This window comes from Haemaphysalis longicornis, unplaced genomic scaffold, assembly GCF_048455015.1.
Source record: "Haemaphysalis longicornis isolate Haplotype H1 unplaced genomic scaffold, Haemaphysalis longicornis Haplotype H1 scaffold_8, whole genome shotgun sequence".
NCBI lineage: Eukaryota > Metazoa > Arthropoda > Arachnida > Ixodida > Ixodidae > Haemaphysalis > Haemaphysalis longicornis.
In genome coordinates, this window is record NW_027526445.1 from 128636137 (window position 1) to 128708044 (window position 71908).

At 49.0% G+C, this 71908-nt stretch overlaps 1 protein-coding gene across 1 annotated transcript; it reads right to left on the reverse strand.

The window, feature by feature from the left end:
• Nucleotides 1–2399: 2399 nt before the first annotated feature.
• LOC144149057 (solute carrier organic anion transporter family member 4A1-like) lies at nucleotides 2400–53644 on the reverse strand. Its single transcript, XM_077680601.1, has 12 exons — nucleotides 53474–53644; nucleotides 47165–48235; nucleotides 45324–45448; nucleotides 42800–42899; nucleotides 42051–42172; nucleotides 40999–41169; nucleotides 38008–38097; nucleotides 35343–35538; nucleotides 30974–31121; nucleotides 8729–8934; nucleotides 5427–5491; nucleotides 2400–3065 (listed from the first exon to the last, which is right to left on the reverse strand). The coding sequence occupies exons 1-12, from the start codon at nucleotides 53638–53640 to the stop codon at nucleotides 2782–2784; spliced, it is 2745 nt and encodes a 914-aa protein (XP_077536727.1). The 5' UTR covers nucleotides 53641–53644; the 3' UTR covers nucleotides 2400–2781.
• Nucleotides 53645–71908: the final 18264 nt, after the last annotated feature.

Here is a 71908-nt window from a genome sequence, read left to right on the forward strand (position 1 = left end):
CTATAAACTTGTAGTCCCTGTTTCGCAAACAATGCTGCGTGCATTTGCAGAATTCCAACCTTCAAAGGTCGTCATCAGTGGTACAACTGACAGCTGAGCATTTGGGCACATGTGGACATTAAATTTGGGTTTTGTTGAATTTATTTTGAGTGTTCTATTATCCTTCTCTGTCACTGAAGTTTTCTGAAATATGCCCAATTAGCAATTAGCTCGTGATATTTTGCAGCACTAACTTCACTTCAAGTAAATCCTATGGCTAGTTTAGAAAATGTTGAACTCCGATCGATCCGGAGGAGGAGGAAATAACTTTATGCAGTCGAAAGGGGAGGCCTATTTAGGCCTGTGGCATTCTAGACGACAGCCAAGATGCCTTAACACCTGGCGATGTCTTCCTTTGGATGGCCCACTGTTGGATTTCAGGCTTTTCGCTGTGCGGCACTGTTTCCCATTGCTCCTTACTAGTGATAATAAATGTTCCTTTTGAATTTTCGAACCCATGTCTCTGTATACTGGGGCGTTCCCATAGCATGCGAGCCAAGGTCGCAAGCTTTGGGCAGTGTTTACATCCAGCGTTGTCTTATTTCCAAATGGAAGGGCCAGTACAGCCTTGGGTTTGGATAAGTGATCATCTTGAGACGTCTACACGCCACTTCTTGTTTCTTGGTGAGCGAGGGGCCAGCAGCCGGGTGGCTTCGTCTTTCCCCTTTGTAGTGAACAAGCACGTCTCGGCAAGAACAGACGTGATCTTTGGAGTTGTCTGTGGAATGTGTGCTGGGGCTCTTGGTGGGCGAGATCTCGGGCAGCCTCGTTGGCCCGTTCGTTGCCTTGTAGTGCCACATGTGCGGGGGTCTGGTGTTTTGGTTCGTCTCAAGGCGGGTAAAGATCCTGCGCCTTCCACTGGAAATTCTTCCTTTTGCAGATCGCTTGATGGGAATCGCTAATCGTTTTCCGCACTTGGGTAGCTGCTATATAGGGCTAGGGCAAAGGCCAGTTCTTCGTCCTCCTTTAGTTGTTTGGGTGGAGCAGGGTTCAAGAACTTTTCTCGAGCAGTCGGTAGCGGCTGAAACCATAGCTTCAAGTGGCTGTGTCAATACAAACAACGTGCGGATTTCCTCAAGTTCCTGGACTCACAGCTCTCTTCGCAGGGGTGGAGATGTTGTCGCCGACGGTATTCTCGTATAAAATGCGCAGGCTGTCTAATAGGTGTCTGCTCGTGGCTGTCTTGGTGAGGTGCTCTAGGTGCGCATTGTGTTGCACGGCTTGCGCCTTGATTTGTTCTTCGAAAGTGTTGCGCACACCCAACGCGTCATATTTTTCGTTTGGAGCGTACATGGGTATTCCTAGGGCTTAGTCATGCTCATTTCTTGATGAGGCTGCTTGATTTGCAGTCATTTTAAAATATTTACGGAATTGTGGAGTTGTTAGGGGTTTGTGTGAGGGAGAGGCTGGAAGATGGGTACTTGTTGTTAAGGGGGGGATATGGCGATCCACCCGGCCCAGTTGACTGAATATTGCTTCACTACAGTTCGCAAACTGGGGTCACTTCAAATCTAAGCTGAATAAACTTGCGCAAGCGCTGTTGGGTAACGAAATTGTAGGTTTAAAACTATATTATGACCCTTGATCTAAATTCCTGCGGAGGCTAAATAAATGATGGGAAGCGGCAGCGTCCCGCGGTGTCCTACGGCTACGGGTCGAATATGACAAGCGGAAGGTCGGCGGGGGAGCGCGGGCGATGCTACGATATGAACTAGACACTTCTAGCTTCACTGTACTATCAGATCCGTTCGCCCCTAACGAGATCCGCGGCTTGTTTGGTTTTAATAATCAGTATCCTGGAGTAGCTGCCTAGCGATGATAAATAAGGGTATCTAAACAAATGGCGTAAACATGCACAGCAAACCGCGATATGTACGTGCGTTGCTTAAAATCAGCTGCCGGCAGTTTTTACCTACGATTGCCTTTGTGCAGTCGCGCGGGCGCCGGCTGGCAGCTTGTTATGTAGCTTTGTGCTTTACACAAATATTGACGCCCAGGTGCAACACACGACGCGGGGCGCTGCGCGTTTCTCGCGCAAGCACGACCATTAATTGCCCAGGTCAGGTTAGTTTTTCCAGACTGCTCTCACACTACTGAAGTTCGCGTAAATCCATATCGCGGCCTCTCAACGCCGAAAGTACACAACAAACGTCTTCGAATCGAGCACGCATTAATAAAAAAAAAGTAAAAGCATTGCACGCACGTCATTGGACTCGCCGGCCAATAAGATGGCTCTAGCGGCGCTGGAGTGCGCGGTGTGACGGAGAGACCGTTTCAACCCCTTCCGCCATCCGCCGGGCGTTCCGGCCGCCGGAATGATTTTGGCCGGAACGGAACGACCTCGCCGGAGGTACCGTTTATAGGCCTTAAACGACAGCTACGACATCAGTGACAGGAGACTGACAAGAGGCCCTGAAACTCCAATCGTGCATGTGCTCGTGAATGTGAACACCCTGCAGCATACACAGCCGTTTTGTAGAAGTAAGTAGCTCAACATCAGCCATCCCCAGTGAGCCATCGTTTCCTCGTCTGCAAGGCCCTCCTTTTACACGGTCCACAGAGAAAGTTGCAACGCTGTACTGATGCTCCGCACTTTCTCCAGCAAATTTCCCGTTGTCACAGCTCGTGAATGAGACGATCTCAGCAATTTTTATCGACGCGGAAGTTTGAAGTGAAAAGCACGGTTTAATATGTCTACCAGCAACTGGTTTTCCCTCTGGTGCAGCAGCGACAACGCTGTTTTTAGCGTTTAGAATGCGGGGCGGCATGAGATCCCGCGTGCTTCTGGCCCATGCGGCCAGCCTTCCTCTCGGCCCGGAGGCGGGCGTTGCGTCGGTAGGCGAGCATGGACAGGTAGAAGAGCACCATGCTCGTGATTATCAGGGACAGCAGACCGTAGAACAGGCCCCGGGCCATGCCCTCGTTCGCGTAGGCTACGCAGTTGCCCACCGAACCACAGGACCGCTTCCAGGTGAGGCACGACTGGTCCACGATGCCGCCGAAGATCACCGGCGCGGGGATCGAACCTGCCGGGACAGTGCAAAAGTCCGCATTAGGGTGACGCCGACGCATTGGTGGGAGGTTGCTGTATTTTTTTCAGGTCAGCTTACGCGGGAGAGTACCTTATATGCTTCCGGTGTGCATGCGGAAAACACTGTTATGCACATAAAAAGGCGCTAAATGTGGCAACCACAAAAGTAACCAGGACTCCAGGTATGTATCCTCATTGTGTGGCGTTTTTTTTGTACAATTTATTCGAGAAAAACAATGGGCAACCCAACTGGAGCCTTATGAAACAGATGCTGCTATAAACCGAAAACTTGGTCATGTCGCATACCTAATGCCAAGCACAGTTGGCAGCTTTGCGAGTACTAATCTGTAAAAAAGTTAGGTGCAGGTCTTTATATACCATACAGATAAGCCTTTTCGAGTAGCATATGTTGCACAGCATAAAAAAAGCAAGAAATATGCTCGCCGCATTTCAGGTTTCAGTATTACGTATTTGGAATTTTAATCGTTATAAATATTGTCACGAGTACATGGAAATGAATGGATTTAATATGCAGATTCGTACCAGTAGGAACACAAAAAGCCACAGAGCACAGCTACTCAAAACCAGGACCGAACGAGAATCTCGTTCTTCGAGCTTCACTTGTTTTTCGACCGTAGGTACCGTGGAACATACCCAAGTGGTGAGATGGCAAGATGATGACCCCACAATAGGTTTAAACAATGCAACCACTGTGTCCATATGCAGTTTTTAATCATTGCAACACTATATGGCAGAGCCTTGGTGGAACCTATGCTGTATAAATTTATCGAGATGTAAAGTAGCGTTAGAGAGGTGGACAAAAGGTATAGGCTTCCACTGTCATCTGATCAAACCGGCAAATAAAATATATAGTAATTGTATTACAAACTAATCCGCACTAACAACACCTACAAATATATGATGCCCGAAGAAACTCTTCGCTGCCTTAGCTCTGCAATAATTGATATCAACAAATCCGTAGAATAATTGCATGTTCAGTAAGTGTGGACGAATTGCGGAGCACGCGTTGTCGGTTCTCAAACTTATTCGCCCCTCCTGGGCTCAGTTTACGACCAGTACCGACTGGTGGAGGGTTTGAGCCCGAAAAGTTCCCAGTATCTCTGCCATGACATCAATAACCAGTGCGGACAGTGGGTGTTTGTCGAGGTCTCCTTAAGAACAAAGGGCAGAGAAAACTACGCAGGAATTTCTTTCGGGGACCAGGTGGTCGAACAGGAGTTCACACCAAGACTTCGTAGCCGGGACAATAACAAACACGACGGTGAAAAGGCGTCATCGTCCACTCCTTTCAAGATGTGCTTGATTTTGTCGGGTTCCGGCACACTATAGGAGCGACGCGCTTGCACTGATCCATCACATCTATAAAGGTCTCACCGGCTTGTTGATTTCGTACGCTCAATCGCTCCGAGGCGCGAAGCTTTCGTACGGCAGGGCGATGTACCGAAGACTTCAACGAAGCTGGTGCGAAACGCAGACCAGGTTTGGATGCCTGATTGGTGATTACGGTATAAGAGGTTGCCGCGCCGGTACGGTAGGATATGACGTCGGGTAAATTGGTGCCGTCGTCTCATTTGTTGTGAGTCGTCACGCATTCGTACGAAGAAAGTCAACCCTCGACATCATTGTCATACACGTCACTAACGGGCATCAAACCGGAGCAAATGACAAGGGCTCGTGCAGACTCAGGAGGCTCGGCGGTTTGTGAGACATCTCTGGCAGCATCATGTTTTGTAGCTTCAGGTTTGAAAGGATTGTTGCACCTCCACCACTTGTGAAGGAGATAGCCTTCGCGTCAGTACGCGGTCGTGGTGGTTTATTTGTAGGCCATAGCGCAACGCCGCGGAGGCGAGCGCAGAACAGATACAGGGAAGCCAGCTCAGGCCCGTAAACGTTCAAGGCGGTGCTTCGTTTTCACCGGGAACACGTGCGAGGGCAATTGGTGCTGCGGTGGTCGTAATGGAATCTAGATCTGTACCCTTACTCTGATGAAGGCAAGTCCCGTGGCGATACGTAAGTAAACGTCCTTGTTATTTTTCGTCCCGTGTGTCCGACTTTTCACTAAAAATGATTCTACGTGCTCTTTGAGAGTTTTTCCTAACAGCCATAGAAATGAAGCTCCTTTAGACAAAGGCAGCGGTTTTACTGAAGGTAATAAGCGGTAAAGGCATAACAATACAGGGACAGCAACCACCTGAAAATCGACATAGAAGAAAGACTTTGCGAAGCTAACATGTTCACAAACACGTGTTCCCACGCACAAAGGTTAGGCTTTAAACAAAGCAGCAGTTTCACTGAGTTAAACAAGGCGTGTAAGCATGTGAATCCAAAAACTCACCGACGAGACGGATGATGATGGTTTTAACGCCCAGAGCGAGAGACCGTTCTGCGGGCTTGACGCACCTGAAAGCAGGCCATCGCTCCTATCAGATGTCTGCGACTTGCATCTCTATTTGCTACTACAGCAGCAGAAACATCACAGTCTGAATCCTTGTGATTCTCGCTTCCTCAGATCCGAGAATATTTGCGTAATTTTTGTTGCAGTCTCAAAGCACAAGGGAATACAGACGGCGTGGTGGGTAGCGATCACGTCGGCTTTGTAAATTTTGAAGCGACAGTCTGGGGCTCATTTTTGTTGGCTTCGAAAAAAATAACGCGAAGACTCAGGTTCGTGCCACAACATGGCTGACTGAAAACGTTGCTATAAAGAATGTTCACTTCCGGTGCTTCGCTGGGCAGAACAGTTATAATGCTCAGTAATTTGGAAACCAATATCGTGGTGGAGTTTTCCACGAGAAAAAGGCCCGAATGTCGCAATGGTTTACACGGGAATGTCTTGGGACGTTTTCGACATTTAATATCAACAGAAATATCCAAGAGAACATTTCTGGTTTCCTGGCTGCAACGTTTTGAAGTTTACTTAAAATTATATTCCGCTCAACTAGCTCACATAATTCGACCTCCTTTAAGACGTGCAGTTTCATTTTTGTTAACGTTTTTAGTTCCCTCTTGTTTTCATTGATCGGCGAATTCATATCTTCACCGCTTATAACGGGGCGTCTTACAAGTTCGTTTTCGTGACCGTTACCAACCGTTCCTGCATGGCAAGTAGTGCAAGCGAGCCGTGTGTGGCCGACAGTCACCACTGTAAAATCTGCCCGTTGGATTGCGCAGTTCTCAAGCTTCATGCTGCGTACATTCAAACGGCATCCTACATGAAAAAATTAGAGAGTGCGGTGAGGGTTCCCTAGCATATACAGTAATACCTCGTTAACCCGAAGTAGTAAAAACCGGGAAATATTTCTAGATTAGCGGATTTTCGATATAGCAGAGTTCGCGAATCGCGATGAAATATCGAGTTCTTTGCAAAAACTCTGGTTGACTCCTTTGTCACAGGAATTGGTAAAACACGAAAGTGAAATGTGCAGTGAAATCTGCAGCTGAGCATGATTTGCGGGTCGGCGGGTCGGCGGCTATCTTGTGGGTGTGCTTGGCGAGCGACGTCCTGCTGGCGGGTCGCTTCGGCAAAGGGGTACCGGCGTCATTTTCTTGGCGTATGCGACGTCAGCAAAATCCTGGTGTCCCCAAGAATAAAACCCTTTCGTGTTAAAAAAGGCGCTACTACTTACCAGCTCTTTCATAAAGGTTTGGAAGAGAAAAAAAAACATACAAGAGACGTTCACAGGCTGGGTTTTGTGGCACTGCAATTTTACTTAGCCGAAAAGAACTGCGTAACGCTGGTCTGCTTTGCGGTCACACTCGGGCCTAGTAAGGAGTCCTCTAGTTGCTTGACGCATTGCATGAGCTGATGTTCCCCGCCGCTGCCCTCAACCTCATTTCGCAGCAAGCGCAGCAAATTCCTCGTTTCGGCAGATATCGGCACCTCTCGAGGAGGTTCGTCGTCGTCGCCCCCGTCATCTCGGCCCTCTCCTTTTGTGGCCATTTCGACGATTTCGGCGTCCCTAAGTTCTCCTGTCACAGGCACATCCTGCGATACGTTTGCGCATGTCTCTACCGTCCCGTGACGTGCCACAGGGTTGGTTGAAGAAGTTTATATGCCTCTAGGCTCAGACTTCACGTTCAGGGAAAACAGCGGCTTTGTGGTAGGCATGGTTAAACGAGAAAAAAAATTACGCCCATCTTCCCCCTGATGTGATGCCACCCATCGGGGGGTTCAATTGGTCGTAACGTTGCCTTGAGCGTTTGCGCTGACGCTGGTATTGGATTGTGTCAGCCCACTCGCTGAAGGGAGCGTCGCTTCCATCACGTCTTCATCGAAAGAATCAAGTCAAGCACGGAGTCGTCAAGCAAAGGCACGCGGCGTCGAACGAGAGCGAGCGCTGACTGAACCGCCGCAGAGCGCTACCCGCTTTATATTCACAGCGCCTGAAGGAGAGGAGACAGCGGAGGAGAGTCGCGCATGCGCGCACTTGCGCACACCGCGCGCGCCGGAGCAGCTGTAAAAGCAGTGAAGCGCGCCCAAACAAGCGCGCCAGCTGTGGTATGCTAATGAGCCGGAGTGAGAGTGTTGCACACAGCTGTGGGAGAGAAGAACGGAGGAGGGCTGCGGACGGACGGCGCGACGACGCAGGAGGGACATGCCTCAGAGCAAGAGATGCGTCGCATCTAAAAAAAAATCGAGAGATTTTGGCGCGGCAGTATCACGCAAATCTTGTGAAACGGTCCGCGGCGGCGAAATTTTCGTTCCACTCTCAGTCAAGATTTCGAGATATCCGCAGTTTGGCCCAAAAATACTTCGAAATAAAGGGCAACAAATACATGGGACGTATAGGAAACGGTTCGGTGCCGCGGAAGATTTCGACGTAGCCCATTTTTCGAAATATGCGAGTTCGAGTTAACGAGGTATTACTGTATACTATTATATGCACGGCTTATATCTATCTACCGCACCCATAACAACACTACGCTGAGTGGCAGTCACGGCGTAGGTCTGCCAACGCACACAAGCAACGCACCCGCCGCGGTGGCTCAGTGGCTAAGGCGTTGCGCTGCTGAGCACGAGGTCGCGGGTTCGATTCCCGGCCGCGGCGGCCGCTTTTCTGATGGAGGCGAAAAGCAAAACGCCCGTGTGTACGAGATTTCGGTGCACGTTAAAGATCCCCAGGTGGTCTAAATTAATCCGGAGCCCTCCACTACGGCGCGCCTCATCGCCTGCGTTGTGTCGGCGCGTTAAACCCCTACAATCAATCAATCAACACAAGCAACGCCACCTGTGTTGACCGCACGACCAACACAAGACTGGAGTCGTATGGGAACACAGTGGCCATATACAAATTGCCACACCAAATTGACCTCACCCTCGTAAAACAGGCCATTATGCACGCTGAGGCGCTCACGATACCCGATTATGTATTACAGGGAATGATGATACCTAGTCGTACTCACTGAACTTAATTATTTTCTATTCACAGGAAGGAAGGTTGGCATCAACGTTACATTTAACCTATGACGCTCATTATTGACCCCACATTCATGACCTTCCTGGCGCCCACGTGCGCGTCATTCGCCAGAGTGCAGTGCACTGCACTACCTTCAGCCGGACTACATGTAGTCCGGCTGAAGGTATACGTTCGGCACGTGAAGGCCCAGAAACAAAAGGCCCCCCCGCCTGAAGCCCACCTGATCGAGGCGGCGGTGGAGGGCGCGGCGTTGAGGAAGGTGGAGCTTAGCGCGAGGAAGACGCCGAGCAGGTACGGGTAGAGGAGGGCGCAGTCGACGGGGCAGCGCGACCGCGTGGCCTGCACGGCCGCCAGCAGGACCTCCTCGTCGCTCACGCCTGGAACGCTGACCAGGGTCTCGTTCACGCACATGCACTCGCTGTACATCTGCGCCGCCACAGGGGAGGGGGGGGGGAGGGAAGAAACACCCCGTTACATCCACAATGCCCCAGGGGCCCAAGTTGTCCTTGGACACGGACAGCGCTCAAGGTGAGGCCAGATGGTACTGCAACGTTGAAAATGTCGTACCGCCGGGTGACGAGGAATAAACAGGACGCATTGGCGTTTCGTTTTCAAAACGAGATGGAAAATGCGGCAGACAACGTTGCGTTGAGACAGTCACCGAGTGCGAGAAATCGACCTGTAGTGACCAAGCAGAGACTGCTGCTCCAACAAGAACGTTTATTGAAGCGATAGCGCGGCTTAAATAGTTCAGCGCCGATGCTTATCGGCACTCACAAAAAGAGAAGGAAAGGCGCGTGCTCGCTTGCCCGTCCTGCACGTCACCGCACGACGTCACTTGGCACGATATCACATCGCCAGCTTGTCGCTTGTTCTGCACGTCCCCGCACGACGTCACTTGGCACGATATCACATCCCTCCCTCCTAATCATCTATGCCGTATCGGTGCACTGGACGACGCTGGCGAGAAGAACGCCTCAATACGGGAGTCGAGGCCGCAGGTGACCTCACCCCCAGACTTGACGGGCCCGGAAGAGATGCCCCGGCTTCCAGAGGGCCAGGCTCCGAACCGGGCGTTTCCGGGAAGGCAAACGAAGCTCTTGTCCCGCCTGTTGGAGTTGTTGGTTCCCAGGCCCTTCGCACGTGGTTCCGATGGCGTCGATGGATACTCCCGTAGGACGTCTGAACCTCGTACATGACGTGACCCCGACGCCGTAGCACACGAGCAGCTAACCACTTAGGACCTTGGCAAAAATTTCTTGCGTAGACAGAGTCACCACACTGAAAACTTCGTTCTGGAGGCTGCCGGCTGCATTCCACGTCCATGGTGTCGGGGTGAAGTTTTGACAGGCCCGAGCGCAGGTTCCTGCCCAGCATAAGCTCTGCTGGTGTCTTGCCTGACTCGGAGTGAGGCGTGGAATGTTGCTTGAACAAGAAACGAGACACTTTGCACGCTAGAGAGCCTTGACTCTGTTTTCTTAGTGCACATTTAAGCTCACGAACCTTGCGTTCTGCTCTCCCATTACTTGCTGGGTGGTAGGGAGCAGTGTACATGTACTCAACGCCGTTCAACTTCAGAAAGGACTGCATGTCCCGGCTGGTAAACGCCGTGCCATTATCTGCAACAATCAAATCCGGCAGTCCGTATGTTGCAAACATTTTACGCAGCCGCTCGATTACGGCAGATGAGTGCATTGACGTCATTATTTCCACCTCAGCCCAGTTCGAGAAAGCATCAACTACCACTAGGAAAACGGCACCATCGACAGGACCCGCAAAATCGATATGCACTCGGCTCCATGCGCGCTCCGGTTTCGTCCAGAAATGCGTAGGCGCTTTCGGCTCACTTTGCCGGTTCTCCTGGCACGCCTTGCAGTGCCGCACAAATTCTTCGATCTGCGCATCCATCTTAGGCCACCAAACGTAGGACCTCGCGATAGCTTTCATTGCAGTGACTCCCGGGTGATTAGAATGCATCAAGACGAGGATACGTTTTTTTAGCACCTCAGGAATTACCACGCGGTTTCCCCAGACCACACAATCCCGATGCACGGACAGTTCGTTCTGTCTTATCTCGTATGCGCCGTAGTCTTTCGATACCCCTTCTTTTGGCCAGCCGTCGACGATCCATTTCCGTACTTGCGATAGCCAACCGTCTTGCGACGTGCAGCAAGCAACTTCTGCGGCGGTGACTGGCGGGTACTCGGCGGCTTCGAAAAGCAATACGTCGCCTGGCGCTTCTGCCTCTAACCGAAATGCTGAAACCGGTAGCCTGCTCAAGCAATCCGCGTTCGCGTGATCCTGAGTTTTGCGGTATTCAAGCTGGTATTCGTACGCCGACAGCATTAGGCTCCATCGTAGCATGCGTGGTGACAAAACATCTGGTATTTGTTTCTCGCGCCGAAATATTCCTAGCAGCGGTTTGTGGTCTGTGAGAATCGCAAATTTTCTGCCGGCTAGGTACTGATGAAAGTGACGCACTCCAAACACCACAGCTAATGCTTCTCGGTCTATTTGAGCATAATTCCGCTCAGCCTTCGTTAAAGTCCTTGATGCATAGGCAATGGGTTGCTCATATCCCATCCTCGTCGCCAATGTAGTGACCAAGCAGAGACTGCTGCTCCAACAACAAGAACGTTTATTGAAGCGATAGCGCGGCTTAAATAGTTCAGCGCCGATGCTTATCGGCACTCACAAAAAGAGAAGGAAAGGCGCATGCTCGCTTGCCCGTCCTGCACGTCACCGCACGACGTCACTTGGCACGATATCACACGACCCTCTCACCCAGTGAGTCAGCCCGCGAACAAGCGAGCAAACAATTTAACCAGCCAGAAACCTAATAAACTGCTTGTTGATGGCCTGTCAACTAAGGCAAAACCACAAGCAAGGAATTAAAGCATCACAAAGCTGTAAATGAAGCAGCATCACAAAGCTGTAAATGAAGCGAAGTTGCTTTGGAAAACGAATCGACATATGGCCACAGAACCACGGTAAGTATAGCACAATAAAGGGACAACACAATAAAAAGGTGCGCGGGCTGCTAGACAACGGCTGAGATTTTGCACTGCCACGTCGATATGCGGAGAGGATGCCGACGGCAGCGGCTGCTGGTCCGCTGCGGCTCTCGTGACCCTGAGCTTCGCCCTCCGAGTGCTTCTACTATCGCGCACCGGAACTCCGCGCACTAGTGACCGAGGGCTACTCTGCGCGGCCCGGAACGCACTCCGGCCTTGAATTAGACATTCAACGGGAGAAAAATTGCTTAGGCGTCCTCGGAGCCTTTCTTGTGAACGCCTGCATTAGAAGCCCATCCATCCAACACACACCTGCGCACGTGGAAGTGTTGGCAGTTGGTTTGGGCTGCAGGGAAATAAATTTCGGAAGTACGTTATAAATATCTACATTCGAACAACATTCGAACAACCAATGATTGCTTCTTCAACCAAAAGGCCACGCGGAACAATGATCATGTACGCTGCTGTGCAGATTATTTTAAGTACGTGAACCTAAGAGCAACCCCGGCGGCGATTCTTTACACCTGTCGGGAGCAACGCAGCAGCTATCCAAACACATCGAACACAGGCACTGTCTTTAGGATAGTGAAACCTCTTCCCAGTTCTTCCTCCTTTCTGTTCCGTGCCACCACGTTCTACGAAGCAAGGGAGGACTAGACCAGCGGCTACAAGACAGCGAGGACTTGAGAGTCCGCTGGCGACGCAAAATCCGCGTTGAGTGAAGCGTTCAGGCTGACTTGTTAACACCGCCTACGGACCGGGATGCAGCATCGTGAATTATGGCCCTCATGCACAGCGTCATTAATTCTGTGCAGCTTTGCTGAAGCTGTGGATGCTGCGCACTGAATAAGTGTCCGCAATCCGCGCTGTCTGCTTTCTCCTTGCGAGAAGAGCAGAAGCGGATGGATTGTCCGAGCGATATTGCGTATCGCCGCAAAGAGTGCTCCCGGGTGTAGGTTCCAGCGAGTCTGATTCCTTATTCGCCCACGCCTGTCGTCAGCTAGCCAGTGGTGAGTCAAGTTTATGAAACGGAGTACACCCCCTTTCGGCCGATGGGCGTCGCCGCGCTGACTTCTGTAAACGAGCGTTCAGGGGAATAGAGGTCGGAGCGAGCCTGCTTTTGGTGGACGGAGGAGACAAAATACCTGAGAGACGGGCCATTTTTTTTTTTTGTAAACTATTACCGGTGTACGTTAGGTTCGATTGCGTCTGCCCTTTTAGACCACGACCTCAAAAAACCAAAACTCTTCCGCCCCTCGCCCTCAGATTCCTATTTTCGTCCGTTCGTCGGATAACCGCGGATACGGGGACGCACGCGGGGACGCGTTGTCTAATTTTTGTGCTGCGGTTAAAACGGAGCCGAATGTGCCCTGGTTCTCTGGACCATGTGTGTTTTTAAAGCACCACTTTGCGGCGATATGTCTTACGGTCACGGAGCAAGAATAAAATAGGAGGGGAAACTGAGCTTCTTGGGGCAGCCTGATAACGTCACAAGCACTTGGCGAACGTCAAGTTTCCGGCATCTGGCGGCAAGGGAAGGAAGTGCGCGGTCATCGCCACGGCCGGCGCGCGTTCTGTTCGCGCTCGCCCAGTCCAACCCACCTGCCCTTCAGGAGAGGAATTAACCGACCTTTTGGGCGGGTGAGGAGCACTGCTAGGCGGATGTGACGTCACGTTTGCTCGCAGCGTTCCCGCGCGGTATGTTTACATTTTTCCGAGTGCTGCCTACACGGCGTACGTGCCGTAGCGGTTCAAGTAGTCGCGTTCACAACGCAAGAATTCATAAACTGGCGATGGTTGTCGCCCTGTCAGTCGTCGTTCAACAGCTCCAGCGTCTTCTGGCACTACAGCTTTGCAGTTATCTGTGGGCGTTCAACTGTCCACCATCGGCCGACCAGGTGAGTGTTTTTTGGCGGGTTTGCAATCAGTTCGCATATCTCCTACTGCGAAGCTTGCTTTCTGCTCGCGGCAGTTATATTAGCGTCGTTTACGAAATTCTTAACGGCGCGTTCTCACCGTCTTGCATTCTCTGTTCGCGTCTGTCGGCGATCGCGAGCTGTTGACGGTTTGTTGCACGGCGCGGGAACTCTCTCGCATTGCAAACCCGTCTCGCGCATGACGTTTCCTTGTCTCTTTAATGTGGCGTCATTAACATCACTTGTTTTCCTCGACGCTTTTTCTAGACAACGTGCCTTGTGCTAACCGATCTTAATATTGTAACAAAAATGAACTTGCAGTACGATCTGTTGGTGAAGTTAGGAGCGTGACAGGTCCCTGTTGGCAAGGTTTTCGTGTGTCCGTGTTGTTCGTGAGGGCGTTGTAACACGCTACTTTAGCCTGTTGCACTCGTTGCTGCATCCAGCACTTTTGCTGCCCGGAGTGCCTGCCAAGGGATGCTTACGTCGTTATGTGTTTTCATCTTTAAAAGTGGGGCCAATCGGCGTTCAATAACCGATGGAAATTCAGCGGGAACGACCTGGATAACGCAAGGCGGGCAAGAGCACTGCTTGTGTGGTCTTCGCTTTCGTTTGCCCTTTTTTTAGTCATCCTAGATTGTTTACTTACTGCTGCCTCAACGGTGCTTCATTCCTCATGTTCCATTTATTTCTCTTGCAGCATCTCCTGACTGCAGTCACGGTGCCCCTAGCCTGCCTGCAGCACTCATCCTGCCATTCTAGTGCAGGCCACTTGTCACAACCAAACGGGTTCCCGACTTTTCCTGGCTTCTATTGGTGGTATACTTTAGATCCACCAGTGCGTTCTCACTCCGTGTACATTTCAAGCGAGGGTTTACAGTAACACGGTAGTTGATAGCCATGAAGACAGCAGCGTGTGTACTAAAAATCAAGTTTAGTTATTTATGCCAATGTCAAAAAACCAACCTGGTCTATGCATCCATTCCAGCCTGACATTTTCAAATACAAGTCTTTCAGTAACTAGTGAAACAATGAAGAGGTAGGGATAGCTCATGCACTGCTTAATTACTACCTTCATTTTTTTACTGTTGAAAATTTATGGATGATGCTATATATACCACCTAGTGAAGTCCCACCAGAAATTGTTATATGCACTACCGATATAGCACAGTCTATGAGGTGGGCTGGCGTGACCTTCGTGCAAACAGCACCGTACGTGGTTTCCGTCACAACAGTTTGCACTGTAGTCTTGGGCGTGTAATGGGTTATGGCTGACCACAGGGCCGTTTACAGTGCTTTCCAGCTTCCAGTGGAGGCAGGAACATAAATTATGTGGTCGGCCAGGGCACAGTACATGGTGTTAGTCAACACCATAGATATACCGTGCCTCGGATGCCCGCGTCATATATATATATATATTTTAATTTTACTCTTGAGTTTTGTGTAAGCAAGGATGTATCTAGTGCCCCTATGCTGTCTATCCTTGGTTTTTGTAAACACTAAGTAATATCGCACGGTAGCTTTATTCGTCTTAATGAGATTTCTCAGGTGCCAGATTGCTCAGATCTCACATTGTTTCCTATGGCTGCAGGGATGTACAATGTCTTGGGTTCGATTCTTGGCTGCCGGGGCTGCATTGAATTTATAAAGCCAAAAAAATTAACCTTCTGTACACGATGTCTTGGTTTACGCTAAAGATCCTTGAGTGAGAGTTCTACCACACTGCCCTGTGCCTCATAGTGTGAAGTGACCTCAGTTTACTCGATTATGATGCAATTACTTAATTCCTTTTCATGTAAACTCTTGAGTGCAAACGGGAGAAGGTGCACCTACCTCGCCTTGAGCTGTTAGACTAAATTGCCTTTTTCGCACGACATCTAAGCTGTGTGAGAAAGCCATACAGGGCTAAGAATGTTGTAAGAAATGCCTCTTACGTGAGGCAGCTCATACATAATGTTTAAAAAAACCGTGTCACATTATTTTGCAGTGCGCTCTTTAAACGTTTTACACCCCTCCTACCGCCCTGCTTTTATTGTTAATAAAGGCACTTTGCATATGTAGACACGGGAAAATGAAGCAGAAAGACATTAGATATTTTTTTCAGCTGGACAGTGTCGCAGGCTATGCACCTGACGCAATGCTGTTTGTTCATCACGGTTTGCACTGTGCTTTGAAACAATTTGTTACCAAGGTCAAAAGATTCACTTGGCTATTTCATGTCAGGAATGATACAAAGGGATCATCTGTGGAAGCAATGCCCATCTTATTCTTGTCATTTTGTAATTTATGAGAGCTGCTGCAGCCAAGCATTCTATGGTATATTTATGAACTAGAAAATACATGGAAAAGGCAGTCTCTAAGCTGGAGGGAAACTATCGAGTAACATATGCATTTAGTTTAAATAGTGGCGTGTTGCCCAACTGCTGGGCAACCGCATTAAGTTTATGGTGTGCTTGTGATTTGTTCAAGTATGTGAACTAGTCTTAGGCCTTTACGTGTTGATAAAAGAATTCCGTGCTATCTTCATTCATTCACTGCAACTCGTTTGTGCTCATGGGGAGCATTCAGAATATGACCCTTAGCATGATAAAAATCAGAATACGCTTTACTCAGTTGGACTCAAGATATACCTGATCAGGACACGTCTACTCCTGAATGCTTAAATACCTGATCACATAAAAAATGGCCAACTTAACAAGCTGCAGGAAAAGAAGCAGCCCCATTCCTTCACCATAAAATAAAAAGAAGACAAGAAGAAACTATTTTACATTTGAAAAAGGTCCAGGCGAGGCTGTTGTTTCTTACGCTTTCAAGAATACATTAATACTGTTGTTGTTTTACAATATAAAGTGAATTTTCCTTACACTACTTCCTCGACTTCAGTTGATTTCCTTTCTGGGTGACCTATGAGACCAAAGGTGCAATGTAATTAACAGTATGGCTATGTTGGTTTTAAACATGATAGAAAAAGAGCACAAAAATATGCATGTATGGCTATGTTGGTTGTAAACATGATAGAAAAGGAGCACAAAAATATGCATGGCAAAACTCAGGACTTTTGTTGTGTTGTTTTTCATTTATAGTTAATTTTGTTTTGTCCGATGGCACAATGCAATTCTCGAAACCAGCTTTCCTCAGAAACCTATTGAGCACAATTTTTCATACTAGGCAACATTACATGCAATGGCTGCACAACACTTTTTGCCTGAATATAAATGTGGCTTAAAAATGTCTGTTATTTTGAAGCAGGCAGTTTTCATTGCCAGTCAGACAAAATGGGGCCAGATGCCATCTGTGCAGAACCGCATGTGACCGCACCATGGGAGGAGGAGGACAAACATTTTATTGAGCCTTTAAAGGCCCCTTAGGGGACGTGGTGACCGGCGTACCGGTGTCCGCAGCAGCCCTCGCCGTGACCACCCGTTGGGTAGACAGGTCGGAGCTGCCCAGTGCCTCAGCCCAGTGCCCACCGTCTGCTAAGATAGGGGTTGTGGGGACAGTTCCAAAGAAGATGGTCCAGTGTTTCCACTGCTCCACAGGCCGTGCAGTTGGTGGAGGGGTAGACGGAAGGATAAATATGGTGCAGGTGGTAGCGACATGGGAGGGTATGGGTTTGCACCAGTCGCCATAGCCGTTCTTCCCTGTTGGATAAATCCGGGTGTGCGGGGGGAAGCTGGCGGCGTGAGAGGCGGTAATGTGCCGTAATGTTTTGGAAGGTCAAGAGACTGTCCCGAGCTGATAGGGCTCCGTGAAAGGGTTCGAGGCTAGGGCCTGCTCGGACGGTGAGCTCTCGAGCGGCCCTATGTGCTGCCTCATTTCCCCCCACACCCATGTGGGCCGGAGTCCAGATCAGCTTTATTTGTATGGTAGGAGGATTTTTGAGGAGAATTCCGAGCGCCAGGGGCGAGATCATGCCTCTGGCGTAATTTCAAATGGCCGTTTTCGAATCCGAGACGATAGTGATAGGGGGCGGCCTATGTGTAAGGGCTAGCGCAATAGGTGACCGATAAAAAGCGCAAAGGCTCATGGGTACGTTGTCTGCTCCAGCCACTTCCGGTTCGAGATCTCGCCTGGTCTCCCGTACGCCGGCGGCTTTCACGTGCGTGTGTGCGTGTTGTTTATTTATCACAGAGTGCTAACCTTTCAGAGAAGCCCCTAGTAGAATTCATTGTTGTTACACCTTGAATGTGCAAAGCATGAGCGGTTTTTTTTTTTCCAGTCGAATTGGAAGTAACAGAACTCCGCGGGAGCAGACAATGCACCCATGAGCATTTGCGCTTTTTACCGGTCACCTATTGCCGCCTCTTCCGCCTCAGCGGGTCAGTTGGTGCGGTCTGTTTGGGATTTAAGAGGAGGAGTGTTGGGATAGTTGATTACTACTGCGACAGCGTATGCATCCTGCCATCGATAGCAAGCTGCGTCCACGTAAACTGTAGTGGGGTGGACGGGGTATTTCTCTGTAAGTGCTTGTGCTCGTAGTTCCCTACGCTGCTTGTTGAAAACAGGGTGATATTGCGCGGTAAAGGGTAAATAGTGAGGGAGCCATAAATGTCGGCTGGTACCGGGAGCCTGTCATCGCTGAGGATAGGGGCTTTAAGGTTAAGAGTAACAAGGAGAGTGTGACCGGTGGGGGTAGATGAGAGCCTATTTAGCTGACCGGTAAGGTGGGCTTCAATGAGTTCCTCCGCAGTATTGTAAATGCCGAGTTTCTCGAGTCTGGCAGTGGTAGTGCTCTGAGGGATTTGTAGCGCCGTTTTTTAGGTCTTTCGAATGAGGCAGTTGACTTTAGAGAGTTCGGTACGCGAGGGCAAGAGATACGGGAGAGAGTAAGTGAGAAGGCTGAGCCCAAATGCCTGTATCAGCCGGATACGCTCCGTTTCTTTGAACCCCTTGTAGCGGGCAGCAATCCTGCGGATGAGGGCGATCGTCTGATTCACCTGAGAAGTCAGCTGTGCTAGGAACTTAATGTTTGCACAATTGCGCTGTATGCAGAGCCCAAGTATTTTCAGGACTACCACTTGGGGAACATCTCTACCATCAATCCGGACCTCAATGGTGGGTGTCTGGGCTGGGTTGCCGGTTGATTTGGCAGGAAGGATTAAAAGCTCAGATTTTTCAGGTGAGCATCCAAGCCCAACTTGCGCGGCGGCGGTAACTAAGTCAGCTCCCTGTTAGAGAACCTCCTCGATTTGAAAGTCGCTGCCTCTGGTGGTCCACAGCGTAATATTATCGGCGTATATGCTGTGGAGTAAGCGAGGGATCGCGGCGAGCTTACTGGGAAGGTGGATTAGGGCAATGTTAAATAGGAGTGGGGATAATACTGCGCCTTGAGGCGTGCCAATGGTTGGGAAATGGATAGTGTCGGATTGTAGGTCACCGAGCTGAATAACAGCCGTGTGGTCCGAAAGGAAGTTACGGATATAGTTGTATGTGCAACGACCCGGAGTGAAAGTGGCAACGTTACACAAAATAGCCTGGTGTGATACGCGATCAAAGCTTTCTAAAGATCAAGTGCCAAAATGGTTCAATTATCTACCTTTGAAGGGGCAGCGATAATTCCGTGTTTTAATTGCAGGAGTACATCTTCGGTTTCCGCACCATGGGAAGTGTTGTCCAGTTTTTTGCAAATCGCTTGTTAGCCCTACGGGAACCGCAAAACGTGTAGTGAGTGCCATAATCTTTGTCTCAGCCTTATCAATTGACGTGAAACCTTTTTCCTCCTTACTTAAAACAGATTTCCTTTTTTGTTGTTTGATGCTGTTTACAGCAAGCACTGTTTTGTAGAGAAAAGGAACTGCCACCTGAAGAAAACACCTCTGCTTCAAAAATGCACTGATCAAGATTAGTATCATACTACAATGAGAACATATAAATGTTAAAATGTGAAAAATTAGCCATATACACAAATAACTAATGAAGTGTGCCGCTGCACAAATTGGTTTTCAATACATAAACAAAGGAGTGCTTCAAAGAGAACGGACAAGAAAAAGGGCAGGGGTGTTTTCTGGTCTGTTTCACTACAACCTAAAGTGATGCTTTGGCTCTCGGGAAGATTAAGTACACTATTTATATGGCACTAGGAAGTGTACAAGCAGCATTTCTGACTCGCCCCGTCTTTCTACGAGCATTACTGACAGTTTCTCTCTTGTTGATCGAAGAAAAAAGTGAAACGTGCTGAAAGCATCAAATCTGCATTCGCACCGTTCAGTTGCATGGTCTGGCTCATTAACAAGGAACCACACGACAAACAGACGTGCTCACACGTCAGCTCAGAGTTGCGTATCGAGAAATTCTGGGCGAGCTAGAGAAGCTTGCCAGGTCTTGAACTTAAACATCAATAAAGCATGCATTATGCGACAAACCAACGACGACAGAAATAGCTACCTTCATACTGGGAAAGTGTTCGAACCACTGTGGCGTGTTAACGCCGCGATCAGAAAGTTGCCACACCAGCTTGACAGCCCTGGCGCGAATCGTGTGTGTCAGTCCGGCCCACAATTGAAGACTTCCGCGTTATTACCGTGATTTGTGGCAGCCAGATTGGTGGGATCGACCCATGGATGATCGGTCAGAAGCAGTGACAAGCAGCCATGTTGACCCTCCGAACGCTTGAAAGTACGTGTAAACATATAAAAAAGTGTTTCTGACTGCACCTAGATAATGCTATATCGGTGGTGGGTATAGCACTTCATAGGTTGTATTCACTGGTGTGGCCCACAAGTGGGCGACCCTGTGTGTGCGCCGCCATGTATGTGCCGCAGCGTCTGTGATACGTCGGACTCCATGAGATTGCAGTAATGGACCTTTTTCTATTACCAATCTGCACATGCGCGGGCTGGTAATCCGCCAGTCTAGGCAGTCGTCTCGCGCAAAACAAACAAAAGGGTGCCCCCTCCACTTGTTGCTGGGGTAGCAGCTATGCTTTCTAGTGATGCACGTTTTTATTTCTTCTTTTTCGATAGCATGTGGTGAGTTGTGCGTGTACACAAAAGATTTCAAAGGAAAGGGGTGAAGACTTGAGGTTGACCACGGTACGAGCACATGGCTACCAGCAAGGGGGTGAGCGGTGCAAGCATGGCACAACTCGGGAGATGGCATCACGTGCACTGGCTTCATTTAATATAAATATAGAATATAAATATAAACCGGCGTGTGCATAAAGCATTTCTTCGAAAGCAATATTTGGTTTTTGTTTTCAACTGTTCATTAAATGGCACTTGTGTCAACATCGGTAGTCGCAGGCGACTGCAGCGTTGCCTCTGGCATGCCGTGTCGCTTTCGTTCATAGCCGCAGTTTCACTCTACAGTGATGCAAAGTTCTTGAGGGCAAGGAGAGCACCACCACGTAATTTGAGTGCAATTAATAGGTCTTCTCTTAATACTAAGGCCGACAATCAGGTTGAAGTGGTGCAGACGATATGCACCGAGGTTTTCTTTTTTCTGCGAGGTGTGGGCACAATGCGCAGGCACAGACGTGGTGGTTTCCAGTGTTGTCGGGTGAAGAAATCTCCCTCTGAAATTTTCAGTGAATACCATCTATTGGGTTGCAGTCCAGTATTTCTGAAAGGTTCTCTGTTATTGTGTCAAATTTTTTAGAGCAGTCATGGTCGCTAAGATGGTAGTCATGAGAAGCTGAATCGCTGTTCCAGAGGAGGCTGGAACAACTGCGCTATTGCTCCGCTTGTTCCCAGGCTTGGGTTATGACATCAGTGTCCTGACAGCACCACACCTAGCTTGCTCATCCCAGAGCTTGCAGTCTCCTCCTGATGCATTTTTCTTGCTATTTGCTCCACCTCCTTTCCATCTTGAGGTTCGTGCTTAAATACTCTCATCATGTCTTTGCAGCACCTGCTGACTGGGCTCTAGCCTGTGCCTGCTGGTGAAGAGAAGTTTGCTGTGAGACGAGGGTCTTGACAAGCACGTAACTCCTGTTGTTAAAGTGAAGCTTTCAGGACCTCACTGATTACATTCAATGTGGCTACATAATGCACTGCAGGAAAGCTAACTTTACACAGTGAGTTTCACAAAGCGATGAGGATAAGCAAAAGCACATCAAGCACCTCAAGAAAAAACGCTTTCCATGGTCATAATGGAACCAGTGTCCCTTGCATTATGAAACCATTGTCTGTCAGACTGCACCCTTCTGATACGGTCGAAGCAGTTTAGATTTTGGACTTTGGCTCAAGTCGCAAGAGAGAGAGAGAGAATAAACTTTAATTAAATGCGCAAAATGCTTCAGAGAGGTGTCCTCATTCCAGGATGCCTTGAGCTCAAGCCGCGTTGACAGTCCTTTTGATCAGGCGCAGCTGACCTTTGAGGCCGGAGCTGGCCAGAAAGCTTCGAGTTAAAAAGGAACATCAGTTTTTGATCAAAAACTTTATTTTTACAGTTATGATGATAAGAATCGGGGGATGCATGTGGTTTTTCATTGAAACTGTAGATATGAAATTTGTTTCTGTGTAATACGACTCAATTCACATTTATTTGGATTTGTATGTTTGATGTTAAGACAGCCTTTATAAAAAAACTGCTGGAGGGGCGCTGCTGAATAAAGTACCAGTTAACTGTGCACAAGTCAAGGAGTGCAATAATACTAGCATTATCATTCTATCTGGTCTGTAGCAGAAGTTACAGCCATGTGAAGTTTGGCCTAGAAAATGGGAACCAGGAAAACTGGTGTTGCCATCCAGGCCCAAACTTCAAACAGCTGTCATTTCTGCTACAGACCATATATAATGATAATGTTAGTCTTATGGCAGTCAGTCCTTGATTTGTGCACAGTTCACCGGTACCTTGTTCAGCTGCATCCCTCAAGCAGTTTTTTTACAAAGGCTGTCAAAAAATCAAACATAAAAGCCAAATAAAGTTGAATATAGTTGTTTTACACAGAAACAAACTTCATATCTACAATTTCAATGAAAAACCACATGCATCACCCAATTTTTATCGTCCTAACTGTAAAAACCATGTTGTTTTTTTTGTTTAAGACCAGGGTGCCCCCTTAGAAAAAAAGAATTTGAGTTTTTTGGTAGACAGCCCGGTAAAAGACCCCAAAAGCAAAGATTGTGGTGTGTTTCCACCATACTACTCTAGGGTGCTGGTGGCAACTGCCCTGGATGAATTGCTTTTAAACTTTATTTCAGGAAATGAGTGAAGATCAATCCCCTTTTGCGGTGGGGTGCTACATGAATGGTTCATTTTTAGCCACTAGATTCAAATGTCATGTCTTCATCCCCTCTCTAAGGGGTTTTGGCACCTCCCCTTAAGGGTGATTGACCTGACTTGTGACAGCCATGCAGCACTTTTTTCATTTGTAACATCATGGCAATTCGCAGTCCCACTTCCAGTTTGTTTCCTCCTACTGTGTACTGTGGAGTACAGACTACTGGGTGGTAGTAGTGTCGCCAGCAAGCAGTCCTCTAGCTCCCACGTTGCTGTTCATCTATACCATCCAGCCATACGCCTGGTTGATAAGAAAGTACAGTGGCTACTAAGACTCCCAACCCTTAATTTTGTCCATTTGCCGTATTCTTCGTCTCTGTTCAGCTGCGTGGGAAGGTTCAGCCGCAGCTGCTGTGCTCTTCTATTGCTCAGTCTTCTATCCAGAGAGTTCCTCTCCACAGTTATGTGCAAATCTGTGGTTGTCACTTTCATCATTGCTCTCTGTTACTTGTTCTGTCATGTGTTCATTAGTTGCTGTAATTGCAAGGAAAAAAACGTGCACGCTTTTGTCTTACGACAATAATGGCTTTTTTTTTATTAACGTTTATTGAAATGTAAAAAAAAACACCCGGGGGCCTCTTGCTAGTGCATCAGACCCCCTTAGAAGTAGCGATTAGTTAAAGTTCACGACGGGTATGGGTGGGAAATAGCAAGGGAAAAATAGTGGGTCGGTATATGAAATGCAGGAGTGTGTCCCACACTGCCTCCACTAAATTAGGTGGGTACGAGGGACGCAAGAGATCATTTAAGGAATTTGGTTATAAGTTAGTGGGAAGGGTGTCTAGGAGAACCTGCCTTTCAGTTTAACTCAGTTTTCTCGTAAGGGATTCCTTGCTTGATTGTCATCTGAGCTTGGACGTTGCCTGTTTGAGCTATCACTTTTACTTGCATGCTGTTTGGACTTTTGATCGCAGTGGCTTTGAAACTTCGCCGCTTGATTTTGCTTGACGAAAGCTTCGTGTTCAACTGTCGTCGTCATTAGAATGTGAGGTGCACCATTTTTGTCTAATTTTGCATCTCGATGCACCACTATCCAGATTCAAACTACTTTGACCATGTTGCAATGGTGTCACGGAATAGATGTTGGTTTCACACCGCGAGGGTCCTGATTTGTTTCTGACTGCAGGAAGCGTTTTTTTCTTTCAGCACTTCTTTACCCACGATCATTATCATTGTCAGAAAAAGTTGGCTTTTCTGCAATGCCTTTTTGGCATGGCATATTCCACTGGTGAGTCATAGAAAGTTTTGCTTTAAAATCAGGGTCTTCAAGCACTTTTGGTCCAGTGAGTAGCAATCTGCACGTATTTGTAACCATACAATACTGAGTTACCACCCTTCGATCCTTCCCGTCTTGTGCCAGCAGTCTCGTCATTCAACACATGAAAGTGCCCTCGACTTTTGCCCGCACTTTTCACTTATGCCTGACCCAATAACTTTTGTTGATTTCCAGTGTTGCGCATGTCACATTTTCATTCAGGGTCACCTTGGGGCAGATAAGCGCCTGCTTGTATTTTTATCAAGTGGTTTTAGCCGCGGAGCATGCTTCGCACTCTTGTGTGAGCAGCATTATGGTGCCTTGTTGCTTGTCCAGCAAGTGATGTGATGCCATGTCAATAAACATTCTTCAGTGTTTGTGATGACTTTGGTGTTTTCTTGGCTTCACTTTCATATAGTGAGAGTTGCTATCCATCAAGAAGCATACACTTACAAATGCTAGGTATTCATATTTTTTCTTGGGAAGACATTTACAAAGTTTCGTTGGCAACACAGCATAACATCAAAACAAATAAAAACAACTAAAATGGCAAATGTGGCATATTTTTAAAATTAATAAACGGTGGAAAAACAACACAGCACGAGAGAGAGAGCACGAAAAGTGACAGCACTGCCTGTTTGTACCATTCTGTTGTTTTCGTGCTAAATATTTTCAAATAAATAAATATGCAAGGAATGCAGTTGAAGTAGGGTAACTTTTTATTTGAGTTTGTCTCTTGGACATACAAGTACATTTCTTGAATCGATTGCTGGAGGCAATTTTTGATATTGGGCAAGCACTGGATTCTCGAATGGACACAACAGTACGTTTGTTCAATTCTTATTTGGAATTGCATTGTGCAGTTTAACCCGTACAAAACATTTGGCCAAAGTCCAAAGCATTGGTTTAGGTAGAACAGAAAAAAAAATGCCTGTGTGCCAAGATTTCGAAGCATGTCAAAGATTTATAGGTGGCCTGACTTAACCTATAGCCCTCCACTGCAGTTAACCTTCATAGCTGGCCCAAGTTATGCTGAGCTTTTCCTCGTGAAACCTAAAAAGTTGAATTTTGATGCTTACAGCTACGCTGTGCAATGTATAAGCCTAGCATAATTTACTCTTCAGTATTTTTACTCTATCCAGGTTTTATGTTTATTACACCACAATCAGTTTGCAGCCAGTGTTGAATTGACGAGCGTCAACCAATTCAGGTTGAAAGCACAAAATGCTTTAACAGAAATCGCAGTCTTCACATGTGATCAAATACGTAGTTCTTTAACACTAAACAAGGCTACTGCAGAATGCTAGGAGCGTAAAATATACTCGATGAGGTGCAGTTGGCCAGTGTGTAATTTAAGCAGCATTGTTTTAAGACAAACGGAAATTGGTGAAATAGCCATAAGCTTCTGACAGCAGCTATCATCGTGACTGGCCAATTCACCTGAGTGGGGATGTTACGGCTATGTGCTGTAGCTTAAAGGCCAACTGCACTCAAATTTTTGTTTGTCCAAATTTAATCCAGACAAGTAGTCTATGCTCTTGAAGTCACCATGGCGAAATCCTTAGCTCCGGTATTACAGAGCACGCCAGGTACCTTCGTTCAAAGCACCCCCGAGCAGACGACGTATGCACCTGGCGGAGAGTCGCCGAAACCAGTTCCGAGCGGCCTTGTGACAGAGGTTGGGGAACCTGTCCGTGAAGCTCGCGCTTCTCTGGCGACTTGCATGGCGCTGCGCCGGCTGCAGGGATGCGTTCGGCCGGGATTTCTCTGCTACACCAGCACGCTGTACTGCCGTCATCATCACATGTTTAAAACTAACCGCATAGGTAGCAATATCCGCCTTTTTTTTTTCAATGCAATGAAAGAGGTTAGAAGCCTACAAACTATTTTTACTTGAAAATAATATTTTTACTCAAGGGAAAACAAAGCGCAAAACGAGCAGTTGCCCTACATTTGTCACTTCTTTTGCACCTACCACAGAAAGAGATATTATAAATTCTTGACCATTTGCACTTCCCCGTCCAATATCGGCCATATTTGGGCTGCCCCAACGCCACCTTTTAGACCTTTCCAAAAGTTTCACGACCTAACTAGAGTTGCTGTACACGCAGGTATAAACATTTTGGCGTCTTTTGCCTCACTCGCTAAGTGAACCAAAATCAGCCTTTCTCATAGTAACAAATACATCCGCACAAATATCGGCCGTCCTCCTCGTGGAGTACGAAAGCTAACGAAACTGCTTTTCTCCTAAACAGTAAACTAGATTTTTTGTTCAATTCTCAAGGGAAGTATTTACTAGTGGTAGAGCGTTAGATATAGTTCACTTGAAAGTAAAGTGTTTTCAGCAGCACATGCCTCTGGTGAAAGTAGAAAACAGTGCCACATATAGGAAACTTTTTTGTGTTTTAGTACATCATTTAGATGTGGAAGCTGGCTTATAGTTTCAGACCACTTCTTAAATTCGATTCTCGATGTGCAGCAAGGTGAAAAATACTGGGCCGATATTCACGAAGCTGTTTGTACCTAATGTATTGTAGAAATAGTGATTGATCTCCGCCTGCTTGCAGTTTGTTCTCTTCAAACTGAGCGATGTGATTTCCGAGGCGCCGGCTAACGAAAGCTACTTTTCGATATCGTAGAAGCAGGTAGCCTTGTAAATCAGGGTCCACTTTTTTACTCGCAATGCCAAGAATCGCCACTCCGGCAGTTATTCTGGTGGAAAAAAAATCACGCCATATCCACGGAATGAATTGCCAAGAAATTTAAAACTCATTGTATGTCGGGTTGCTTGTACCTGTGGACTTTTTTCAGTTTAAGGGCATAATGCGCTCCCTGGGTCCACCTTTAGTCAGCTAGACCCACTGAGCTATAGTGGTGTCAAGGATGTGGTGCTGGACTTGCACTAGGGATGTCCTGGGTTTGATTCCCATGTGGTTTGAACACTTCCCAAAGTTTTGAACTCAATCCACTCTTTGCTCTCTTTGCACTGCCGGCCGATTTAGGAGCTGTGGTGCTAGTACAGACAGCGGATAGTGGCTTCTTAGTCAATGGGCCACTTATTGCTTTCGCGTTGATAAGGTACAGTTTTCAAGATTGTGTGTTACGGTCGGTTACACTTGCCACATTTAGGGTGCTTAAATCCGACCATGTGCAAATTGCAGGCCTGTGATAAATGGGTACAGGTGATTATCTAGATGCATAAAACTGCACCTACTGTCAAGGCATGCCGTGAATTTGTTGGTGGAATGTACATTTACAAACATGCATTCGCATGATTTCCACTGCAGCATAAAAAAATTGAGGTAAAAAAGGTGCATTGTAATAAAAGGTGCATTGTAATTTTGCAGCTCCAAAGTACTAAACTACATAAGACCAGCACTGCTTCCCCTTGTGGTGCTTTGGACGGCTCACAGCAAAGTCCACTAAGCATCAGAATCAGCTAGTGCTTGATGTAGTTGCTACATCTATTCCCTTTGAAACGCAAGCTGCTGGACACCAGATTTCCCTACACTAATAACATTAGAATTGGGTTAGAAAAGTGAAATGAACTGGAAAGCTGTGGGTGAAAGGTATGATCAACATGACAATTCCAACAGGGACAAGACCACCTTGTTTTGGGAGCTTTACCCAAAAAGACCAAGGCACTTGGCAACAAAAGGAGCCCCAACTGAAAACAGAGCAAGGCCTCACGGCTTATGGAGGGTGCTTCTCGTGGTAGAATATAACTGCCTGTCATCATGCGATTTCGACTGCCCAGGAGTCTTCACCACCACTGTGTTGACATTGAAGGAAGGTGACAGGAAAGTGTCCGCAAAGTCGCGCATCAAGGCTACTATTCCTGTTGACACTGGACAGATAAGAGCCAAAATCACAACTAAACTAGTTTTCTGCACAAGAAAGAGGTCACTTTCTTGTTTTTCCAAAGCTAATAACATGCCCTTAAATAATCCATGCATGACATATGTTCATCACACATGGGTATGGGTGCACCAAATTATTTGTTATACGGAACCTTTTTTCCCGCACTGAGCAGTGCGAACTCGCAGGAAGCAGTTTTATTTCGTGTAAGGCATTTCTAAGAGCAACGCAATCATTTTGTTCTCTGTCTATTTTACTCATACTATCAATTCGTAAATTTATACCAGCAAATAGAAAACAAACAGAAAGAAGAACACAATTTAGCGCACGAGATATCCCCAGCTGTCCATTGCTTTGACACTCGCTGAAAGATTTGTAATGGTCAAGCTGGCATAGATCTGTAGATCGTTTGGTTTTGTTTTCACTGGCATTACCAGTACACACGCTGCTGTCTTCATGGCTATCCACTGCTGTGTTAGTGTAAACACTCGCTTTAAATGTATGCAGAGAGAGAACGCAGCAGTGTATCTGAAGTATACCATCAATTATAAGCCAGGCATGGGGCGGGAACCCGTTAGGTCGTGACAAGTGGCCTGCGAACAACAGTTCCCACTAGAATGGCAGGATGAGTGCTGCACGCAGGCTAGGGGCACCGTGACTGCAGTGCTGCAAGAGAAAAATGAAACGTAAAGAATCAAACAACGTTCACGCAACAGTAAATAATCTACGACGACTGAAAAGAAGGGCAAACGACAGAGAAGACCACACAAGCACTGCCCCTGCCCCGCGTAGTTATCGGCGTCGTTCCGCCTGCATTTGCATCAGTTATAGAACGCTGAGTGGTTCACTATTAAATATGAAAACACATAACGAAGTAACCATCCCTTGGCAGGCACTCCTGGCAAGCAAGAGTACTAGATGCAGGAAAGAGGTGCAAGAGGCTAAAGCAGCGTGTTACAACGCCCTCACGAACCACACGCGCACACGAAAACCTTGCCAACAGCGTTCTGTCACGCTCTAACTTCACGTATAGATCGCACAGCAAGTTCATTTTCGTTACAACATTAAGAGAGGTTAGCACAAGGCACGTTGCTTAGAAAAATCGTATAGGATAACAAGCGATGTTAATGACGCCACATTGAAGAAGAGACAAAGAAGCGCCACGGGCGAGACGGGTTTCCGCGCCGTGCAACAAACCGCCAACAGCTTGCGATCGCCGACAGACGCGAACAGAGCAGCATAAACAGCAACAATAATGCAAGACGGTGAGAACGCGCCGTTAACAATTTCGTAAACGTCGCTAATATAACTGCCGCAAACAGAAAGCACGCTTTGCAGTAGGAGATATGCGAACTGATTGCAAACCCGCCAAAAAACACTCACCTGGTCGGCCGATGGTAACTGGCCGATGGTAACAGATAACTGCAAAGCTGTTGTGCCAGAAGATGCTGGAGCTGTTGAACGACGACTGACAGGGCGACAACCATCGCCAGTTTATGAATTCTTGCGTTGTCGAACGCGACTACTTGAATCGCTACGGCACGTACGCCGTGTAGGTGTAGGCAGCACTCGGAAAAATGTAAACATACCGCGCGGGAACGCTGCGAGCAAACGTGACGTCACATCCGCCTAGCGATGCTCCTCACCCGCCCAAGAGGTTGGTTAATTCCTCTCCTGAAGGGCAGGTGTCCAACCCGGCCGCGGCATCGCGTCGCCATTTCGCCGGGCCACGGAAACATTCCGTGGCCGAAGCGAGAGTGTGTGCGCTCTTCTGCGCTTCCGTTGGCTGAAGAGCGCGCCTTTGCGATTAATTTTCTGTCAAATTTAAACCGACTGGTACGAGCGAATAAAAGGGGTATTTTCTTTTAATGCTTAAGCAATCTTGTGCGAGCAGCAAGCCCAAACTACAAACCTGTAAACGCAAAAAAAAATGTGCAACCTGTAAACGCCGGCCTTATCTCGCATGCGATGCGCTCGAAGCGAGTTGAGTGCACCGGCCAATTAATTGGTTATGCGACAGAGCACTGAAAAGTGCCAGAATCACCGACGTTGCGGGACGATGACGCGCGCACTATGCGTCCGAGATAAACGCGCGTTTCGTCCCCGCGTCGCCCAGTAGCTCTAGCGCATTGCGATTCACGCCTTGTGGTGAATGCTGCAAACAACAGTATTGCTTTTAATACATTCAACCAGGTACCGCTGTCAAATTGTTTGCTGCAGCAGCGGCGCAGCTCTGTAGGTTGCCGTAGTTATCATGTGACATTATCTGGTCGCTTGATCGCGCCGGCCGCAATGGGCGTTTCCTATCCTGTATATTCTTGCTCTGTGCTTATGGTTTATCGGGTGATGCTGAAACACTCTTTCCTATACCTTGTACAGGCCGGTTTGCTGTTCTGTTGATTGCGCTTCCTCACAGCGACAACGCGAGAAAATTTTCGCGACACTCTCCTCCTTTGCTTTGTTTCATCGTTCACTTTTTCTTTCACTCGCCTGTCCAGCCACCCTTCGCTTGGTCACGACAACGGCGACGCGGCTCAGCCCAGGAACGGGTGACGAAGGGCTGCGCGCCAAACCGTTTACATTCACCAATAGGTTTTACTGGAACTGTAAAGGTTGTTATCGCGGGACTCATCCCTTGAAACTTCACTATTCCCGTCCTCATTTCGCATGTCCCTCCATTACTTAGTTTTGTTCTACGGAGTACACGTTGTATTCACTCTGGCGAGACATGCGTGCAGTCAGCCATGCGAGTGCGCCGTCACTGGTTACGTCGTGTTCCGATGGATGGCGGTACTTGTCCGTGCTGACCACGTGATGTGTGTTGGACGTTCCAAACTCTACCGCACCGAACGCAAAGCAATGCCTCGACTCCAATGTGAGTTCGATTAACAACGTCTCTGTTGACACCACCGTTGAGAGTCGGGTTTAAACGGAGCAGACGACGCACGCCGGTGGTGTTTTTTTTTTTTTTTGCGGAGTGCGGGTGCAGTTGCCCAAGCCGCGCCACGTCTGTGGCCGTTGCCAGTGTTGCCAAACGAAAAAATTGACAGCTAAACTTTTCAGTGCATGCCATCTATACATTTTTTTCGCATCCCGGTGGGGAAATTTGTGCTAGATAAAATCACTCAAAGTATTCTGCACTGCGATGTGCACAGCGCACCAAATGGTCTCGGTCTGCAGATGGAGCGGTGTCACTGTACCTTGATGCCCTTGATCTGTACCTCTCTGCGGCATCCCGCCATGCAGGGCGACAGGTACACCACGTTGTCCGCGCCACAGATGGGGTTCAGGCTGCTCTGAGTGCAGTTGCACTGCAGGTTGCAGTTGAAGTCGAAGGCCGCAGCCCTCCTACAGAAAGCAAACGTGAAGAAGGAAGTTAACAAGGGTTGGCATGGTGATGACTGATGTTTTCTGCCTCAAGGCCGACTACGGGCAAAGAGGGCCAAAAAAGAGTTGTTTCAAACATTGAAGTGTTATTTCACGACAGCGTTGTGAAAGTAAATTACAAAACCTGTCAGCAAAAAAAATAATGTGAAATGAATTAAAAGCCAATGAGATTGGCTGGTGCAAATGGCAAGGTTGTGATTACGAGTGGTGTGAAGAAAGGGGTAAAAAGTGAATCTCTGCTAAGAACGTGCGTAATGGAAACGAAAGGATCGTCTGATAAAAAGTTTGATTGGTATGGTGGAATATGTTGTCGGTGAAGTTCGGAGAAGTGTTTGCGTCGCGTTCTGCCAAGTGCTTTAGATGTAATTAGTATGTGAGCTACGCATAGGCCGTCTCCACACCTGCTACCCACGGGTATCGGGGACCCAGTGAGCAGGCGTGAGTGCTTTGCATGAGTGTGCGGCCTATCCGTAACTTGGCGGAGGCTACTTCTATGTGTTGTGTGAGTCAGTTGTGTATCGTGCCAAGCTTTGTTTTAGTACGTGTAGTAATTGCTTGTTGTCTGTGTACTCCAGTCTGCATGCTTGCCGTGTTTTGCGAAGTTCTGGCCTGATGTGTGGTTTGAGGTCGGTGTTGTTGTGGTCCACTGTGTTTTCTAGGGCAACGCCAGCTGCCAGGTTGCATCCAAGACCTCCTTCTCGGCGATTCCGGACTGGCACGGAACCCAGAATATAGTTGATTTGATTGATTGTAGGGTTTAACGCGCCGACGCAACGCAGGCGATGAGGCGCGCCGTAGTGGAGGGCTCCGGATTAATTTTGACCACCTGGGGATCTTTAAAGGAGCCATGAAGAGGAAATGCAAGTTGGTTTTATTCGAAAGATTTCGTGTTTTATAGTGCCCCCAGCGCTTGTCCGGATACAAACGGTGCTTTATTCACTGAGAAATTAAACAATTTAGGTTAAAATTTTGATTTTCCCGCTCAATCGTGCGTTTTCGTGGTCACAAGTGACATCACAGGAACCGACCGCTCTGCAGCCTAGAGTACCTTCATTCACGCATCCGCCGTACAGGGTAGAGACACGTAACGCTGGCGCCGCCATGTTCGGTTGCTCGCTCGCCGCCGAAGCAAGTCATTGTGTCAAAACCGCGCTAAAATTATCGCCGCAACGCGGTTTACTGAAGAAGTTTGAATCATATTGTCTGTTTCGCGTTGCTAGGTCTCGTGGGAAACGAAAAGAATAACGCGTTGAGCCCGTTGGCCCAATTGCGGCGGCACGGGACCGTTCAAAAATTGTCTCCACCCTGTACAGCGGTGTTGGTTTGTTCCCGCGTTTCTTTACGTCCGTAACCTAGATGGCGCCACCATACCGTGGCAAGCGTTTGGTTTGTTTTTGCCCGCATTTAAACCTGGCTTGTTTTTGTTCTGGGAGAAAATATTCGTTCCCTGAAACAGTGCTCGCTCGACAAATGGGGTCACGTAAGACACCGTTGCTTGCGTCAATCGGCCAGTGTCGTCTGCGACAACCCCAAGCCCCGTAGTGCTGTGCAGCTAAACCAAAGCATGCTGTGCGTAGTACGAACAGCAGAACGCATCAGTACTTCTATGTTTACATGTGCTTTCGTAACTTCCACTGTTTGTCCCATCATTCTTATTGCTTTGTAAAGAATGTGCACTAAATTTAAGCGCAAATCGCTCGTTCGTCTAGTTTGTAAGCTCTACCTAATTTGCGTCGGCTTCTGCCAGCCTCCGCCAATCGCAGAGCTTAGCCCATGTGACATCACAGGTTCTGTTGCGGGAAATGAGCTGGTGGGTCGCATGACCATTCCCGTTTTTCCTAATTATGTAGCTTATTTGAGCGAAGTTTACGTTAAAAGTGGTGTCAATATGATTCTAACGAGACAATCTTTTGAATGAACCAAACTTGTGTTTTCTCTTCATGGCTCCTTTAACGTGCGCCGAAATCTCGTACACACGGGCGTTTTTGCTTTTCGCCTCCATCAGAAAAGCGGCCGCCGCGGCCGGTAATCGAACCCGCGACCTCGTGCTCAGCAGCGCAACGCCTTAGCCACCAAGAATATAGTTATTTCGTTATCTGAGGCATATGCGGACATTATACTCTTAACAATTAACAAGAATAATTAAACAGTTTTTAAAAGGCTTTCTCGATGACCGTACACACACAACGCTAAGAGAATGAGTATATAAAATGTTTTGGAATTAGGTGTTGGACAATGGGGTTTAAAACAAATAAGATGCCGTATGTATCTACCGTGAAAATAATGTTATGGAATTTCATTGTTTTACATGCACTAAAGTTTGATCCGTGCAAAGCTCAAGGCACAATGAAAGCAGTTTTTGAGGCGTCTGTGTAGAATTCTGCCCACCCGTACTTGTACGGCACTTCTTGGTACCCTAGTTTTCTTTATTTGCATAACAGACAGACCGCAGGACACTCGGCGAGCTGCCATGGTGTATTAAAATCAATGATAAGTACCCTGTGGGCGTATAAAAAGAGGACCTTGAGTTCAGAAGCTTCTTATCTCACTCTGAGAGAGGAGGACAAGGAAATAAATGACGTGTTCAAAAAGAGTTGTAATTTTGATGTTTCCTTAATGACGGGTTTAAAAGTGTGGTTGGTGAGAGATATAATTTTTGACCAACAGAGCAAGTCTACGTGCGCTGATGTCCTAGGCACCACTTGTAGCACTCTGTATGTATACTCTGTACAGGGCTAGTGCGGAAAGCGCCACGTGCAAAGCGAAGCCCCGAGCGCAGCCCTAGGTCTGGCATTTTTAGCACTGTTTTCGTTGCTGGCCCATAAACCACACTCCCATAGTACAAGCGAGGCCCTACGAAGGCGGTATAACGAGTAACAGGTGTCGTTTTTCGGCATCACAGGACTGGTGGGAGAGAATTTTAAGAATGTTGATTGTTTTCGGGCAGTTTAAATTTAAGTTTAATGTGAGGAACAAATATGAGTATTCCTTCTAAGACTACACCTAAAAACTTGGGTTTCTTTTATACATGAATGGAGTCACTGTTTAACGTCAGAGTGCGCCTGGATCCCGCCCTGTTTAACACAGCTCAGATACTTTTTGCCGGATTAAGTTTAAAACCGTTTTCTTTTGCCCAGCGAGCTATTTCATTAACCCCAAGCTGAACTTGGCGTTCGCTAATGGGCAGATTACATGATTTGAAATATATTTGCCCATCGCCAACATACATAAAATAAGAGATTGTTGATAGCGGTGCCTTCCCCAGTTTTCTTCTAACTGCGCTAAGACGACGGGGACAAAGAAAGAAGGAGACAAACAGCGCCCGTGTTTGTCCTTTCTTTGTCTCCGTCGCCCTAGCGCTGTTACCAGAATGCAGCCATACCAACTAGCTCGTCTTTCATTACTTCCACAGTGTATTCATTTTTACAATAAACAATATGCAGCTCAAAACTCTACCGGGGACAAAGAAAGAAGGAGACAAACAGCGCCCGTGTTTGTCCTTTCTTTGTCTCCGTCGCCCTAGCGCTGTTACCAGAATGCAGCCATACCAACTAGCTCGTCTTTCATTACTTCCACAGTGTATTCATTTTTACAATAAACAATATGCAGCTCAAAACTCTACCCTGAGGCACACCGTTTCCTAGTACATCACCCCAGAAAGTGCAGAACCTACGCTCACCAGAAATGTTCTTTTGACATTATACTAGCAAGAGTGTTGAAGATGCTGCCCGATAAACCGGATGATTTCACGTCATTAAGAATGCCGTGGCGCCATGCCGTATCATAGGCCTTCTGGATATCGAGAAATACGGTCCCGCAGTACTGTTCATGTATAAAGGCATCTTTATTGTGCGATTTAAGGGGTAGGAGTTGTTCGTTCGTGTATCGCCCCGCCCTGAAATTTGCCTCGCAGCCGTCGAGAAGACCATTATATTGTAAAAAAAGTACACAAATCTTCTGTGTCATCTTTTCGAGCGGCTTGCAGGCGCAGCCAGTAAATATGACCATGACTTGTGGGTGAAGTTCTGTGCTCCAGGACGAAGTGATACCCCACAGTTCTTGCCACGCAAAGAAGGGTAGCATTTTTTCTGTCGCAAGCATCGGTAGTACAGTGCCTGAAACCAGCGCACAATAAAGATGCCACCGCGCCACTCAGCGTGCATAGAAGAAGCCTGCACTCACGGCGCGCCGACGAATCCCTCGGGCGTGGCGTAGGTGTTCTCCTGGCAGTAGAAGAGGAAGGTAAGCACGCCGAAGAGCGAGAAGCAGCAGTTGTACATGCAGAGCCGCATGATGCCCAGGTAGTCCAGGTTCCAGCGGCTCACCAGAGCACCGCCCATGACGGCGCCGAAGCCTCCGCCCACCAGTGCGATCGGCCCTGCGGCAGAAGAGGCAGCGCAAGGGGGGTTTCATAAGAGACGTGTTGCCCCATAGGGGATGGTAAAATGTTTTTACAACCAGGATTTTCATCTTAATCATCACCCTCACAACTCGGAGTCCTACAAAAATGAAAGACCATCTCATATTTCTCTTCCAGCTGCTGCAAATTCTTTGAGTCGATCTAGATTGAAGATTTCTGGGAGAATAACTTCACGTAACAGTCCTTTCTACCGAAAAGGCCGTGAATCACCTCGAAATTTAATCGCAGACGCGTTGATTTGGCTCTCATCGATCTACATGGCAGTTTTATTCAGCCACCCATCGGCTACTTCGAATACCTGAAGCGTTGGTCCAGACGTTACCTGCAGTTTTTTATGTGTGTCCAGATGCGTGCATGCTCTCTTGGTTCGATCAGTTTCAATGTAACTTACGACGCCAGCAAACTTCACTTTCTTTAAATCCCTTCGTGCTCGAATCGGCTTGTAAGCCACTGGGTCATATTCGTCTCATTCCGCAGCTTTCTTTTGAAACTTTAAATCTCCTTTAACTAACTATGGTTGGAGCTCTAGCTAGTTGGTTGAAGCTTATGGCTCACCAGAAGGACATTAAGACAAATAATTGACCGTGTATCTGCTCCTTTCGTTGCAAATGTCGACGCAAGACGATAGTAGACTGGCGCTTCTAGCAAGTAAATGAATCCCTACTCTTTGCCGCTCACCTCTCATGCTGTTCCTCTACCGTCTCGTTACTTACAAGATAACAAGGTTTGCTCAAGTCAATTTAAATTTACCGCGTTCCACTGCTCCAAGTGGGGTGCCTCGATACCAGCGTTGCCGTACGGCGGAGGCACGCGTGCATCGAGGCACCAGCTACAAAGTTTATAGAACCACGTTGCCCTACTCTACGAGCGCCCCAAGCTAAACGCGGAACTATCTAGTGGAACATTTCGTTGCTGTTGCGGTATAACAAGGTTTGCTCAAGTCAATTTAAATTTACCGCGTTCCACTGCTCCAAGTGGGGTGCCTCGATACCAGCGTTGCCGTACGGCGGAGGCGCGCGTGAATCGAGGCACCAGCTACAAAGTTTATAGAACCACGTTGCCCTACTCCACGAGCGTCCCAAGCTAAACGCGGAACCTATATAACTAGTGGAACCTTTCGTGGCTGTTGAGGTTTGATTTTGACGAATTTCGCCACGTAGCGCGGGCAACAGCAGACGACTGTTTTCTGTGGTTGATGTAGTATTTTATTTGCTATCAAAAAGCGGGAATCCGTAAATTTTTAATAAACCAACACTGCAAATGTCACTTATGTATTGGTTTTCTGCCTTATATTTGCGTAATGTCTTGTTCTTGTTCAACAATGTTGACAAGTATGAACATTGACACCGGACTTGGACGTTTAAATTTGGCTGTGAGTATATAAGACTATTGCGCAGCATTAGTTTTACTTTGACCGGCTGGCTGAATAGAGTGACATAAAGACAAACAGACAGACAGACATACAGACAGACAGACAGACAGACCAAACTTTTCGCGTTCAAGTAGCACAAGAAAGGCTATCGACTTTAAAAGTAATTCTTTCCTTCGTTAGCCTTGGTCAACTAAAATGGCATGCCCTTGCAGTGCAAGAAATAAGTACGGCCTCGTAAAAGTATAAGCCCCAGCACAATGCTGAATACTGCAAGACTCAGACACGGGAGACTTAACGACGCGTTTAATGAGGACGCAACTTTGCCGAGAGGCCGTTGATAAGAAAGATGATAAATGAAGGTGCGAGACTGAGTGCTGAATAAGATTGTATGGTGTATGCAGTTGTCTTGAGTTTCTAGGTGGGAATGAGTAGGCCAGTAGCAGATAGGAACAAACGATGACGCCGATGCTCACAATAGGCGTATCCATTATTTGACAGTTTCTCGTCAATGGTTAGTTATGTGTGCAGTACATTTCCCGCCTATTTACGCACAAGGTTCCACACGCATGCGGTCCCGCTATTGCGGATCCAATAGCTCGGTATACAACTTCACTGCTTTTCCCTTTCCCCCATATAGACTTGAGACTTCCATAACTACCAGACTTCACATAGACTTTTCATTTTCCCAGATGAATATATACATCAAATATTTTTGGCTGTAATGTTCGTAACGCGCTTGAACGTTTTGAAGTCATCTTCACAATAGCGTCCCTTCCTATCCAAAAGAAGTCGGTACCAAACGCTAATGAGCCTACGCAAAATAAATAATTGAGAACTTATCTATTACGCTAACCCTAACCAGCATGTTCTTTTAATTCCAGCAGCCCACCCGCTTTGCTCGGCACCAACAAAGACAGTGTCGCACACGCATCGGACGAAGCAAATGACGCGATTGATGCAGTCCCTAGAGGTGAAGTACTCAACGATAGTGGTACCATGTTCATGTTACCTTAACGTGCGAAAGTGGAGCTCGCAAGCAACCCCCGTACACTCACCGGTCAAGTAGGCCACCCTGGAGGAGGGCATTCCGAACTGCGACTGGAAAAACTTGGTCATCATGGCGGTGATGCCGATGGCGAACATCTCTGCGTGCGTAAAGTAAAAAGGAAGTTCTAAGTTCTGAGGAAGTTCTAAGGAGTTTCTAAGATCGCCTCACAGTGGTTGCCGTAAATGGAAAGGCGGAGATCCGACGTACTATTAGCCATTGACGTGAATTTGTCGAACTATTCGAGCGAAGCTCGAAATACCGGACCTGAACGTGCCATGTGTGCATGCTAAACGCCATTCAGAACATCCAACGCCAGAACGTCCAACGTGAGGATTCACGTTCGTAGATCTATGAGTAAGCCACGGGTGATTCGTCCGGCTGAGGAGCAGGCGGTTACGCGGGCACGTGCTTGTTTGCTAAAAAAAAAATTAAAAATAGAAGCAACAATAAATGTTTAAACTAAACTTAAAATTAAAATTACATTAAGTTTAAATGCAAATGAAATACAGTTTACATAAACAGAAGCAACATTATACATAAATCTACTTATAAGGTGCGGTGGATGAAGTTCAGCCTCAGTTGCGCATCGCGTCTTTACCATCAAGCTTCGCAATTCTTACGTTTTCGTTTATTGAATGATGTGTGAATTTATGTAGTTTTTTGTGCCACAAATTGATGTCACCTTTTATTTCACTGGATACATGTATTATTGTACAACCTTAGTTTATTTATAAAACGCAAAAAAAAACAAAATGGCAGCGTATCTGCTCCTTTCGTTGCAAGTGTCGACGAAAGACGATAGTCGACTGGTGCCCCTGCCAAGTAAATGCTTCCCTTATCTTTCCCGCTCACCTTATGCTGTTCCTCTCCCGTCTCTTTCTTCATAAGATAACACGCTAGAGGTTTGCTCAAGTCAATTTAAATTTGCCGCGTTCCACTGCTCCAAGTCGGGTGCCTCGATGCCAGCGCTGCTGTACGGCGGAGACGTGCGTGAATCGAGGCACCCTACTACAGCAATTTTAAACCACGTTGCCCTACTCCACGAGCTTTCCAAGCGTAACGTGGAACCTATATAGTGGAACCTATCTAATTTCGTTACTATTACCGTTTTATTTCATAAATGCCGCAAGGAGCGCGGACAACAGCAGGAGACCGTTTTCTGCAGTTGATGTATTTCATTTGCTATCGCGAAAAACCAAGCATCCATGAAATTTTTAATAAAGGAACACCGCAATAATCACTTATGTATTGATTGTCTGCTTTATACCGAACTTCGACGTTTAGATTTGGCTGTGGGTATATATTGCGCAGCTTCTATTTCGCTTTGGCCGGGTGGCTGAACAGGGTCACAGACAGACAGACAGACAGACAGACAGACAGACAGACAGACAAAAATTTATGCGTTTAAGTAGTCCAAGAAAGACTATCGTCTTTAAAATTGCGGCGCGTTCTCGCAACCCTAATTAAGCAAACAAGGGCTGAAACCACCAACGTTGGGGCACATGGTCACTGCCGTTTCATGTAAAATCCATGTCAAACATACAATTTCAGCGCATCCTGGAATGACCGCAACGGGTAGTCGCCGTTTCGTTCTGTCATATGCGGCTAGCTTTTAGGGGCGAAGCACCTTAAGGGCTACGGCTGTCGGCGTCTCCTGTCATCATCTACTGTAGTCACGGTACTAAAACACCGGGACACTCGTTTTCCAACACCTTGTGCCAGAACCTAACACGTTCTAAATTAACACACCGGGACACTCGTTTTCACACGCCTCGCGTCGGAATTCTTCGGGCTTCAAAGACACGAGACCTACACCAAAGCTGCATACCTCCACACCCAACGGTTTCATCTCCGTGGGCAAAATTACGGCCAGTCTAGCTGTCCCTCATTGAATTGATAAAATCTGGTTCAGTGCAAGAGAGGGCGCCACCGCCTCAGCCAGCGCGCGATTGCTCCTCCCACGGGCGCTTCTCCGGCGCCCAATCAGCGCGCGCCGTGTGGAGAGAGACTTAAAATCTTTGAATACACTTATATACTGCATGCTTCGCTCTCCCTGGGTTTCTCGTTAGTGGAGATGGCCCAGAATTGTTTTTTTCTCTTTTTTCGTCATGGTTGTTATTTTATGAATACATCTGCAGAAATGGCATTGCAGTCTTTCTTAAGATGACATTGATATCTTTCCTTCAGAAACTTGGCAGAGGCATTTGATTGGCACAGTTTTGGGAGGTATATAGGGCGGTAAAAATAGCACAATATTGTCCTTAGTTGCTACTCACGAGAAAGCGAAAAAAATTAACGATTTCATTCTGACAGTGGGTTACTAACGAGCTGTTCAGCGCACGACGCGGAATTTTGAAGAAAGGTGCGGTCTTCATCATAGCAATTTCTTGAAAATTAAATTAAAGGTGTAAGCATAGAGTGATGTTTTCGGGCAATTGTCATACATGATTTGTTGCGAATGTACCGGTAAAATAACAGTTACGGCCGTTTTCTGCACCCGTGCTCCTCCCTTATATACCCGTGCATTAACAGCAGACGAGTAAATGACACTCGGCGTAATAACAATGTCAGCAGTAGTAAGAAACTTTTTTGAGCAATGAAACAGGAATCGTTTCTTGAATAGTTCGGGAATCCAAGTGATCATCGGGCGACCGATGACCTAGATGCCAGAAGTTGTTGGGCGTCCAGTGTCATCTTAGCGGCCAATTGTCATATTGTTTTTGGGCAACTTTTGACAAATCAGGAGATGCCGCCGTTTTCTGCTGCGCGTTGGCGTAAAGTTGGCTTTGATGGACGGCGTTTGTGCTCGCACGCGTGAAGAATACACAGAATCCTAGCTATATAAAGTTGCGCGTTAAGTAGTCGGCCCCTCTACATTTTATGTGCAAGGCGGAGAGGAGGAGGTCTCGCTTCATGTCTCAACACGGCGGGTAATGGCGGCTACTTGCACAATCTGCATTTTGGAACTACAGACGGAACGGAGGAGAAGTCCACTCACGGTTGAAGGACATGGCGAAGTTGAGAAGCATGAAGGGCTTGTTGGTGAGCAACCGCCGGATGGCCTTGGGCATGTCGGTGATGCGGCGGCCGAATTCCGCCGTCGGAAGCATGCTCACCACAGAGACGGCCGACGCGTCCGCTTTCTTCTCGGCACGCACGGCCGCGTAGGCTGCGCGAGGGACCACGATTCAATACTTGTATGGCACATCGACCGGAAGCCATCTGGACGGCAACCAGATGGCACCACTCGTCACTAAAGGAAGTACTTACGGCTACGTTAGATGTGTTCATGTGTTTCAGAAAAATATTGCCAGCGGGGGCAAATGCACTTCGTTTAGCTGACCCGCAGCTCCTGCTTTGCACCTCGACCCCACTACCTAGAGTAAAATTGTTATGTGGGCCCGTACCTCCTTAGCATGACGAATCCTAAATCGATTCTGGACTCGGTGGGAGGCTTATGTGTGCATCTTACCACAAAAAGAGGTTCATTTACAAGAGTCGTAGGAAACGACAAGACATTGTACTGGACATAGGGTACCGGCGCTCAGCTGACGTCCCCTGTTATCAGAGCTGCTACTGAGACGTCGTACGCACCTACATGGCAGGGGGGAGTTAAAAAGAAGGCACCATTCAGCAAGAGTACTGGGAGCGGCGCTGAGTATGCCCCCCCCCCCCCCTATATAAGCTTATAGAATGTACGTACACCAAACATACGATAACGGCGGGAAGTAGAAATGAGACCATTTTTTGTGAACAAAAAGGTGGTAGGATACGACGGAACCCACAACTTTCGAGTTGGGCGTCCGATGCCTATTCAACTCGCAGACTGGGTGGCTGTTTAATTTGCCCCTTCTGTGCTTCGTGAAACGTAAATGTTAGAAAGACATCGTATGTGTAACTGACCCACGGGCATGCGTCTGTGCGGGCGTGTCGTGACGCGTGCGACCTATTGGGCGCCCAGCTACTGATCCCCACTTCTTACCCAAAATTATAGGGACAGTCTTGCGGCTCATCGTCAAAGCTCCACACACATTCATGAGTTTCACGTACTCGGCAGCTGCTTGGGGAATGAGCTTGTGAGGGCACCCAAGGGGACGCTTAGCATGGAAGCCATCAGGAACCCCAGCCACCAGGCGCCGATCCAAGAGGGGCTCGTGCTGGTAAGGCCGAGGCTGCAATGACGCAGGCCAAAGTGAGGAGCGTTCTTTAGAATTATGATCAAGGCAAGGGAACACGCGCTGCTATGTGTAACCTACGCCTCTTTAGGACAAATCATACTTTCTAATAACGGGATATGCCTTCCGGAAAAGAGAACAAGAACGCAAAACTAGATTTAACACACTCCCGCCTGCTTCAGTGTCTTTAACCGACACGCCACTGTCCGTGTCATTCTGGTAAAGCAAACATTACATCGGATATATACGTATTCGGAACAAAGAAAACTGCACGAAACTAAACACCAAGGGTTTTGTGCGTCGCCTTAGAGAAGAAGCGCCCATCGTCATTCCTTATATTCTAGAGCACAAACTTTTCTATGCATTGTACACTCTTTAGGAGAAACGTAATACATGCCTATATGAGTGGGCAGCCTGTACGGATGCATGAGAATTGTGGAGGAGAGAGAAAGCACTACGAACCCTGATTCGTCACGAGACATCGTACTCCCGTCTACGAATAGTGCCACGACTTGCCAATATTTTGGGGACCAGATAACCGGGTCTGGTGTATGAACCGCGTTGACAACCGACGTGACAAAAACAGAGTGCAAACTAAACATCAAGGGGGCAACGAATACTTACGAAGAGACGTCAGTCGTAATGTCGACGTAGTGTGTCAGCGTGTAGCCGGCCACCAAGAAGCCGAGAGCGGGACCAATGATGGCCATGCTGTTGAAGATGCCTGCACGCATTGGCAAGGGAACAGGAGCAGTGGCTGTGGACTAAGTGTTTTGAAGCCTAGATAGGTATTTTAAAACAAAGCAACGCCTCCTAGACAAGACCAAATACTGCTTTGTAGAGTCATTACTCTGAGGCTATCCTATTTAGCGAAATGGGCCACTACCGGTGAACAAAACCATCATGTGCAAGCCAATACTGTTAATCATGTCTGTGGAGGTCAAGGCATCCCTACCCATCGCAGACCCGTGATAAGACGGTGAAACAATGCTGGCATTTTTGTCTTATCGAGGAGGCGTTGGTTGCGAAAGCGGTTGTCCTCCCAATCTGCGAAGAAGCCATTTTTGGCTGCATCGCTTTTGCCTGTTTACATGCGGTGAATGTTTGAATTTAGCATTTTAGAGCAAACGCTGCAGTGTATGGGTCAAAACAGGGGTTAGGCAGGGAGTACAACGGCGGAAATCGCTTTCGATTTGCGCGCCCCTGCTTCGGCAATGCTTTCAAATGGTATAGTACATGCCATCGGACTGTTCTGCGCACCAACAGCCACACAGATGGGTTCTTGTGCTAAAACACTGTTAATGAGCCCCTTTATGGTTTACGTCATCCTTCTGGTGACCTTTCATGTCGGTGGGTTTCTGTCATTGCGTATACACATTCGCAAAAAAAATAATCCTTAGAAAATGTTTTCGTATCAGATCGCGTGCCGCGAAATGCCGTGACGTGCCCACCCACTTGTCAGTGTCTTCATAAAATAGTAAAACTTCTAGAAAAAACAGCTGGGCGTACCCCGCCGGACAAAATTCACGTGAGAGGTTTGTTAAAGTGAAAATTGAGCAAAAAACACCGTCGTCTCCGTAAAGCAACTTGTTCATCCTCCAGTGCGACGAAATGTTATATCATCAGCAGGGATCGATACTCCGCCCTGCATGCATGAGCGTTTTAATGATGATGCATTATTTCCCGAGTTCATCAGTGAACCAAAGCTGTACGATCCTGTATTTGCACACAAAGGCATAATTTTTTTTCTTTTTAGATGCGACTGCATCTCATTCACTCGCCTTGTCCCTCCATACGGCGTTGTTGTTGTCCGTCCACACCCCTCCCCCATTCTCCTCGCCACGCGAGCTGTGCTCTCCGCCGCTCACCCCCTCTCGCGAGGGGCATTGCATTGGATTCGATTGGCTTGACTTGGCTTGGCTTGGGTTGGCTTGGATTGGATTTGAATTGGATTGGATTAAAGTGGATTGTGTTGGATTGTGTTGCGTCATAGCCGCGCCACGTCGCGTCATAACCGCGGCAGGGGGTTTACAGCACGTTTCACGCGATGGGAGAATCAACCTAACGGAAACAACAACGGAACCCCCTGTGCGTCGCATCTACACAGGGGTTCCCGCGAGGGGAGGTGGGAGAAATTTTCATTTTTATTACCCTAAAGGCTGGCATTACATAGGGGGGGGGGGGGAAATAGATTTGCACAATGCACTCTAAGCAGCAGAAAGTACATTCACTGAAGTTGAAGTTGATAAAAATTTTTAAAAAGTTACAATAATCAGACAAAACCGCATTTAAAAACATGTGGCAGTACAAAAACAAGCGGAAGTGTTACAACTTTAACAGAACAAATGCCAAACTAAGTAGACGGGGTAGGTCCGGTCAAAAATAGGACCTGGGCAACAAACGGGAATAATCTATTTTTTATTGCACACTCTGAAGGAGTTGAACAATTTCGTCGGTAAATTTTTCGGGGTTAGTAATTGTGACAATGCGCTCTGGAAGGGCATTCCATTCACTAATGGCTAAGGGAAGGAAAGAAAGGGGGTGCAGGTCGGTACTCGCAAATTCAGTCTGCACTTTGTTTGGGTGGTCTACACGTGCGAAAATATGTTGCGCTGGTTTTATTCTTGAGGCAGTGAAATTGTTAGGATCATGCTAGAGCTGATAGAAAAATGTAAGCCCGGGACATTTTGCGTCTTGTTTCCAGCGAATGAATGCCGAGATTCCGCTTTTTTTTTTTCAATGTGATGTTTGAATGGGGTGAGTGTTGTCCTGATACGAAACAGGCGCTTTTGTTTTGCAACGCTTCTATTTTTGTGGCCGAGTATGATTGATAAGGATTCTAGATTATGCCAGCGTATTAAACTTTTAAAACGATAACACGTTTGTTGGAATAGTGTAAATGTAAATAGACATTAGTAATTGAAGGATTTATTGACCCTTCCTGGGTTAATTGATAATTATCTGAATATGTGCCCTTTTTTATACCAGCAGAGGAAGTTCCTCTGAGGCGTCTGCACCACACCGGGGTGCCCATCTCCCAGATCCCCGAAAGCTTCGTTTTTGTCTTGTGACGCACCGTGTATTGGTGTCCTAAGTGCAAGCCATTAGCATGCACACCGAGGAAAACAAGACGCGTACAAGTACGCACCAATGTACAGGCTGGACTTCTTCTTGGGCAGGTTCTCGTCCAGGTAGGCGATGGTCACCGTGTTGATGGGCGTGGAGCCCAGACCCGCCATCAGCTGACCAGCCATCAGCATGAACCGGAAGTTTCTGCGAGTACAGGAGGTGCCTCAAAGCACGATACGAAAGAACTTCCGGCCCTAGGGTTCGCCTATAGCTTGTGCGAGTGCCGCACTGAAATGTTATTCGAATGTGTAATAATGCAAGTACGAGTAAGCTTAAATACCAAATACAAGCGCCAGAAATGTTTCCTAGAATTTATTAGTGTATTTATTAGGATTTTATTATAGCATTATTAGCATTATTTAAACTTCATTATTGTGGATAGAATTTTTTAAGAATTTCAAGACGAATCATATTACAAAAGAACGGAAAAGTGGGTAAGGTTTCATCTTGCTAGAAACAGCGCGAACCGGCGTCGTTCTAGCGCGAAGCGTTTTAAAACGTCCAGGTGTTTTAGTACTGTGACTACATGAGACGACGAGGACGACAGGAGACGCCGATAGCGTAAAACAATTTAGTTGTAAGCCATCGCTGTGTACAATTCCCCCTTCTTTTTACTATGTTTCGAGCAAGATGAAGACTAATCATATTTCATGCTGAATTTTTGCGCAGCGTAAGACTAGGACAGATAGAACAAGGGACACGAAGACCAGCGCAGTGGATACATTAAAGGGGAGCCCGAAAAATTAGTAATAAACTGTAATAACACCGTTAGGCGGGCTAGTTGGTACTCAGAATTCATGCTGAATTTTTGCGCAGCGTAAGACTAGGACAGATAGAACAAGGGACACGAAGACCAGCGCAGTCTTCGTGTTCCTTGTTCTATCTGTCCTAGTCTTACGCTGCGCAAAAATTCAGCATGAATTCTGAGTACCAACTAGCCCGCCTAACGGTGTTATTACAGTTTATGACTAATCATAGCATATATGTATTCAGTGGTAGAGGGGGGTTGCTTCCAGCAAGGTGATTGTATTTTTGTCCCTATCACGTTACTGGGGGTAATGAAATGTTACTGTGCGCGTTAAATAAGCGAAATCCTGGAAAGGCCCCAGTTGCGACCAGATTTCTAGCTTTTTTTCGCGAGCGAATTTAGGGCATCTTCCTAGCTGCAATGGACCTGCAGATAAGTTGGTCATCATACTGCCCAGCTAAAGTGGATATCCAGCAAAGCTGTTGTAAACCACTGCAAATGGCATGGAGGAGGGTACGACACGTTTCTTGTCTCGGCGGGCTTGCCACTGGCGCTCGGCTTTTAGAATCACTAGATAACTGTACAGAGTATCGGCACTCTTTCCTCCTATTGTTCCGTGCCACCACCATGATCATTGGTCAGTTCGCCTTACGTGACATTTGTTCACACTGCGACGGTTCCCGCGCGCCGCCATTTTGTTTCTTATGCGCTGAAGTCTGTAAACTCTGGTATAGGCTTACCTTCTCCTCCATGCTCTACGGCTTCGCACGACTGACATCGTTCCGAATGCGAATCAAAGATAACGCGTCTAACAGCATTTCAGCAGCAGAAGTGTGTTCAAAGACGCTGTTTTGTTGCATGTTCGGTATTTTTGTTAGCAAACGACCCGGTCGAAGTTAACGGCGAGATAAAACTATTGGAGGACAGAGGTATACAGCCTTGCTGTAAAAAAACATTTTGCTGGCGAACCAACGCGAAGTGTTTACGGTAAATCTTAGGGTCGCTCGGTCTATCGTTATCTTCGTTTCCATTCAATCTGGTATCGTTGTGCGCAGACCCGACGAGGTATACACCTTTCTCTCGCGCAAACGTCGCTTGTGAGCAAGCGGTACCTGATGCTTCCGGACACCGAGCAGGCGTTCTCAACATCCACCTGCGGGCAGAGGTCGGAGCCGCCGCCGCCGCTCTGCTGGTACGCCGGCGAGAGGAAGTGGGCCAGAGTGATGACCAGGTTGCCGAGCCCCATGGTGGCGATGCCGACGCCGACGAAGCGCGGCTTGTGGCGTTGCGTGGCGAGGAAGGAGACGGGCAGCATGGCGATGCAGCTGGCCACGTCGTTGCTGCTGAGGATCATGCCGCTCTCGTAGCTGCGCAGCTGGTAGCGGCGCTCGAGAGACGGCAGCACCACCATCATCACGCCATTCATGGAGAAGCTTCGCGTGAAGGACACCAGACAGAGCACGGTCAGCGCGCACTTGGCCGTCCGGTAGTCCTGCAGGAAGGCCGGGTACACGCCGAACAGGCCGCACCGCGTCTCCACCACCTCTTCCTCCTCCTCCTTGGCCCCGTCGACGCCCTTGGGGACCAGGATCTCGCCGGGTTTGAGGTGCACGACGTCGCCTTCGCTCACCGACGAAAAAGCGACCTGGGAGAGGGGATCAGCAGGCTTCGGGATTGTACGCCTCGGTGTTAACGTTGATCCCACGTGAAGCGTCGATGACGGCTGGACGGCCACATGCGCTTCCGATGCTCCTGGCGGCACCGTCGGCGACGCCGCATTTGACGCGGACGCTGGCTGACCTCCTGGCTTCGTCCCCGGCGCGGTGGCAGCACCGCCCGGCGGAACGGACGCCGACTGAATGGCAGTCCGCTCGTTCTTGGACGGCATCGTCTCAGCCGCTTGAGACATCTCCATCGAAAGCGTCATCGACAGCTGGTCGTGAAGCGATGTTCGCCGGGGCGCCCCCGAGGATGTGGCCTCGGGGTCGTCCTCCAGCTTTCGACGCCTTTTCTTCCCGTGCTTCTTCTTCGTGGCCGGCGAACTGTCGTCGCTGCTTGCCGGACTAAGGACGGAAGCTCTCCTGGTTGTCTTAGTGCCCTGGGATAGGGTCTGCGTTCGCAATTGGTGGGTAGCTGTCCTTGCTAAATGGTGGACATCCCCGGCTGGCGGCGAAGTGCCCACTCTGTCGAGAAAAAATAAAAGCGCCAGAAATCAAGATTTAACTTGAGAACCGCGTGGGAGGGCCGGGTCTTCTAATCTGCAGGAGACGTCCGACGAAGAACAATCGGAGTCTGAAACCTGTCATTGTGAGATACTAGAAACATTGTTTACGTATCAACTGCAACCATCATGTTTAAAGCAGCCCGGAATAGGTTCGATCCTCCAAATAGTTCGCTTTCTGTTTCTTTCGCTTAACGGGTTCTCCCCGCTTCAATCCTCCTCATCCTCTTGCACCTCCTCTTCCGCAAATCCGTGCATGGCACCGATTCTGCTAATTCCCGCGAAGTAAATGTAGCTGCCAGACGTGGACATGCGTCCCGCTACACCTATGGTTCCTACCGCAAGGGATGCGTTCGTAGCGTTTCCCGAAACCCCCAAGCTTAAGCTCGAAAGAAGGTTGGTGATCCGGGCTTCACGGAATATCTGTAGCGTCCGCAACGACAGGCAGGGCAGCAGAAAGTTCTGCTTCAACTGACCCTTCCTCGTAAGCAACCCACTTTTTGCAGACGTAACAAAAGCGGCACCACGGTTGCTTGAGGGTAAAATAACAGATTCGGAAGCAGTTCTTCGGAGACGGGATAGCACTCGTTTGCGTAATCACATGCGCGCGGCGCTCGCCGCGGGGAGGCAATCAACGACTTATCGCCGAAGGCCAGGATTTCGGGGCAACTGGGATGGAAGAAACTATCTTTTCGTGTATGACATGCGCATGCTTTCGACATGTTTTGTTCTCATTTTTGGCGTTTTTCACCGGTATTGGCCTTCGAAACACTAATCTATTAAAAGAGACAGTTCACTGAAGTTTTTCAATTACGTTATCCTTTAATCATTTCATGAAACTAAATCAATGTTGTTTAGAGAGAAAGTGCTCATGGTGCGAAGAGAAAAGAAAAATTCCAGTTTACCTGACACATAAACCTAGGTGTTCAGAGTACCGGCTTTACCGCTGTGCTGTCACCGCATGTTGCCAGCATGGGAACAACAGTTACGCCGGTGCATGTCACGTGACAAGTGAACGTGACGGCATGTGAGTACAGCAGGTCACCCCAGCCGCGCATAGCTCTATACTCTGGGGAAGGGGTGGTGTGTGTCGCCAGTCTGCTGTTCAAGCATTTCGCACCAGAATACGAAGAGACAAACCCGAAAAAAGAAACGGAAACACTGTGTAGCAGTAAAGTTATTGATAAATATCGCCCGGCTTCCGCCTTCAAAGCACATAAGTGCGTTTTAACAAAACGAGCTCCGTTCTTTGGCTGGATCGATAAAAATCGCGGATGTGAACGGATTACGCTCGACTAGTTGTTTGTGTATGTTATAGTCAGTAATACGATGATCGTCATGAAAATTCTACAAGAAACCTTTGAAGATCAGGCACCGCCTCATAAGTAGCCCGAGTCCCGAGCCCATGAGCGACTCATGAAAATGAGCTGACAGCTTGCATAGCTGCCGTCAAGATGGCGCAAACACTTGCCCAGACATCAGGCAAGTTATGCAATTCAGGTAACTAACCACAAACGAACGCGCATGCCTAAACTTAGCGGGTGCAGCCCTAGCACAATCGTATCGTGCTGGAAACCTGAAACAGACGACTTGAAAAAATTAGCACTGGCTTAGCTCGGCTATGCCAGGATATACGTAGCGTGAGCTAAGGTCCAGCAATCCAATCCAATCCAATCCAATCCAATCCAATCCAGTCCAGTCCAGTCACTGCTCCTCGCGCATGTGCCGCACGGCTCTCCAGGAGCCACGCGAAACGGCTATCAAGCAGCTCCGGCGTAGCGTCAGACTTTGCTACTGCGCAACGGAGGCGCACAGCTGGGCACGCGCCGGCGCCAGTGCGTCTGCCGCGGCTATGACGTCGTTCCTCTGGAATGCGCAGACCGGCGAATGTGCAGACCAAATTCTCTACAAACCCGTACTCCAATTGGTTTGGATTTCCAATCCAATCCAATACAATCCAATTTAATACAATCCAATCCAATGGTCCTCGTCTTGCGCAGCACGGCAATTCAAGGTCCACGCGAAACTGCTCAAACTCGGCCAATGTAGCTTGCGCTACAAAAAGTCGCACCCTCCTAGCGTAATATACCAATTAGGAACTGTAGAACAACTACCACCGTGAGCCACGACAGCGTTACTCCGTTTCATTCCACTGCCGCTCTTGTACTTGGTGTCCAGGAAGGCATGCCCTCGCTCACAGTCGCAACAGCATGGCGGGTCCCAAAATCATTTGCGGCGAATAGGGACCTCATTCACTTGGAATAGACAAGATCAGCAGATAGCCATGGGCTACGCAATAACATCATTAGCTCATTTGAATCTATGGTTTACTTCGGCTGTAGTATTAAACCCTATGTCCATAACTGTGACCTGTATTCACGCCGGAGCAAATTCAGTGAGCCCCAAACCCACACGAATGCCAGCTCAGCTCTTTCAGTCTCACACAGACTTAGCGCCACGCAGTCTCAAGCTGTCTCATGCAGTCTCACTTGGACAGACTCACTCGGGCTTAAACTCACTCGGGATCAGTGTGGCGCAAATTTAATCGGGATCACTCGAGCTCAAACTCACTCGGGATCACTCTGGCTCAAACTCCCTTGGGCTCACCAGTACTCGAACTCAGTCGACCTCAAACTCACTCAAGATCACTAGAGCTCAAACTCACTCGGGCTTAGCAGTACTCAAACTCATTCGGGCTCAAACTCACTCGGGATCAGTGGGGCGCAAACTCAATCGGGATCACTCGAGCTCAAACTCACTCGGGATCACTCTGGCTCAACCTCCCTCAGGCTCAGCAGTACTCGAACTCAGTCGGCCTCAAACTCACTCAAGATCACTTGGGCTCAAACTCACTCGGGCTTAGCAGTACTCAAACTCATTCGGGCTCAAACTCACTAGGGATCAGTGGGGCGCAAACTGAGTCGGGATCACTCGAGCTCAAACTCACTCGGGATCACTCTGGCTCAAACTCCCTCGGGCTCACCAGTACTCGACCTCAGTCGGCCTCAAACTCACTCAAGATCACTTGGGCTCAAACTCACTCGGGCTTAGCGGTACGCAAACTCATTCGGGCTCAAACTCACCAGGGATCAGTGTGGCGCAAACTGAATCGGGATCACTCGAGCTCAAACTCAACCGATATCACTCTGGTTCAAACTCCCTCCGGCTCACCAGTACTCTAACTCAGTCGGCCTCAAACTCACTCAAGATCACTTGGGCTCAAACTCACTCGGCTTAGCAGTACTCACACTCATTCGGGCTCAAACTCAGTCGGGATTAGTGGGGCGCAAACTGAATCGGGATCACTCGAGCTCAAACTCACTCGCGATCACTCTGGCTCAAACTCCCTCGGGATCACTTGGGTTCAAACTCACTCGGACTCAGAAGTATACTCACTCACTCGGGCTCAAACTCACTCGGGATCACTCAGGCTCAAACTCACTCGCGCTCAGACGTACTTAAACTCACTCGGGCTCAACCTCATGGTGGTAGACTTGTCTCACGCTCATTCAAACTCAACCTCACGCGTGAGTTTAAACTGAACTGAGGCTGAGTGAGTGGAATCGTGAGCGAGTCCGTCGACCTCCGGTGAGGAGCGAAGCGGGGAAGGTTAGTGGTGGGTGCACTGCTCCGTAAACGTACTATCGCTTACCTGACCGCTAGACCAACGCCGTTCCTATCTTACGAGGAGAGCGCGCACTGCCAGAGCAAGATTGGTAAGGAAGCGTCGGAGTCTCAGTGCGTGAGCGCAGTTCAATCAGCTTACTCGTCAGCTAGTTTCTGTTTACATTGAATTCCTTTCCGGTTTGATATGAAGTCATGTATGACAGAGATAAAAAGTAATCAACCGTGCACAACAGTACTTCTGCATTACTGAGGAGAGTAATCAGATCAGATGTGCGTACGGCAGAGCAAAAGAGCTCAGTTTTAAATGAGTAGTGAAAAGAGCTGGACAATAATTATCCAACATACGTGTCAGCAGTGCTTAGGCCCCTCTTAGAACACTGCGATGTGAATTGCCGACGCCGCGACGAGCGCACAGAGGAGCTAATAGGCGAAACTCACTGTGGAATATCAGGAAAACTGCAAAAATGTCTGGTTTTTCGTTGATGCAATATCTCTCTTTAAGGTTGTTGCTTACTTCCACTCTTACATTCCTTGTGTTCATCCAGACATTCCGTGTGTTGCCCGCGTTGCTTCTGTGAGGTTTCTTTTTAAATATGCGTGTCGGAAAACTTGAATTTTGATTGCGCTCGTAAAGCCTAGGAAGTACAGAAATCACCTGAGCTGGAGCTGTACGACCTTCTATTATGCCTCTTCCGTTGAGTACGGGAACACCTGTAGTGTGTTGGAGCCGCAGGAGTGTGCATAGGGAACAAAACTGAATGTGGGAACTGTGGGCAGCATCATGCCCGGTCGAAGAGTCGTCTGGTTAAAACTGAGACGTTAAAATGCTTTACGTGTTAAGCACATTCGAAGGTTAGCCATGCCTTGGTGCGTCCTATTTTCCTTTCGTTATAAGGTTTGCGCGGTTCTTGGAAATGATATATTGCCACGAACCATGCTTTGGGTATGTTTGTTTATGTTTTGTTTTTGCCGACCGGCTGCGCCGGGCTATGTTACCTGTGTTATCCGTAGGCCAAGTGATGCGCATGTTCCATTTTTTCTGCCGCACGTGTTATCTCCTTTGATTGGGAGACAGTGTTTCGAACTAACGTCACCAGCCTAGAATTATCTTCGTTGATCCACAGTGTTCCGGATGCAATTCGACTGTCCGAGTAACCCTCGCGCCGAGAGTTAAATGCCCGCAGAGCAGACGGCGCGCCATTCGACTCGCCGACGCTCGCCTGCGCACGTCACTTTGTTGACTGCTGCTTCGCCGCCTGTGTAATCTTTTAGTTGTTAGGGGAGCACAAGTTTGTTTCAATAAACTTGTTTTCCTTGAAGACAACTCCGTCGTCTTTGGCTTCGTGACAATATTTACACCGCCTGTGCACCGCCAATGTTTCCCTGCGTAGCGACTTTGGGTCTTCCGAACCACCTCCGCAAGCTATCGCATGAAATTTCTGCTCTCATATTGCCAATTCAAGCAACGCGGACCCAAAATGACAACCCATGATACATGTTCGTTCCTTTTACCAAAAGCATGTCGAGACCGATCAGCTTTCCTGCCCCTCTTGCCGAAGCATCGTTTCCTCACCCCTTGGAGGCGTCCTTGTTGCCGGCCTCAACGGCCGACTGTGCGAGCTGAGGTGCGGCAAGCGGCTGACCAGTCTCGGGGTGCGACGCTGCCGCCAGCTCGTGGGCGGAAGCACAGGTGTCGTCCAGTTGCTCTTCGCTGTTCTCCGACGGGCTCCGCGAAAACATGACGTCGTTCCCCGCCGTCGAAGGCTGGGTCTTCTTGCCTGAAGAGGAAAAGCAGATGGGAGAAGATGGCGCACCGTAAACACTGGGCAGTGCTCAGTGCGTGTCAAATTAATGACGGCGTGAATAGCCAGCTGGAGTTTAACGAGCGATGCAGAGTGAAGTGTGCATAATGTGGCGCCGGAGGGATGCAGTTAGAGATGTGGTAAATAAATGTCGAGCTCTGCACCGGCAATCCTCAGCCTCTTGAGGCAGAAATGAAAAGAGTTTAATAAACGGTGCCATATATAATGCGGCCAGAGGATGTCCTTACCATCCCTTCATTCTTTCGGCAGCTACAAAAAAGGCACTGTTAAGCCCTAAATTTATATAACATACAGGTAGTGGTGAATGGATGCTGAGAACTGCAGACAATTGCAAATGTTTCATAACTGATGCCAAAAAATCCGTAGGGACCGACCGGACCTTTTCCTTTTACAACATTGCGTTTGGCGACAAAACAGTCTTTCGTGCTCTCGTATTAAACAATTCCCTAATTAATGTACCGGTTTGTTTACGCCGGAATGATGCCCTTTTCTTACTCCTGCTGACTGAAGTAATGATCAGGCTACCTTTAGTTCTATTGAACATAATTCCTTGACTCCCATCGTGCAACCAAACGTTTTCTAGCCAGCACAAGGGCACTTGCCGTCCCTGCAGAGGTCACCGCCAAAGCAGTGTGCGCTTGTTTATTAGCTGCGATTCTCTGCGGGTCGGATTCGGAAAGCATTTAGGCTACACATTAGGAAACAATACCCTATCCAGGCAGAATGATCTAAGTCGTGTTACGACCGCTCATTGGGTGCGCGAGAATTTCGTTTACATTGACGTAGCAGCCAATAAAAATTGGGGGATTTACGAAATCATTACTGTGGCAGCTGGAGCTCGGTTAACGTCAAGACGGCGAGGACACCGACGGTCTTCAGCTTGAAGTCCCGTAACTCCGCCTATCTCGGGAACCATTGAAGTAAGCCCTCTTTAAAGAAAAAGGGCCTGCGCAAGCAGTATTTTGGGTCCCGGAAGGCACGGGAACACGTTCCTAGAACTTTGCAAAGCCTCGGCTCACGCGACAAATCACGCAACGCTGATGATAAAACCATGATTGGACTTTGCGCGTGTTACAAAATGTAATATTAAACCGTGGTGTTTCTATCGTGACGTATTACATACGGCAGTTGAGGCTATTTGGGGTTCAATGAACAATGGGACACGCTCAATTCATGGTTTCCTTACCACTCAGCACGCTTCATGGTAATAAAGCAGTCAATAATTAATTAATTGATTCATTAATAGTTAGTTAATTATTAATTAATAAATAGTTTTAGAACACACCGTTTCTATTTGTCACGGAATTAAACATTCTCCCTCCATCTTCACCGTGCAGTAGTGGGACCTGCCAACAAAGACCACCCAGGTGTTTGCATCCTCCAGTCCGTTCAATTAGCATGGCCAGCGGTGTGTCCGTTCAATTAGCCAGCGTGTTTCTGCTTTCGTGTTTTTAATGCGTAGAATTCTTTGCCGAGTACCTCCCCAGCCAGGAGCATGTAACGCCCTGCAGGGGTTACATGGTCCTCAAGACACCCCCAAGACAAGCGGCATAAGAATGCTACGCATTAGTATATATTCTCTTAATTTCTGATGAATTTTTATGCGTCAGCTACCCCAATGACGGGTTCTGTATGTGCCCTATCCGGTCCGAGCTGTACACGTATGGCGTGACCGGAAAACTAGAGCCACGCTCGCGATACACTCACACGTACCTTTGCGGGCATGCTTCTTGGACTTCTTGGCTCGCCTTTTCTTGCCGGTCGGCGACTGGGCAAGGCCTGTGTCCGTCACCGACGCTGTGGTCTCGGCGTCCAGCCTTGGCGCCTCCGTATCCATTGGTTATATTAACCCTGCGCAGGCATAAGTGGCAGTGGCTTAGCGTCCTTACTGTGTCACAATAAACCCCGACCATGCATCGTTTTACCGTCGCAAGCAGTATAAATGTTAGCGTAGCGCATATTCCTTTTTAACCTAATGCGAAACTACGCCAGCTTCTTGATGTCGGCAACGCGCGCTGCTCCGAGGGCTCCATTCACGCGCTCCTGTGACATCATCCCAGATGTCAGGGCAGCCGTATGTGCTTGCACCTCAGTTCGTGTAGCAGGTGATATTTACTGCTGGCCCACCAATTTTTACATTGGGGCGACTTCAGATTTTATTAGTTTGATCACAGCGCTAGGACAGGACACAGAGGAGGCGACACGAGACTGGGTGACGCGAGCGCGAAGAGACAGAACGAAAAAATGGGCTGTCGTTTCATATATTCACGGGGTTTCCCACAAACTCAAGAAGGTTGCTGCTCCAGTCGGTGTCAATGTAGTGTTCAGCGCCCCCCAAAATTTAAGCGGCCTGTGCAGCAGAGTAAATGCTGAAAAAACTTCCACGAGGCTTTGCTCTAAGAGGGACGCACAGAGATTCGTGGAGTGCTCATCGGGGGTAGTGTACGACATACCGCTGTCCTGCGTCAAGTCATACACGGGCCAAACAGGCCGCTGCCTAAATGACCGGCTACGGGAACACGCCTGCAACCAAAAAAAAAACAAACAAACAGGAAAAGGCGGTAATCTAGCCCTTCACTGTACGAAGTGTGGATGCACGCCAAGACTCGAACAGACATGTGTACTAAAAAGATGTGAGGAGCAACGCACCAGGGAAATCTTTTAGGCCCACATAATCCATACACGAAATGACAATTCCGTCAGCATGGCGTCGATTGACTTGCATAGAAAGGAGCACGATTGCCTAAGTCATGGATTGTAATCCCCTTTGCCTTCGTCATGAGTTTGTGTGTTTTATTGTTTTTATTTTCCAGGGTATATATTCAGCTGCGGCGAAATGAACCCTTTGTTGTTAGCGCCTAGCCCCGTGTCGCCGCCTCTGTGTCCTGTCCTAGCGCTGTTATCGAACTAAGTATGTACAAACAAGCCCGTACTAACACTGTTTTTCAGTTCAGATCTTCACCGCAACGTGCGGTTAGCAAAGACTCGTTACACATTTTCGAGTAATAAGATAAACTATGACCGACCAGGGAGGCCGACCTGCGGCCATTTTTTTTTTTTTTGTGCGCGTGATATATTTGCAGCGAGCGTTGCTTATGAGAAACCACCTAGTGCGGCAGCTCTAATGAGCAACCGTTAATACGTGTCTGCACGTGAATTACGTAGGCGTTAGAAATGCTGTGCTAAAGCATGTTCCACGAGAATAATTAAGCAGTTTTGGGGCTGCCCGTAGCGCAACACACTAGAGGTATCATAACAGTATTTCTTCAAAAGCAAAGTCCATAAGGAGTTGGGAACAATCAAACCTAACGATAGACTGCTCCCCACCCCCCCCCCCCCCCCCGCCTATAGCGGCCGGAGTATGCACAAATCTCCCTGCACTTGCAAAAGGCTGCATCTAATCTCACGGCAGTTTCCATAAAAGCTGGCTGGCCTAAAATTTGCGGAATAATATTGCGTCGCAACGTAATTTAACCGCACCGAGCCCAACGTAACCTAACCGAACGTAACGTAACCTAACTTAACCTAACCTACCAAAATCCAGCCCAACTGCTACAAACCTAACCTAACCCAGCCCAACGACACAGAACACGACCTATATTAAACGTTAAACGTAATTCAACCCATTCTAGAAGTTCTGTGCGTCGATCTCTTGATACAGTAAAAACCGGAGTAAAAAAAAAGCATTAACAAAATCACGATGACCAAAAAATTCCGAAAGCTAAGAAAACAAAAAAAACAAAACAAAAAAAAAACGCAATGCCGAACTCGAACCGGAGCCTTCTAGGTTAAACCCAAGTACTATACCACAGCGCTACAGGGGCATCAGCAAAAACGAATTTTTTAGGGAATATTTATCCCATAGAATCTCTGGGTAGCGTGCTTAGCCAATGAGAGGCGACTGCCGTTAAGAAATTTCTGATGGTAATTCTCACGGTTGCCGTGATAATATACACTACCATCGTAAAATAAATTCGAGACTTGTACGCTGATATTTTCATATTTTTGTTCCATCAGGAATTTAAGCGCCACTTTTGGAACCAAGCAATGGGCGTCGTGCGTACAAGACGCCTTATCAATACTGTGTAGGGATATACTCAGTAGCGCTGCTATTTATACAACGCGATAACTGACCAGCCATGTGTTCCTGTGAACAATATTGCAGCGTCCGCAGCCATGACACCAAAACGTACTACGTCAGTTCAGAACACACAATCCGAAAGCCAGCCGTTCTGTAATCGCATTCCTTCAAAGCGATTTATTTGCGCCGTGAGAGTCCGCAGCGGAGACGACTTGACTGCGCCATTTTCTCTCGCTACGATGGCCGGCTCCCCTCATTCCTTCCTCCGACACTACGCTAGCTGCCTCCCTCGGTACCTTCGAATAAAGCGTCAGGTCACATTCAGTCCCGCTTGAGAAGTTGTATCACACATGGTAGCAGCAATGCCGTCCCGCGCTTACCTCTCAAGCGCTGGTGGCACAGGGAGTGGAGCCAAGTGGCGACCAGCTTCGAGGCAGGACGGCTTCTTCTTTCCTTTCACGCACCTCGGGGTGAACGCGCCTCGTGTGCACGCCCGTGCGCCGATACGCCATTTCCCGCCAAATATTCAGTTGATGGTGACGATGGTGATACCATGATCAAATTCGGCACGCACCCACAGAACTGGGCGCGTTTCAGGCTTGCTTGTTGTTGGAGTTTATTTATATAATTGTTTATATCTTTGTTTCACGGGTTCATCCTTGCTCATCTTCGTTCATCATTGTTCATTTTGTTTCATCTTTGCTTTATGGAACGCGTTAATTTTAGCAACAGAATTTTTAATTCCTTCATATTGTAAAGATGGAAAACCAAACAAGCTGACCCTGCAGTCCTAATAGGCGCCTCGTAATGGAAGGGGGCGGAATTAACTTTATTGCAGTATGCAATTCAGGGGCGAATGGTGACTTCGGCAGCCCGTTCCACCAGGGCTATTTGGACCCGGGGGTCAGAGCCGCCCAAGGCTGCCTCCAATTGACCAACAAAGGGGGTTAGGGGTGAGGGTTAAGGGGCACGCCCACATAGTGTAGCAGATGGTGCCGACATTTCCGCAGTGGGGACATATGGGTGATGGTTACTGATCGGAGTATATTTCTTTACTCTCCCTCCCTCCAATATTCTCCTCTCCCCCACATCATACTCACGTACTCCAATCGCCATTCCTTCTCCTGTGCAATTCTCACCCTAGTCTACACTCGTCTTCCTTTTTCCTATCCCCCGGCCATTCCCTTCGCTATCCTTATCCCTTTTCCCCTCCTGTAACCTTCCTCAGGTTAGGTCCCCCCATCCACAATAACCGATCACCAGCCCTCATCACTTATAGCTCAACCTTTGAGTCAAAAACCCACTATTGATCAGGCTCATGATACACAATTTCTGGTGGATTCGGGTGCAGGGCACAAACAAAATGTTCGTGGTTACGTAGCGTAGGAAGTATCGGCTTAAAAAGTATAAATTCGGAAAGAATCTCCCAAAGGGTAAATATAATCCTTGCAAGTATCCAGTGAGCACGTTGTCGTAACACGCTACCGGAATTGTTTGACAATTGCGCAGCGATTGCAGCCGCGTAGACTACCTAACTTTTATTTCAAAACTTTTCAGAAGCAGACGATGAAAGAACCCCAGTGCTCTATCCGTATCTCATTCTTAGTCGGTTGCACCATGTTGGTTTTTCACCGAGGTAGAAAATCATCCAATCGTCCATATTTCAGATCCCTATAACGAAGTGAGCCGCGGAAGGGCAGCAGGCGATCGGAAGTCCAAGTGCCGCTTCGAGGAGGGTTCAGGTGCCGCTCTGCTCATGTGCGGACCCCGTCTTGTGACGTGAACAGAAAAAATCGGCTCCAATCCACGCTGTGAAGGTGGTTGGAAAGCAAAGCTTTAAATGACACCCACGGCAATTGCCCATGTGACGTCACTTGAACTCACACACGTGGCTCTAGAAAGAGTGAAACCAGAGATTCTGCCAGCCGTTACCCCGGATTCACGGGGGCGCCGTCCCGAACGCAGCAGCGTCGGCCACGGCCGGACTCGAGAGGCGGAAGCCGCCGTTGTAGCCCGGCCGTGCGTCGGAAGAGAACGGAGAGGAGCGTGTTTCGAAGGGTGAGACAGCGGAACCTAGCAATCCTGATGTGCTAGCTCGGGGCTACACCACCGCGTGACACAAGCGCAGACACCGAAACAAATCCGGCATGTGCTTAGTGATTCCCATTTATACAGATTTTAAATAACTAGTTTTGTAAGTCTAAGAATTGCTAGAAAGCTGAGGGAACTTTTACAATGGCTTTTTATCAGAACCAGTTGCTCCATTCGTCGTAATACCTGTTAAAACACAGCCGAATTGGTATTGAGCAATTTAGAAAACGCAGCCCCATTCGTGGCAAGCAGTGTGCAGAAGGTGGCGTTTCTCTAGCGGCCAGACGTCTGTAAGTGGTCTCTACATTTTGTTTTCCCGCCCTGCAAAGCAATCCTTAACGTATCTCTGCCGTACGACCACTTAATTCTGTTGGGTCCGGGTTACCCAGGAGGTGCTGTCCAACAAGTTAATCAAGCCGTGCGAAGTAACAGCGCAATTCCGGTACGCAAAGCTGCGCCAAAACAGGCCCAACACCGCCGATAAAGCAGACGACAAATCCGACGGAAGAGTCCCGCCGACACGCCCACCGGGGCGAGCACGGGAATTCTGGGGAATGCACCCTATCACCGCGCCATCTGCACTGTGCTCCGTGAGTGAAAAGCGCGCTCCGCCTCCCCAGCCGCGTTGGGAGTTTCTTTTACCGCACGCCACGACAGAACCCTTTGGCTGGTAGAGGCAGAAAGCTTTGTTTAAAAATAAACGTCAACACCACCGACCATTCAGGCGGGAGGTGTCGAACTCCACCAATGAGGATAAGCCATTAGTTGAGAGTCTACGAAGTCTACGGAGCTTCTACGAGTCTTACGAAGCCGCAATAAGCGCTACCAGAGTCTGCGAAGCTTCTGCGAGCCTTCTACGAAGCTCAACGAAGCCGCCATCATTGTTGGGTCTAGAAGTTCCCGAGGGCCCCGGCCCTGCAGCCGTGAATGCCTGTGGACAACTTCGATCATATCGCTCTCCACGCGAAGCCGCTAATTAGGAACCTCAGTGGAAAACAGTGTGAAAGTGCTATATGAGCATGTGGCCGAGGGTGTGGTTGAGTTTCCTTGCGGACGTACGGTGAGGGTCGGGAGGGGGGCAGCACTCGTGCGGCAGAAACCCTGACCTTACCCTTATACCAAACCCTTCCCGCGAGCAGTGGGAGAGTGTTATCCGGCCCGCGCCCCGACGACCAGGCTATCTTGATTGTACAACCAGCCAGCGCAAGGATTACCCATACACTTCCAGACGAGGAAACCACCTCACATTTTTTCGCCTAATAAAGACTTCTCTCTCTCTCTCTCTCTCTCTCTCTCTCTCTCTCTCTCTCTCTCTCTCTCTCTCTCTCTCTCTCTCTCTCTCTCTCTCTCTCTATCTCTCTCTATCTCTCTCTCGCTCTCTCTCTCGCTCTCTCTCTCTCTCCCCCACATCACGATTCGTCTGCGAGGGGTGGAGAGGGGCAGAGTGGCCGCCAACTCTGGCTGTATTCATCTGAGACTGCCGATAGTTATTTTGTAACCGCAGAAGAGACGGAAGGAGTCAGAAAAGATCGTATTTCATTTGGGTGCAAGAAAAGAAAATGTCGCTTATATTATCAAACAGCTTTACCCACCCATGTCAGTGGACCGCCAGGGTTATAGAGTGGCTACCGAAAGACCGTTGTAGGATAAGGGGAAGGCCATAACTCAATGGAGGGACGAAACAAGAAAATTTGGCGGAACGGAATGGAATCGGGGAGCGAAAGATAGAAGCGGTATGAGGTGAATGGAAGAGGCCTTCTTGCTGAAGTGGACAGGCTGTTATTGATGATGATGATGATAACGATGATGGTGATAATGGTGATGATGACAATATTAATAAGGTTTCTTTGTCAAGCTGTAACATCATTCCGGCTTATCTCTGGATGCTTTCGCGATGCGGCTACTGCACTGCGAGCTTGTCTTCTTTTCTGGTGTTTCCCAAACGGTCTAGAGCTGATTGCGGCTGCTTCAACGCCGATTATCATACTGGCGTTGCATAGATCATCGCCTTTAGAATGTATATCCTAAGCACTCACTCAAACCTCATCCTCTTAATATGCACGCTAATCATCTCATCAACGAATAGAGCATGAGTGGCTTGTAATATTATCGTAGCATTAACGTGCTATACAGAGAGAGAGAGAGAGAGAGAGAGAGAGAGAGAGATAACCTTTATTGACAGCTGAAGAGGTCACTCCCACTAACGGTAGGGCGTGCTACTCCAGATGGGGGGGAATACAGTGAGATGAATGGGGGAAATGGAAAGAGAGAAAGGACAAAAACGGGGGGGGGGGGAGATGTGCACATATATAAAATGTATATTTTCAGATGATTCACAGGACCTCTTCAAGCCCTGTTTCGGCAAGAAAAGTAAGCAGAGTTTTTGTCCCTAGCACTGCCTCGTTATGGTTTCGCCAGAGTCTAAGGAAGTGTGAAAGTTCTACAGCACTCCCACGTCGGAGTTGCACAAGTGCCTTCGATGCTGTTGCCAGTTGGCTAGCATATCGCGGTCAGCGGCTCAAAATGTGCCTAATGTTTTCAGTAGTTGAGCACGCGGGACACATTGGCGATTCTACCTAGCCCAACTTAAACGACAACCTTCGGGTGTATGCAACGTTAAGTCGCAAACGGTTTATCACGCCTTCAGTGCGCTTGGGTAGACCCCGCGGATGCCGGAAATCGCTCTTAGGTTCTATTACGTAGAGGGGCGCATACTTTCTCAGAGGTTCCAAGACGACAGCTGGAGTTTCCATCCTAGGTCAAACGCAGCGACCTTGCTATCCTCGTTGGAAAACTGGATTCCAACGGTGTAGTTAGGTCAGGGGCATCTTTGGCGGCCGCTTCGGAGAAAATGTTGCCCGTTATACCTGGTAACCACTGACGGCAAATTTAATGTCCTTCCCGCACGACACTTCATTCATTTCATTTCATTTCATTCAATTCCCATTTCATTCAAATTCATTCATTCAAAATTTTATTCAAATCCCAGACAAGTTGGTTCCGGCAATCAGGCGGCTTATTTAGAACTTGCGGTGGTTGTGGTTTTCGACGGGAAAATGAAAGGAAATTCACTGGGGATATTTTGAGCTCGGCAGGGAGCTCACCTGCATACAACCCAGTGCAGGGGAAGGGAAGTAGAGGGGAAGTGATAGGATAAAGTAGAGAGAGAGAGAGAGAGAGAGAGAGAGAGAGAGAGAGAGAGAGAGAGAGAGAGAGAGAGAGAGGTGTAAAGAGAGCTGTCAGGCCTAGAACGCTGTCAGTCCGGGCACACCAGTCAATCACTGCACTCCGGGCTACAGCCGCTGCGTAAGGCCGGTCGTCTCCAGGAAATGAAGCAGATAAGTGAAGACTTCCCGTTGGGTTGCCGCAGGTCCCTTCGGGAACAGAAGGTCCTCCATGTCGGCGCTGGGAAGGCCTCGACGCTGGAGCGCTCGGTGGAGCTCTGCTCTCGGGCCCGCGTGGTGGGGGCAGAAGCAGAGTAGGTGCTCGAGCGTCTCCAGTTCGGAACAGTCCGCACATGTAGGGGAGTCCTTGCGCCCGTGTCGGTGCAGACGCTCCGCCACATTGCAGCAGTTCAGCCGCATGCGGAGAAGCAGGCAGCGGGCGTCCCTGCTGATGCGTGCGGGCAACGGTTTTGGCGCCAGGCCGCTCACGACCCGAGGGTCGGGGTGCATCGTCTGCACCATGCGGGCCAGGGCAGTGCGGGCCTCGTCGAACGCGGTGACGTCTTGGGAGACTGGGGTGCCCTCCTGGTGGGCCTCCCTGGCGCGGGCGTCGGCGTCTTCATTGCCCCGGATGCCACTGTGGCCCGGCAGCCAGTGGAGCCGCAGGTCGCAGCCTCGGGAGGCCACAGTGCGCAGCTTGATTGCAAGGGAGCGCTCCGGGTAGCCGCTGCTGTTGGTGGGTTGATCGGCCGCGTGCAGCCGCAGCAGGGCAGTCCTGGAGTCCGTGAGGATGACCGCCCCGGGGTGGTTATGGGGCCCCCTTTCGAGGAGGAGGTCGGCGGCCAGGTGCAGCGCTGCCAGCTCCGCCCGTGTGGAGGAAGTGGCGAAGGGCAGGCGGCAGCTCCGGCTGGCTCCCAGCTCAGGCACCACGCCGCACGCAGCCGCCCCCTCGCACGTGCTGTGCTTGACGGAGCCGTCCGTGAAGAGATGCAGGTAGCTGCTCAGCTCGTCCTGCAGCAGGACGGCCGCCTCTTGGCGGATGGCCTGGGGTGGTGTGGTCCGCTTGTTGCGGACCCCGCGGAGGGTCGTGGTGATCTGCAGGGCCTCCCCGGTGTCTGGTTGTGGCGGCTCCAGACAGGGTCGGTTCGGAACCTCGATGCCCTCCTCGAAGATAGTGAGCAGCGCTCCCATGTGCGAGTTGGGCTGGCTACGGAACCTCTGCAGGAGCGGAGCCCCTTCACGTACGGCCAGCAGACGCTGGATGTGCCGCAGCCCCGTCTGCAAGGCCCGCATCTCGATGGGCCAGGTGCCCGCCTCGGTGTAAGTTCCCGCAACCGGCGACGTGGAGGGGAGGCCCAGGCAGAGGCGGATAGCGCGGCGTTGGTCGATCTCCAGGTCCTGCCAGCGTCGTGGTCCCAGGTAGGCGAGTGGAAGCGCGTACAGCACAGCTGCGGAGACCATGCCGTGGAACACGCGCTGCGCTACTTGGTGTGAGCAGCCATTGCCTCGTGACAGAAGCTGCCGCACCCCTTGGAGCACCTGTGCGATGCGTGCCCGGAGGGCCTTGACAGCGGGCAGCCATGTGAGCCGGCAGTCAATGACTTGCAAGGCTGGCCGGGAATCGGAAAGAATTACCCACCGCCGAGTGGGTCTTCTACTAGTGCTGCTCTGACAGCTGCTAGCGCAGTGGCGGTGGCAGTTGTTCTGCGGCTGAGCTTTTCTTTAATGGACCATCCCGCTTACGGATTCCATACGCCGATTGCCAAAGAGGCCGAAGACACAGATCCATCCGTGTACACTTACGTAGATGTGGTCGAGCGTGAATATTCTTCAGTACAAAATACGCCAAGGCCGATACGGGCATGGACGACGTTTTGCCTAATCCAGATACGGTAATGCACACAACCCATGCTTCGTACAACCACGCTGGAGTAGCAGGCAGCTTTGGTCGGAGGTAATTAGATGGCAGTACGTGCTCCTCGCGAGATGCAGAAGCGGCAGCCAATGGATGAGCGAAGCATCGAGAGACATGTCGAAAGCCAGTACGGAACAATTTTTGTGAAAGGAGTGTGGTGCAATAAAATCACCTTGCCTCACTAGGCTTCCTATCGTGGAGGTGAATTTTGGAAGGCCCAGGCATATTCGCAGTGGTTGAGCTAGTAAGCTTTCCATAACCTTCAAGTTTGTCCTGGACATGGCATGTAAAGCCGATAGGCTGCATCGCTAGAGCGCTACGAAGAGCGCTTTGTATGGCCTCAAGGACGAAGCAAGTCCACAAACGAAGCAAGTCCACATATCTGTTACGTGTGTGGGATGAATTTTGGGAAGCGTTTTTTTATTGACGACAAGTCGAGGTATTGGGTCAAGGAGACACGAACGGTCAGTGGATACACTACGGCATATACGGGTTTCAATGTCTTCCTGTCACTGACCAGAAGTTGCCGTCCATTCGGGATGGACGACCTTCGCCGGGCCAATCGCTTCGCCACAGGACTGGGCAGTGCGACTTCAGCTCAGAAAATAACCTCCTCCGCCATCCCCCCACCCCCTCTTTTAGAAAGAAAAGGGAGATTTTGATGTCCAGCTCCTCACTGGCGACGCAACTTGCGCTGGTCGACCGGGCACCGGGTCTATGACGTCATATGGGCTCCAGTGAACAAGGAAGCACTCCCAAGACCAACTTTAGACGCTCAATAAATGTATTTTCTCTCTCTCTCTCTCTTGCCGCAGCCTTTAAGTGCATGGCTTGCGATGAAGACGTTTGAAGCAATATTTTTGGGAAGTTTCTGCACAACCTCCAATACATCTGTGGAAATTATGCCATATTGAGATTGCTCCTGCCTATAAGCCTTGGTGTAACTGCATTTACCAACGCAGTTACACCAAGGCTTATAGGCAGGTGCGACTACAGTGGCGAGTGTCGGAAATGTGCAAGGAACAGATCACGGCTCGCGTTGGGACAAGGCCGCAACTGCAGAAGCACTTCCAAACAACTTTAGAATCAGGCACAGGTTGCATGCCGCAGCGCGGCTAAAACGGCCTCTAGCATAGAGTGAGTCGGCTGTATAGTCGGGTTCAGATGGGAATCCCTGGAGAGCCAGCCCATTGTGGAGTGAGGCCCCGTGTGCGACTTTAAGGCAGCCGCAGTCGGTTATAACCATCGCAATAAAGAAGCCTGTCTGTCGTCTCTGGGGAACCAACTGCTGATAAAGGATCGCCATGCAGGATAATTGGTATTAAATATTCCCGCCACGGTGTATAGTGGCGATAACCTACACGATACTGCCAGCGCCTTTATGCGAATAACCAGAGTTATGGCACGGTGCGCCGTGAATAAACGGCCGAGGGGTGTATAATTCAAATCATGCACACCACCTAGATCCAGCAGCCTGGAAGGAAGAGGGGGGATATATATTTATTCTTGTGCTGTGCCAGGAGTATAGTTTATCTTGTGGTAGATCCTGATGCCGCCGTCTCCCGATTCACCAGCCGTGGCTGGACCTTAAGGGCCGACCCAGGAGTTTGTTGGCCCTGTGCTGTGCACGCGTCAGAAGCTCGGCGGGCAGGTGCCATCGGCACATCCCGCAGCATCCAGATGATCATGGCTGCAGCGCCGCTCACAGGCAGAGCGAGCGGATCGCTAGTGTTGTCATGGCAACAACGCATCGGCTGACCGTGGGAGGCGGTGGTGTTGCCATAGTCTACAACTAAGTGGCAGCCATGGGCAAGCGTTGAGCTATGGCCGCCCGAACGCTTTGGACGTCGTCAGTAACCTGCAGCTGACGTGGCATGAGCTGGTTGGAAGCTGAAAGCGGGCAGAGAGGGAGCAGCATCAATGGCTGAACACCTAAAAACAACCGAACGAGACAAGAGACACTCGCGCGTGCACTAACCGCCCTTTGGCTTTTCTAGAGAAACAAACAAATAAAAACCGGAAGGAGAGCACGTGCAGCCGCATGTCGCGTTCCCATCGTTTCTCCTGCGCGTGCTCCTTTGTTCTAGCGCCCATGAATCCCACGGAGGCGCCCAAGAAATCTCAACGCTCTTCTAGGCCTAAAGACCCGTCGGTGCTTGCTTTGAGTTTCCCCCAGAAGCTCTTCAAAATCGTCAACGAATGTAAGTCCGGCGCGATTGCTTGGACTATGGACGGCACCGCTGTGGTCATAGACTACGCTAAGTTCCAATCCGACTACCTTGAAAACCGGGAGGACTTCTTCAAGACGAACAACGTCACCAGTTTCATCAGGCAGCTGAACTTGTACGGGTTCCGAAATGTTAGTTATCAATACAGCGCCACCGTGTGCCATCAGTCTCGCCCCGATTTACACGTGTTTCGCAATGACTCCTTCATTAGAGGCCATCCTGAGATGCTGGCAGCGGTGACTCGAAGGAAGGGAGGCGCTCAAGGCAAGATGAATCAGAAGGATGATGGCGACGACCCTGGGCCCTCCTCAGGAATACCGCACTTGCGTCACGTGCCCGTGCGAGGTGGAACAGTAATGCGGAGCCAAGCAAACGGCATGTCATCGCACCAGACACAGGCAGAGGCGAAGCGGGCCTTGGATAGCCAGCGACAAGATGCACAGACGGCTCGCCTTGAGAGGCCATCTGCGCGTCCGCACAGCGTCTCGACAAGAGCTGGAGGAGCGTCATCGGACATGACGGCCCGCGAATACAACCGCGCCTACTGGGACAGCCTCTGGAGCTCTGAGGACTCGACCAGCGACACTGAGACCGGTGATGAAGAGGAACCCAGCACACATTCGGTCGTCCAGGAGGAAGCTGCGTCGGCGTCGACCGAGTCGTCCTCATCGGTGGCCGGCGGCGGCGGCCGGCCGGCGGCGGACTACGCGGCTTCGGACAGTTTAGTCGACGACCTCATCCAGCGTACGACTGAGTCCGAGAGCCAGTCAGAGAGTCGCGTCGGCGAGATGGCGACCCTGCTGGACCCCAACCAACCACCCAGCGTCGTGCTGACGATGTTCCAAGGGTGCGACGACGAACTCAATCATATGCCGACGGTGGAAGACTACCTGAGGGTGGACCCTACTATACGCCCCGTTGGTGATTCGTCAGATGATGATTCCTCCAATATTTCGCCTTAAGAATGCACACTAGCATCGAGTTCGATGTGCCCGGCGGACAAGCATGGACCTCTTTACGTGACAGCCAGGGACTTGTTGTGTCACCGCGTCACGTTATGGCCCGTGTCATGCTAGTTGGTCATTGTTGAAAGGAAATGGAAGCCACAATGAAGGCTGCTTGAACTGTATAGTGCCAGCCGCTCACCTCAGCGAAGGCTCATAGTAGGAGCGCTCTTTTTTGTTCGTGTCATTCTCTTTTCACCCAGAATTTTCTCTGTACCTGTAACCCTCTAGCGATGTGGCTTGTCGTGTTGCCTGTCGATGGATTTTTTCCTTGTCTAATTGCTGTGCTTATGCTCCGTTCGCGCGCGCTAAATTAAATTATTGGGGATTTTAATTAGTGTGTTTGGCCTTTATCGGGTTTATCGTGTTCGTTAATTTGACAAATCTCATGCGTGGTATTATGCTACTGTCCTTTTTTATTACCAATCAGAAGGTTATTCGTCAAATGCCCGGCGTGCAAGAAGCGTCTCCGGCTTTTTCAATAAAGATTTTGCAAGCGGCTCGAAGTCAATGGACTGCATACGCCTTATTTTTCAGTATTCGCAATATATGTGTCTGCGGTGCTGCGCCCACTACAGTAAAAACCGGGAATCTACATGCAAGGGCACTGCCATCTAACGCTGGGCAAAATAGTCCCCAACTGAACGATAATGGGTTCGAAACCCGGCACATGCGGAGTTCAGTTCTAGTAGAATCAATACGAATTGCTACCAGTAGGTTGACCGCGTTGATTTTTATACGAGACGAGTGCCCCCCCCCCCCCCCTTCTGCTAACACGGCGGAGGGACATATATTGACCCCATGCGGTGAGTGGCAAAGCATATGAATATGGGGCGAAAGGCGGGCTAATGAGTTGAGCAACTATATATATAGTTATTTTACAGTGGAATAAAGAGCGGTTTTTACTAGTGGTCGCAGCCTCCACCGAATCGGCATTCTGTGTGTCCGCACTCAAAAAGAAAAAAAAAGACAAAGTACCACAATCCCGTTACCCGCCGCTAAATCAGTGCGCTGCTATAGTGGGTACTTGGGCGATTACCTGACAAAGTGGGCCCTTGCTCAGGCATATTACATCCTAGGCGAACCTATTCATATAAGCGAGTGAGAATTCTTGCTACACCACTGGCTTTTCATAACCGCTCCCGTCGGGTGGGGGAGCGAGCACTCAAGGCCGCGTGACGTAACGCATCACTCCACGCCGGCTCAGAGTACAGCGCCAGACACATGCACGACTGGAGCACGCGATCGGCATGCGACTGATTGTTACGACTGATCGTTAAACGCGAGGCACATGCACGACTATAGGGCATGCGATTGGCGTGCGGCTGTTTGTTACGAGTGGTCGTTAGGACCGGTTTTGGCATCGTGCGCTGGTCGGAACAGGCTGCTCGTGATGTGCGACTGGCGAGCCAGATGCAGCCGTGCCATCGTTGCGACCATCGTGCGGCCACAGCCAGTGAGAGCCCGAAGGTGTCGTCACTGAGAAAGTTTCCTTAGCTCCGAGGAGGCGCCAGTGGCAGTTCCGAGTATTTTGTGGGGAGCAGCTCTCCGTCGCTGCCGCCGTCGAGCCCTGCGCGCTCTGCCTGATCGACACGTGTTGCCAGCGGTACCTACAGCATGGACGAGCGGAATCAAGGGTGCTAAATGCTCCCACACCGCTTTACTAAACACATAACAAATAAATGTACAACGTAATAGCACTATTCATTTTCACTTCAAGTTGATAAATGTTTTTCTTTTCATGCTCGGATTCCTCTTCCACATGTCCAAATCGGTCTGAGTGCGCCTAAACAGGGAGGCAACCATGGAGCAGAAACAGTGGGCGGAGCGACGCCTACGACGCATGGCACGTGCATCGGACCACGTCTCTGAAATTCACGCCAATACGACTACTCGTGGCGACAGTCGTAACGGTCAGTCTAACTGGAAATACAGCATAGAGCTCAGTATTCGTTTCTAAAAAACCAAAAAACAGGCATCGAAATCGCATTACAGGTGAGAAGGCGCCTGTGAACGATGGGACACCCCCCACCATGTGTTCATTGTAAAAATTATGTTTCTTGATTATGTTTGAAGGCTGCAGGCCGGTCTAGCGCCACTGAATAGAGCAGTTCTCCCCAAAACGTCAAGCGCATGCGTCAGTCTAGGCAGGACTTGGCACTTGCCGCCAGAGAAGCCCAGCGCAAGCGACAAGCCCGAGTAGACGACGAAAAACATTTTATATCCTACCCCATCAGCATTTGTAGTGGTTTACAACAGTTTCTCTGGACATGCAAGTTCGCAGGGCGTGATTGCGACCATTTTATAGCGCAAGCTACACTACACTACCTCGGGCAGTCTTTGCGGGGTGACCAGTTTTTCCCTTGAGCGCTAGAGGTCAAACCACAACCCTTCCGCAAGCGCTCGGCAAGGACCAGCGGCCCTATGGCGGGGAGAGATAGGAGAGGGGGGAAGGAGACGTGCGCAGTATCCCTGCGCATGACGTGCGGGGGAAGGTGAGGAGGCCGCCGCCGAAGCGATAAGCGCGCGCCACGAAGGAAGGCTGGGGAGGCCACGTGCGGTGCAGAACCGTGTGCGATAGAAGAATATGAACATCCAGCTGTGGTCCCTCGTACAGCGGCGATGCTTAAACAACGCCGTGAGGCGAAAAAGAGGAAAAACGCTACTGTTGCGTACAGCTTCGCTACCTCCTAGTCTTAAGCATTAGGTGAGCTTCCTTTACTTTTTAGGAGCCCGCTTGCATGTTCTTAGGCAGAGAGGGTGCCTGTATCACGGCTTGTCAAAAGGGACTGGTTGCGCAGTAGTGCAGTCAAGTGTAGCCACGCTGTAAAATATACCCGGACTATAGTAAAGCGCCAAGTTCGTGACCCCGAATTCACGCTCTTTCCTTGCGTAAAATGGAGTAGCCACATAGACAGAGTCGATACACATAGACATTGACCGCTGTGCGAAAACATTTATTCGAACACTGAAACTGCACTTCTTATTCCCTTCCAAATAGGAAAGTGGCTCAACAAGGAATCAAAACAATGTAATACTAGCTTTCAATTATGGCTCCGTAATACTAAGACGAAGCACTAATTGCATATCAGTATCTTCTGATCGCCGAAAGCGTCTGCGCCACTGCAGCCCAAACCACTGCCACAGACCATTACAGTTTCTAAACAACGCGCGTAAGCGTAATTCAACGAGCAACTGGTTACACCCGCGAAAACCGTAAAAGAACAATGCTATACGGGAACGTAAAAAATGCCATATAAGTAATCACGGCGCATGGGAATGGAGCGCCAACAAAATCTAACTCGCATGCAGCATAGTGAGGTCAAGGTACAACATAGTTAGAGGCGGCAAGTCGGCCTTCACGTTCTATAGCAAATGGCCACCAGCCAGGCACTAAGCTAAAGCCTGGTCGCAAAGCGGCGACTTAAAGTCCGTCTAAACCTACGGAGGAGTTTCACAGAGTTCATCGTCTGTTGATTCACCGATGGGACGGACCTCGTGGTTCATAATGCCGACGTCTTCTATCGGCGGCGCAAGGTGGCGTTCGTCCTCGCGCTTATGGAACATCAGCCCGCCGCTCGGCAGCAGACTCGGGTACAGCTGTAGGGCCCCCGTGCTTCTGCCGAGGCTCTCCGCCGGGCTCTTTGAGCCTGCCGCCGCTGGCTGGACCCATCCGTCAACGTAGACATCCGAAGCGTCGTA

Bases quoted from the DNA above. Each gene is read 5' to 3' on its own strand.
- LOC144149057 (XM_077680601.1), bottom strand. From the start codon at position 53,640: ATGTTTTCGCGGAGCCCGTCGGAGAACAGCGAAGAGCAACTGGACGAC. The intron at 48,236-53,473 runs GTGAGGAAACGA...TTTTCTCGACAG, and splicing joins AACAAGGACGCCTCCAAGGG to AGTGGGCACTTCGCCGCCAG. The intron at 31,122-35,342 runs GTGAGTGCAGGC...TGCTTTCTGTAG, and splicing joins GAGGGATTCGTCGGCGCGCC to GAGGGCTGCGGCCTTCGACT.